At 39.7% G+C, this 72,089-nt stretch overlaps 2 protein-coding genes across 5 annotated transcripts; both read right to left on the bottom strand.

The window, feature by feature from the left end:
* Positions 1-27,200: 27,200 nt before the first annotated feature.
* klhl20 (kelch-like family member 20) lies at positions 27,201-49,124 on the bottom strand. Of its 3 annotated transcripts, XM_038718845.1 has the most exons (15): positions 48,993-49,011; positions 47,377-47,440; positions 45,045-45,085; positions 44,828-44,995; positions 44,580-44,688; positions 43,781-43,987; positions 39,861-40,019; positions 39,596-39,690; positions 39,226-39,341; positions 35,093-35,276; positions 34,835-34,978; positions 34,433-34,566; positions 32,180-32,388; positions 31,899-32,005; positions 27,201-31,073 (listed from the first exon to the last, which is right to left on the bottom strand). In XM_038718845.1, exons 4-15 carry the CDS (start codon positions 44,980-44,982, stop codon positions 30,989-30,991), a joined length of 1,704 nt encoding a protein of 567 aa, XP_038574773.1. In that variant the 5' UTR covers positions 44,983-44,995; positions 45,045-45,085; positions 47,377-47,440; positions 48,993-49,011; the 3' UTR covers positions 27,201-30,988. The 3 variants fall into 3 exon arrangements, with proteins under 3 accessions (XP_038574773.1, XP_038574772.1, XP_038574774.1); XM_038718844.1 differs by having other exon boundaries at positions 44,828-45,085; positions 48,993-49,124; XM_038718846.1 differs by lacking the exon at positions 48,993-49,011 and having other exon boundaries at positions 44,828-44,997; positions 45,047-45,085.
* Positions 49,125-54,924: 5,800 nt separating this feature from the next.
* On the bottom strand, positions 54,925-64,132 carry LOC119902563 (LIM/homeobox protein Lhx8-like). Of its 2 annotated transcripts, none has more exons than XM_038718843.1 (8): positions 63,937-64,132; positions 62,008-62,166; positions 61,016-61,137; positions 59,364-59,584; positions 57,988-58,091; positions 57,110-57,205; positions 56,826-57,006; positions 54,925-55,842 (listed from the first exon to the last, which is right to left on the bottom strand). In XM_038718843.1, the coding sequence occupies exons 1-8, from the start codon at positions 63,961-63,963 to the stop codon at positions 55,766-55,768; spliced, it is 987 nt and encodes a 328-aa protein (XP_038574771.1). In that variant the 5' UTR covers positions 63,964-64,132; the 3' UTR covers positions 54,925-55,765. The 2 variants fall into 2 exon arrangements, with proteins under 2 accessions (XP_038574771.1, XP_038574770.1); XM_038718842.1 differs by lacking the exon at positions 63,937-64,132 and adding an exon at positions 62,481-62,653.
* Positions 64,133-72,089: the final 7,957 nt, after the last annotated feature.

Genomic DNA, 72,089 nt, shown 5'->3' with positions numbered 1-72,089 from the left:
AGATGTCGAGCTGGCCTTCTTTCTGTTAGACTATTAATAATTTATTAGCTAGCTTGCTGTGTCTTGTGTTGTTGCACTTGCTTGATGTGGGTGGTTGTGGCTCAGGAGGTGGAGCTGGCCCAGTAATTGGAAGATCAGCGGTTCAATCCCTGACTCTTCCAGGCTGTGTGTGAATGCTACTTTCTGTTAGAGCACTTAGGTTTAGTGTACAAATTGATGAATGTGATGTAGTGGTCAGAAAACTAGAAAGGCACAATACAGTGCATTACATTTACATGTTTGCCTGTGTCATCAAAGTTGTGGACACCAGTGAAATCAGCCAGAGGTTTCACAGACAAAAGTTTAGCCACTAGCTATAAATATTTAGTTGATGTTAGCAAACTTACTAGACAACACACCTGGATATTGGTAACTAACTTCCAGAGTTCCTCAAATGGTTCTCCTGGTTCTATATCTAAAACCATTGCAATGTAACAATTTGTAAACACCAACCCATGTTTTCAACTGACTGACTACAAAGACAGTGTCAAAACAATGAAAATCAATATTAATATAAAAATATTTGAAAATACAACTATTGTCAATGGTGTGCAACACTGACATAAGACTGTGGATTCTGACAGAAGCATTCTGCCCGCAGAATCTGTAAAACACTTGACTGAGCATCAGTTCAACATTTTCTGTCTGAGATTAAACATATGAGAGATATTCCCCAGTGGCTTAGAACATCAATGTTTTGTACTCATTGATGAAAAATGACTGCTTCAAATTTGACTGCCAGACTCATTCATACTGTGATACATCTGTAGACTGCATGATCCCGTGCATTTAATGTCTCTTTTTAATTAGCAGTGTTGTGATAGCTGAGGAGGTTTTGTTACACTGCTGTGAACATGGAAGATTGTTGAGGTGGCAGTGCACCGGAGGAAGTATGCTGAGAAATGAACAGTCATGCTATGCTTCTAAGCCTTAAAATTCCTTAATCCTACCCCCCAAAAAACATCACATATTCCGACATTCATCATAACTGGCTAAATAATTACAGATGAGTCTGAGCCAGGTGTTTAGTATGCAGCCCTAAAGCTGAATTGCATCAGGCCAGCCGTTATGATGTTATAAAATGGTGATCTGTGAGCTGCTGGTTGGCTTCTTGGGTGCTGAGTTTACCGTATGGTGAAGGTCTGTATGTAGCACCCTTGAGAAAAGTATTTAACCTTTATCTGCTTCCCTTTATGTCACCCTGTCCCTGATAAGAGCCACAGCAAAACAAAGAGAGGAGGGTAAAACACTGTGGAGCTATGCTGTCCCCATCTGGTAATACTGAGAACAGCACTGGTATTTATTTATTTTTTGATTGGCCCTGTAACTTGCATTACTCAGTTAGAATAGTCCATCCATCGTCAATTAGTTAGAATAGTAAAAAATTTTATAAATTAAAAAACTCATATTTGCAGTAAAATATAATAAACTATAAGAAAATAAGGGCTCTACTTCTGAGGAATGTGCCCTTTCAAAGTGAAAAATTAGATGCATAATGTAGTGTTCCCAAGCAGGGGGTCAAGTACCCACAAGGGCTCTCAAGATAAATATTGGGCATGACAAGTTGATTGAAGGGACATTGCTTCTCTTTTAAGATGCACATAAATAAGATTTAAATGAGGAGGTCTTAATAGTTCAATTTAAAGCAAAACTGTGACTTTTGGAAAAAGAAAAAGAGACATCCCTCTTATAAATTAAAAAATGAATTAATAAACAATAAACAAGCGCTTACCGCTACAGCTTAACTTGGTCCGATATTACCTGTAGCCTTTGGTGTCTATTTTAGCAAACTTTAGACAGACATCGCACTGTAACATTACTGTTTCAGTTTGCTGACTTCAGGACTCTTCTCTACATCTACTAGGCCAAAGTTACATGAGCCCTGCAAAGTTGAACTTGAACTGACATAGATTTTTTCGGTGGGGCTTCTTTTAAGGTAAAATACATTTTGCTGGTGACCCGGTCCCCAGCAGTACGTTGCTTATCTTCCGTGCAACTCTCTGCTTCTCCAAATTGGGGCCTTCTACACGTAATACCCTGACTATGGATAAGTACCTTATACAGCCTGAACTATCTCACACTAAATCTCTGTATTTTGCAGAATATTGGAAACTGTTGCGACATTCCCATGCTGGCGCACCTACAGTGATGTGTTTTACAAAGTTTTTTGTTTGCCAGAGCTGAAGAGGGGAGAAACCCAGAGCCATGTAGTATTATTATTTTATTATATTGTTTATTTATGTTTATTATGATTGTTATTATTATTATGATTGCTTCACAGCAAGAAGGTTGTGGGTTCAAACCCTGGTTGCCCTAGCCTTTCTGTGTGGAGTTTGCATGTTCTACCCGTGGCCGCATGTTTTTTCTCCGGGTGCTCCGGCTTCCTCCCACCATCCACCATGCAGGCTAGGTTAATTGGTGTCTCCAAAATTGTCAGAAATTGTCCTTAGGTGTGGTTGTGACTGGTTGTTTGTCTATGTGTGGCCCTGCGATGGACTGGCGACCTGTCCAGGGTGTACCCCGCCTTTCGCCCGATGTCAGCTGAGATTGGCTCCAGCCCCCCGCGACCCTGTACACAGGATAAGCGGTTGACAGTGGATGGATGGATGGATGATTGTATAGTTTGTGTTAATATTCTTTGGCAACACTGTATTATATGTCGTTCTGCTAATAATAATGTCACCTAAATTGAAACTGAACAGAGATGACACAAGGCTAAAGCAACTAGGAGTATGGCAAAAGCCTCTGGTAGAAAAACCTGTGAAGTTTCTGATTCCAGATAAAAAAAACTCAGCATTTAGAGGAAGGATTACAGTGATAACTATTGGTAAACCTTTTCCTCGTTGGAGAGTGCAGAGAAGGGACAGAGGGCAGGCACAATGTCATGTTACTGCTCTAGGACAGGTTGGTATTTGTAAAATACTGGGAGTAGCTACATTTCTTCTACCTAAATAATGTATTATTGAACTGTGTAAATATTTCTGTATTTTTGTATCTATTTCTGCACATGAGCCTTGGGCAAGTTCTCCTATAGGCATACATCATAAGCATGTGTTGACAGTGTGCCAGAAGGGGAGAAAAAAGTTCTGCACTGCAGGTTTAAAACAATTTTGGTTTTCGACTAGAGATATTAATGTATTTTCATATTTGTCTGTGCTCTTCTCATTGCATGTGAGTGGTGGTCAGTTAGGAAAAGGTGATGCCATGTGCTTCCAAGCAGAACTGGGATTAAGCTAAAGTTGTATCAAAATGACGGTGTTCAGCTCTTAATAAATAATGCATACGGATGTTTGTCCCACAATTTAATTATGATTTTTTGCTTATTAGGCATAAATAAAGGCATTATTAAAGACAAATATTTAATATTTGAAACCTGGGGCTTGAAAGTACAATATTTCATTAGGCATGTAATGCATCAATGTAGGTCTATTGTACTTTTCCATGTAAAAGAATTGAAATTTCTGCTAAATTACAAGTAATTACGGGTTCCAAGTTTATCTTATCCTAATAGCAGTGGTGTGGTTATTTATCCAATAGCAAATTAATTTGTTAATACAGTATGAAATGATAGTGGCTGGAAGGCAAAACCCACATTATTACCTAATCTTGAGACTCCGTCATGTGAAGGGGGACGCAGTTTTTTGGCCTTTATCATTTCATTATTTGCCTAGGCGGTGCCTTTTACTAAATTAATGTGTAATTAAGTTACCACAAATTAATTATTGATCATTTGGAAAGAATGAGAGATAGAGAAGGTTGTTGTTTGTTTTATCTGAACAGATTAGTTTTAAGTGTGCAATGGAAGATGTGTTGAGTCTATGCTGTCCAGGTGTCAATGGGGAACTTGTTCCACCATTGTGGAGCCGGAATGAAGACCAGTCGTGATTCTGTTGGGTGGTAGCTGGGCCCCGCTCATAATGAGGGAGTAGAAAGACGATTGGCAGTAGCAGAACGCAGTGGACGGGCTAGGGTTTATGGTTTGACCATGTCCTGGATGGGTCTGAGCCATTCAGCACAGTAGGTAGCGTGTGAGTCCGGCCAGCCGGCCGCTCACAGAGCCCTCTGCTCCCACCGTCACACAGACCGCTGCAGCAACAATGGCAGAGGAAAACACAGCTGGAAGGTTTTCATACCGCTTATCTGTCTTTACATTCTGAGGAATGTTGAAACGTTTTAACTTAAAAAAGAGAAAGCTGTGTGGATCGCTGGTGTGTGTGTCGCATTGAACTATGACGACAAGCTACGTACTATCTCTGGGTACTACCTGCAATGGAAAACAGAGCAGGGCCGAGTAGAGTCGAGTCTATCGATTTGCGCTATGGTAGCATTTTTCGGCAAGGCAGCATAGATCGTCAGAACACCGGCAACAGTTCAACGTTTAGTCCTGATGGTAAGATGTGGAACAATGATGTTGTGTGGTTGTGGACTTGTGAGTAACTTATACCATCTGCTAGGTTACAGTCGCAGTCTGAAGCAGCTTTGATTTGGATCACACTACCTTGTTTCTTATGACCCGCCCCTCTCTGCTTCTGAGTGGCTAGTAGTCCTTACCTGGGAACTGCGCATGTGCAACTCCCAAGATGCATCACTCTGTAGCTCAAGAGCGGAGCGTACAACACATAGGGTGAAAAGAGGAGCTGCAGCAATGTGCAGTATGAGAAAAATATGTTGTTTTTTGAAAATTAAAACATGTAACATGTAAACCTGTTGGTACAACCCCTAATTAAGATTTTGAACTTGAAAATGAGTGTAATACCACCTCTTTAAAATGCAGTATATTGTTTAGTTGACCTATTTTATGGGCCCAGGACTTTTGTTGCATATTTTGTTAATTGTGGCTCCGCATGCCTGCCAGCTTGGTCCCTCTCAGAATCAGCTTTATTGCCAGGTATATGTACACATACGAGGAATTTGACTCAGGATTGCACATTGCTCATGATGTGCTTACTTATACAATAATACCATGACACAATAATAAAATAAAATCAGACACAAACTACAGAGTAGACAACACTAATATACACACTATGAACAAAAAATATAGACATATTGACAAATAGTGCAGTGATCAGAGTGCAAAGGATACAAGAGTAAACTATTCTCATTATGTACATGTTGAAGGTGGATATGATATACAGGTACACATACACATACATGCATACATGTACACAGTGTGAGGGAGCATAGTGAAAAAGGATGCTGGAAAAAATAAATAAGACTTATGACCTTATGACCTGAGGTAGGTGTATTGGTATACAGTATATACAATATGACATATTATGAACAGCACTGAAATAGAGAATGGTGAATAAATAAATAATAAGTGGAAACCAGTAAACAGGTGCTGATTAGAGACAGAGTTACTGGGTTATTGCACAGGAATTGTTCCTGACACTGTGAGTCAGAAATCAGCTGTTCATCAGAGTGATGGCTTGTGGGAAGAAACTGCTTCTGTGTCTGTTGTTTTGGCGTACAGTGCTCTGTAGCGCCTACCAGAGGGGAGGAGCTGGAACAGATTGTGTCCGGGGTGAGATGGATCTGCAGTGATGTTTCCTGACTCTCTATAAGTCCTGAATGGAGGGCAGGTTGGCACCAATAATTTTTTCTGCAGTCCTGGCTGTCCGTTGTAGTCTGTCTCTGTCCTTTTTGGTGGCAGATCCAAACCAGACAGTCATAGAGGTGCAGAGGACAGACTGGATGATGGCTGTGTAGAAGTGGATCAGCAGGTCCTTAGGCAGGTTGAGCTTCTTGAGCTGACACAGGAAGTACATCCTCTGCTGGGCCTTCTTGATGATGGTGCCAGTGTTGGGATCCCACTTCAGGTCTTGGGATATAGTGGAACCCAGAAACCTGAAGGATTCCACAGCAGACACGAGTATGGTGATGGGGGGCAGAGTGGGGGGGGATCCTCCTGAAGTCCACGGTCATCTCCACAGTTTTGAGTGTGTTAAGCTCCAGGTTGTTCTGACCGCACCAGAGAGCCAGCTGATCAACCTCCCGTCTGTAGGCCGACTCATCAGCAGACTTCAGGAGTTTGACAGATGGGTCCCCTGAGGTGCAGTCGTTGGTGTAGAGGGAGAAGAGCAGGGGGGAGAGCACGCACCCCTGGGGGGCGCCGGTGCTGATAGTCTGGGTGCTGTCTGTTAAAGATCTGTGTGACGATGTGGGCCAGCTGGTCCGCACAGATTTTCAGGCACGATGGTGAGACACCGTCGGGTCCAGGAGCCTTCCTGATCTTCTGCCTTTGGAAGAGGTGGCTCACGTCTTCTTCACAGATTGAGTGCAGGTGAGAGGTCAGAGGGGGAAGGTGACTGTTTGAAGATGGCGTTGGAGTGGAGGAGAGGTGTGACTGTGGGCTTTTCAACCCTACAGTAGAAACCATTCAGCTCGCCAAAAACTGATTTAAGATGTCACAGTGTCGGTTAGTTCGTCCAGGTCAGTGGCTGCAGCCTCAAAAACACTCCAGTCAGTGCAGTCAAAGCAGGCCTGTAACTCCAGCTTTGACTCGTTCTTTTCACAGTCTTTACAACAGGTTTAGCAGATTTCAGTTTTTGCCTGTGTGTCGGGATAAGATGAACCAGACAGTGATCAGAGAGTCCTAAGGCTGCACGGGGAACAGAGCGATAGGCGTCCTTCAATGTTGTGTAGCAGTGGTCCAGTGTGTTAGTGTCCCTGGTGGGACACTTAATATGCTGTCTGTATTTTGGAAGTTCATGACTGAGGTTTGCTTTGTTAAAGTCCCCAAGAACTATGAGCAGGGAGTCTGGATGTTTTTCTCCACGTTAGTTATCTGGTCGGCCAGGTGTAGTAACGCCTCACTAACACAGGCCTGAGGTGGAATGTAAACAGCGACCAGAACAAACGAGGAAAACTCCCACAGGGAATAAAACACTCCAGTTTACTCCTTTACAGTTTATAAATAATGTCCCTAGGTGAGGCCTGCATGATTTCTTCAACCCTGTGACATCTGTGCACCAACCTTTTTTTATATAGAAACAGAGTCTGCCTCCCCGTGTTTTTCCCGTGAGCTCCCTTTCACGATCCGCACGGATGAGATTAAATCCCGGTAGATGAAGTGCGCTGTCCGGGATGCGCTCGGTGAGCCAGGATTCGGTGAAACAGAGGGCAGCAGATCTGCAGAAGTCTGAGTTAGTTCTGTTGATGAGCAGCAGTTCGTCCATTTTGTTGGCCAGAGAGCGGACATTCGCCAGGTGGATTGAAGGGAGCGCAGTGCGAAATCCCCGCTGTCTCAGCTTAACCAGCGCGCCTGCACGTTTTCCCCTGCGCCGTTTCCGAAGGATCCCAAATAGAGCTGCTGCTCCTCCAACTAGTAACTCCGGGAAAGTTCCAGGGTCAATAAAGAGCGGTGGAATAGTATGAGCAGTTGAAACTCCAATGTTTAAGAGCTCTTCTCTGGTGAAAGTTACCAGAGTGGGACGGCAGAAAACAGCGTTAAATAACAAAAACACAAAAAGCACTATGGAGCGTAGTGCTTTTCAAACTATTCAAAATATAATCCATACTTATTAGTTCAGTTGTTGAGTAATGTATTTCAAAAGTTATTCTGCGTTGCAAATTTATTCAAGGCCTTGTAGTTTTCAAGGAAATTAGGACTTTTTCCCAGTTGGTACATTAACTGATAAAACAAAACATGGAAAATCTCATTGTGTATATATATAATAAAAATGGAATCAGAAGATTTGACAGAGTTGCAGCACTTTCTCATATGTGGTTTATAAATGGCAGCAACAGAGTACATACTGTATAAACTCACATTCATGGTTTCCTTATGCTGATCATATTAGTATGATCTGTGTAAATTATATCTCTATAAATAAATGTTTCTTTTCCCATGACAGAATGTTATATGCAACTGTCGATAAATTCAACCTGTCTTTTAACCTGCTCTTGCACTGAATTGCTCTTGGCAGAGTACGTGTGCTAATGGCAGTCAGCGATAACAAGTGAGAACAGAGCGTTTCTCATATCAAATTATTATAGGCTGTGTGCATACATTGCCCTTTAGTCACTGCATGGTGAGATATCTCATATTCTGCAGTTTATTTCACACCAAGGTTAACAGTTACTGCGCAGAAACACACTCATGAAGCAGATATAATTTACAGTGGTGTGCCCTGCAGGGATTTCTGCTCTGAACTAAAAGCGTATTGCAGTTTTCACTGGCAGGTAGGATCACAGCTCAGTTCAATAGAAGTGAATGAGGAATTATAACCTGGATGCACTATGCAAGGCAATCTTCAGATACACAGACACAAATCTGACAGTTGCACCAAAAACTGGCCAAACTTTTGTATGGTGCCAGATTCAAAAAAATGTAATTGAAAAGGTAAAAAAGTTCCTCAAAGTTCACTTGTCAAAATCATCACACTGAAAAAATCTGTGCTGCCCTGAACAGTTCTGAACTAAAAAACTTTTAATTGATTCTTTCCTTTACTTCCTTCCCAATAAAGACATTCTGTAGCTTCCTCTGTAAAGGGTCAAAAGCTCCACTCTGTCTGTTTTTTTTTTTTTTTTTGCAGAAATCAATTATTTATCCAGTTCTATCTGTAAAGTGGTTTTCTAGTAAACAGTACCTACTGATGTTTCAAATGATTGGTGAGGATGCTTGAGAGGAAACTATTTTCTCCTTAGCAGTTTAAAGAATGTTTCAAATGTAGATCAATTTCATTACATTTTCCGTTTAATTTATTTTTCATTTATTTTTATCCTCTTTCCTTTTAGAGTTTTGTAGATGCTATCTACCTCCTGCTTGTCATTGTATTCTTCTTGCTTCCTCTACTCCATGTTTCATAATCAATCCCACAAAGAATATGACATATTTTCCCCTTTTTTTCTTTGTCTCCAAACTGTGAGTCATGTGGACCTATGGATTTTCATGATGCTTGATACTAAAATTATATTTTAACTGTTTTAAATAAATAAATAAATAAATAAACTTCTTCAGGGTCTGCTTTGTAAATTTAATATGGTAATAAAACAATTGGTCTCATAAACAAAGCAAACAATAATTTTTATGATTAATTGTCTTTAGAAATCATTTATCAAGCAGAAGTACCGTAACACAGGCCCGTTCTACATCCACAAATGTGAGGAATTTTTTTCCTGTTTTATATTATTGGATTGTTGGATGAAGTGAGCTCTTTAAATATGTCCCCTTTGGCTATGGGAAGTTCTGATGGGTATTTTCCTACATAATGCATTCAATGAAAAAACTAAAAAATTTAAATGACAATGGCAATAATCACTAGTATAGCTGCAGGTGTTACAGTTCCCAGACTCCACTGCAAGCAAACAGAAGGCTATGTTCTGTTAAAAGGAAAAATTATAAGGAAAAAAAGCATGTGTTCTTGGCAGAATTTAGTAAAATAATTCAAATAAAATAAAATAAAATAGTTAATTATCAAATTCACAGTTTCTGTATAATTTTGCTAGTTTCTGCTCCAGCCCCCTCAAAAGCAGGTATAGATGGATGGACGGATTTTTCAGTAGGCCTATTTTTTTTACAGCCTGTTCTCATGCTCAGGCGTCACATATACACGCTTTGGAAAAGCCGTGTCTATTGTACGCAAAATGGCAATTTTACGTGTATGATACGCTGCAGTTTGCAATAGCGTTGCAACACAAAGCCTCCTTTGTGTAGACACGGCTTTTCAAAACGTGTATATGTGACGCATGAGATGCCATCGTGTTTTTTTTTATCACTCGTGTCTTATCCCATTTAGACCCATCCGTCACAAAAGTGATCGTAAAAACGTTTTCATTCATAAGGCTCTAAAAATGTTTCTCAATGATTTATCAATGTATTTGAAGCAAATATTGAAATAATAAAGGGTCTAAATGAAATATGTGCAGTGTCACATGTTTAGTGTAATCTGTCACATGACTAGTGTTGTTTACTTCCTGGTTGCATCATGAGAAATGGATGGCTCCATCAAACCTCCCAAACAAAAGGTTAGATAAGTATATTAACATAAAGATAGGATGGAGAGTTTTGGTACACATTATCAGTAAGTGGTCTAGTATTAATATATGCATTTGTATTTACTCAACTTTCTTCAATGTGGTCATAGAATGAGTAAACATTTTGACAGCAACCATGCACGTGCAGAGGGGGGTGCAATGGGTGCTTGAGCACCTGCCCTTTTGCCCTTTGATGCCCAAAGTGCCCTTTTGTCAATGACAAATTTAATTAATTAATTTTTTAATTTGTAAAGGTCCTTTTTTGAAGGCCTGCCGAATCAAACTATTAGTAAAATGAATTAATAATAATTTCGCAGTAAATAAAATGACCCACATTATGACCTTTCACCTGATGACCTCATCCGTGACGAGCCCTCCCGTTCAGACACCGTTAGTGATTCAGCAGCTCTGACCACAGGACACCTGCGATTCCGCCGGTATGAGGGGTTTGCCGCAATGTGCTTGTTGGATGTATTTTACAAGAGAGACGCAAAGAAAGCAGCACAGTAGTTGTATATTGCTGTGTGTCGCCTATAGCAGTTAACTGCCGACTAACACTGTGCCGACGGCTAACGTTGCTTCTGCACACAGATAAACAAAAGTGCTCTGTTCACTTCGTTCTTGCTGTTTGAGGGAGAAAAGTTTCACGGGCGTCGCGAGGTCTAGTATTTTTTATGTAATTTGACTAAAAACCTTTAGTTGAACTAGGATTATTAAACACCCATCTTTTTAGATTTATGATTAGACATATAGTCAATCAAAATCCAAATGTATCTCAGATTCACAATGCAATATATAAAATCATTATCACAATATTGCCTTACACACACACACACACACACCCCTGTGTATAGATTTGTCTCACTCTTACCCCTGCCTTGGCTAACCTAGTCCTTTCTCCCAGTACTGTTTCCTTCCCAGATTATTTCCCACACTTTTTTGAACCTAGTATCTTATTTCTTCTACCTGCGGCTCTCGGTGTGCTGCAGTCTCTGTGAGCATCTCCTTCTTATTTTCTTATAGCAGCCAGCCTTCGCAGCAGCTGCACCACTAGAGCAGGTCATAGTGAGCCAGTCCCAAACACTGTCAGCAATCTTTACATCTTGTCATGGTCACATATTTGTTTCATCAGCTAATATATCTCCTATGGTTGTTATAATATCTCTAGTCATAGATCACCTCCAGTAGTATCAGCAGCAGCAACAGCACCCCCTAAACAGAAACTGTCAGCCCACTGTGTTTTAAAGCTTTTAGATTTGGGTATTCCCTGGGTTTCTTTTTCAAAACTGTGTCACAGCATTTTGTTGATGTATCGATACAGAAGCATCAGTATATGCATATCAGCAAGTAATACATAACGATCAATCAATATTTTGAGAACAGCCCTATTTAGATCCTTGTTCCATGTGCCCCTTTTATACTTTGAGCACCTGCCCTTCCAAAGGTCTCTGCACGGCCCTGACAGCAACAAAGTTGACCAGCAGGATAACACAGTGCATCTACTCCTGGTACTCCTGGACCTTAGCGCTGCTTTTGACACCATTGATCACAACATCATGTTAGACAGACTGAGGCACTGGGTGGGGATCTCTGGTACTGCCCTAGAATGGTTTTCATCCTACCTGTCAAATAGGAAGTTTTGCGTGTCTGTCAACAACTATGTCTCTTCGTTCTGTCCAGTTAAATATGGTGTGCCTCAGGGGTCGGTCTTAGGACCCATTTTGTTTTCCTTGTATCTGCTTCCCCTTGGACATATTATCCATAAACATGGCATTTCTTTTCACATTTATGCTGATGACACACAAATATACTTGCCCGTCAGATCCACAGACCCTGGAATGCTGAGTTCACTTAACAACTGCCTTTGTGAAGTTAAAAAATGGATGTCAAATAATTTCCTCCAGCTGAACTCAGACAAAACAGAAATCCTGGTCATCGGTCTCAGCAGATGGCAAAACAAATTACTCCTATTTTAGCTTCATTACACTGGCTCCCAGTATGTTTTAGAATTGACTTTAAAATTCTAATGATCACTTTTAAAGCTCTTCATGGCCTCTCACTTTGTTATATTTCTGAACTTTTAGTCCCATACACACCAGCACGTACCTTGAGATCCTCGGGCAGAGGTCTGTTGTCTGTTCCAGAGTCTCGACTGAAAACTAAAGGGGACAGAGCGTTTGCTGTCAGGGCCCCGAGGCTCTGGAACAGCCTGCCCGAGGAAATCAGGTCAGCTGAGTCAGTGAACTCTTTTAAGTCCCTTCTTAAAACATACTTTTATAGGAGAGCCTTTCCCGATCTTATTTGACTTTATTTTATCCCTTTTATTTTATTCTATTTTACTAATTTTATGTTTATCTTAAACGTGTATTTTAGTCTTTTCAATGTTTTCATGCTTTTATCTTGTATTGTTTTTGTATTATTGTCTTTTGGGTATTATTGTCTTTACACTTGTTAAAGCACTTTGTAACTTGTTTTTGAAAAGTGCTCTACAAATAAAGATTATTATTATATATTATCTACTGTAGTTATACACATTTACAGTTCTTGTTGTACCTAACATTCTGCTTTAATTTTGTGTTCTGGGTATGTAGGATCTAGGTGACTACCTAGACAAGGTGTGCACCATAATATGACCAAAAAAACTTCTCATCCCTCATGTGATGGTGTGTATCATCCACAAACTCGGGTCCTCCTCTGGAAGTTTGAGGGTTATTTGCTGAAGCCTGGAATCATCTGGAGCCACTGTCCCATTTTGGGGGTCCAGTCTAGTGGTGGCAAGTTTGAATCTGAAGCTTCAAATCTCGTTCATTAAAATTAAATTATCTTTTTTTGAGTCATTTCGTTCATTTGAAGATTAGGTCAAATGAACGAAACGTGAACGACGCAACACTAGTCCAGTCCCCAGTGTTTGATTACTACTTGCACCACTGTTGCTTTTCCTCTCCACATCTTTTCATCTTTTCTTTTCTCTTTTCTTTCCTCTTTCAGCCCTTGGTATTTTTGAGCTTCTCATGTTCCTTCTTCTTGATGCTGTTGCTGGGATTGCCACATCTATCACTGCAGCCTTCTTCTGCTGTTTGTCGATCAACACGATGTCTGGTGTCAGTCTGGATCTTGAAGTACCACAGGATCTTAGCTCGGTCATTCTCAACTACCTTAGGAGGTGTCTTCCATTTTGACCTTGGGACTTCCAGCCCATACTCGTGGCAGATGTTCCTGTACATTATGCCAGCTACCTGATTATGGCGTTCCATGTTCGCTGTTCCTGCCTGCACCTTACTACCTGCTGTTATGTTCTCAGGGGCATCCATACACAGTCTGCACGTGACAATGACATTCCAGTGTCGTTGCTGTAGATCCTGGTAGTGTGGATCAGTGATTCGATGTCTCGCTCATTTCTGGCATACAGCTTGATGTCATCCATGTAGAGGAGTTGGCTGATGGTCATTCCACTTGGATGGAGAAATGGATCTGTAACCACTCTGATCTGGCTGAGGGGGTTCAGGCCTATCCAGAACAGCAACAGTGTGCACCAGTGTGTGCATCACACATTGGTATGCTGCACTTGATATTGACTTGTGCAAATGACTTTGAGTTGGCTTCTAGAGCCCCATTGAGTTCTTGATGTGTGCTCTCTTAGTGTCCTGTTGATCTTGTACATTTCCAAGCATTTTTTTTTTTACAAACTTTACAACCAAAACAATTGCTGACATCTATATTTGAACACATTAGATCAAATTATTAAACTTATTTACTCTACAAATAAGACTAATGATATAAAACGTCCTTTACATTAGTTTTTATATTGAATGTTAATTAATATTTATATTTGTAATGGTCAGTAGGATGACTGAACGGTGAAAGAGGAGAAAGGCTGAAGCTGCAGCATTTACTTATGTCAGACGAGTCATTCTGTGTAAAATGAAGCAGCTAGCAGTGTCATTCCCCAGACTAAAAACGTTCTGCTACTTCCTACTGACTTAGACAGGACTTGACAACTATACAATAAATATAGAGGAACCGAACTTCCCAAAATACAGCTAATTCACAACAAAATTAACATGTGTAACGGAAGATTACATGATTCTAACATGCTATACTAAAATCAATCATTGAATCAAGCTGTGGTTTAATGCCATCCACATAATAAACAGGCAAATTTACATAATATCTATTGCTTGTGAAGTAGGACAAGTTTTAACATTTCTTAGCACACCATATCAGATTGGCAATGCATGGACTGTGTAGACAAGAGGCTACAAAACATCCTTCTCAACTCCACGTTTGTAAAGAAGATCTCTTGTGGCAGGACTAAAGTTGGCAGCATCACACAGTGTGTTTTAGACAAGAAGGAGCAGGAAGTGGTACTAAAACATTTACAAACCACCTAGTTATTTTCTATTGGATTTGACACATGCGACAAAGGAAATGAAAATAAAGTCCATCTACATTTGCTTTGCACCAGCTGAGAGAGTTAAACAGGCTTGCTCCACATTTATGAAGATGATAACCAGACAAGCGAGGCTACTGCGACACACATCAGTGGAATTTTCAATGACAATGATCATATATAATATACTATGTTTTCACTTGTTTGGCTGGCTGTGTCTGTAATCACTGGTAAACACAAAAAGGAGAGGCTGAGTCAGTGTGGCTGTAAATGTCACGTAATCCCTAAATACCTTTAAAATAGTGTGACGGCTTTAGGTTGTAATGAAAAAACAGGTTTTCTAAACAAATAGCATTTACACAACAGCTTAGATTTGACGTCAGGATGCTTAAAATTACAAAACAATGGGGTTCAGGTAAATTCCAATAACATCAATATAACCCTTTTCAAATCCATGATGAATCAGCAGCATTGTACTTAGTGTAGCGACAGTGGTATTGCTAAATGTCAAACAGCATCGTCTTGTAAAGTCTGAATCAATTTGAGATAGAATTGGAACTTAAAAAACCCCAAGAAATATCTGCACTGCTGTTGAAGCTGTTGTACCTCTTATCTCTGTAAAGTGTTTTTTTTTGGTTTTTCTGGTTGTTTTGAGCATAAAGTCTCAGTGCAGGGCTGTGCGATATGACAAAAAATTCACATCCCAATATAGGTCATTTCATATCCCAATAACGATATATATCCCGATATAGAACATTTTTTGCAAAACACAAGAAAATATCATGAGTTACTGTTACTGAGTTAATTTCCAACATTAACTCATGATATTTCTCTGCATCATAAAGGTGGGGTAACTTATGCGATTCTGGACAAATCCCATGATATAGAGTGAACAACAACAAGCAAGTAATGTAACTAACATTAGTTAAGTTGTGGGTTAAGCCCTGGATATATTTGCTTCTAACGACGCATTTGCAAGAAGGCTGCCACGCGTATCCTGCGCTGTGCACGTTTCCAGAAATTAACGCTACGTGTCCGCGTGATGCAATTCCGCACATGAACATGGGGTAATTTGAGCCAAAAGACCTGGGGGAAGTTGAGCCAGCTATTTGACTGTAATTTTACATTACATTCTTATACATCACGAAATGATGTGACATTATGCATTTTAGACCAGAAACCGTCATGTCATGCTTCTATAAATGGAACACAAGACAGATTCAACTCCTATTGTGGGTTTGGACAGAGTAGTGGGAGAGGTACAAAAATGGGAAGTCAATTAATCAGGTGGCACGGGACATGACGATCAACAGGATGACTTTAAAGCGGTACATTGATATGAAACAACTAGCAGACACAGCTGCAATGTTTCATTATCTAAGTGCAATTGAATGTTGGGACCTGGCGTTTGAGTTTGCATGATGAAATGACACTGATGTCCCCGACCCCCATGTGGCTCCCTCACATGGGGCAAGTTGAGCCAAGAGTCCACTTTATTTTTTTTTTTTTGGAAAGCCATATTTTCACAGGGATGCATCACATCCTAAAATATATGTACATATTTTAGACATTAATGTCATGTCCTCACTTTAAAAACACCTCAAGTAAAAACTGGCTTAACTCACCATGCTCTACGCAGGCAAGTATGTCAAGAATGCCGTTTGCGTCGCCGACGCCTGTCTACGCCTACGCATTGTTAAAAAGCAAGTAAATCCAGGACTTTAGCAAACTGTCACTAGTTGCTGCTGCAAAGCTATCACGAGAGGAGGAGGCGGCCCCAGAGCAGCACAGCAGCTCCAGACTGCGATACTCACAGCTCTCCTGCTGCTATAGCTAACAGCACAACAGCAGCATGTCTTGATGAACTAGAAAGGAAACTGAATGTAGGTGGACAAGCCATTAAAAATTACCTGACACACATATTGTGGCTGAAACGGCAGGAATAATGTTGCGTGGCTCAACAGACTTCTCTCTTTGGTATGAGCTCCTCATTTTAGCTGGCATGGTCTGATTCCTCCTGTTCAGTATTATCCAGTTATGAGTAAGTTTCACTCTCCTCCAAGTTTGTTTAACCTGAATGCAACTTTCTTTTGCACAACACCGGTTAGTTTCAAGTTGGATAGTTTTACGTTGGACATTTGATAGACGCCGAATATCTAACGTAAAACTAGCTTTACTGCAGTACAAAGCGCTGTCCCCTCGCGGAAATATTACTGTAAAGTGTGGAATTTGCAACACAATGAAATAGAGCATTATAGAGCATAATTGTACACGATAAATGTTTTTCTATCATCAAACGATATATATCGTCTTATCGCACAGCCCTACATCGGTGTTGACTTTGTAAGTGTGGTATTACTGCAAACTTTTTGTGCCACTTGCCATGGCTTTTATTGCAGGCATGTAAATTGGCATGTGCTGAAGCTGTAAGCGTAGTGCTGAACTGGCTCTGCCACAGTCCATATGCAGTGGTGTAATGGTTTACACATTATGTGATTATTGGTATTATGGAAGCCAAGCTGCTCTCATCGTCATGGTTCTAATTAATTTAATGCAGCGTTATGGCATATGCTGTTACACAAACAAGTATGTTTAACATGGATTCTGGTATTTATAATCATGTCTGTCGGGCAGCTTAAAGAGACAAAGTTCTGATTACATATTGAGGCGTCATTCCTCCCTCTTATATGTATTCACACATCAAATCTCCTAATTTCTCAGTTCACTGACAGAAATGTGGGAGGACTACTCTTGTACAAAGAAATGGATGCAGCCTGAATGAAAGAATCCAATGCGCAAAATTACTGAATACACAGGAATATCAAAAACTCAACTTGGCCAAGGATACTGATGTGCCAAAACTCTAGAAGTGTACCTGCAAATTTTTATGTTACTATAAATGTAATAAAATTTCACATAACAAAAATAGAATTATTAATGATGATGATGACAATACTTTATTCTCAGATTGAGTCTGAAATTTTTCTTGCATCACAAGCAGCTCCATTTGCAACATCCCAGAAAAGACTACGACCAAGACAAGAAACAAAGACACACACAATTAACTGAATTGACAAAATTTAAGGCCCTTCAACGTGCATTTGATCTGGGATTAGGCTCCATATTTAATTTTAGGATTGACTGATGCACAAAGGAGTATAACCTTATTGAATTGTGGAACCCTGTCTCTTTGGTTTGATGGTAACAATTTGTATTCACTGTTCACGACATGGTTAAGGTCGGAGAGACAATGTTGTTGGACAGCCTTAATATGAAATTCGTTTCAGTACCTCATGTATGTCCTTATCGCAACCACTTAGTTGTTCAATGAGTGCAGATTTGTAAGAACAATAGATGAAAAGAGCCAATTGAATCCCTGCTGCAGGTGGTTATCAATGCCACTTCTCCTTCCTGGTTTCTTTTTTCTTTAAACTCTGATGAGATCCTGAGGGATGTATTCCAACATCAAACTGTAGAAGCGGCTTGACGTCATCTCCCAAGTCAGCTCCGGTTGTAATTTCAGCAAAGTCTCTGGACTATACGTGAGTGCGAGCCATGACTCCTCGCCCCACACGTCCAAGTTGTCACTCAGGTGTGCTGTTGGAAGTTGCACCGACAGGCAGAGGCCAAAGATCCACAGAATTAAAAGCATAGTTTTCAGGACATTCATCTCACTTTGCACGGAGACATTTCTTAGAGATGCAATGTGTGAGCATTTAAACAACAAGTTGTCAAGACTAAGTCAGTTGTATATCTAATTAACATTAGTAAATATGGTAATCTAGTAATTGGAATATTCCCATTACTAGGTTCCATATTTACAGTAAACATCCTGTCATGAACTTTAATCTTCAAGCTAGAGATGCAAATTATCGATTAATTCATTAATCATTAGTTGATTGACCTTATCGATCGATTAACGATTAACTGATAAGCGGTTATTTTCCTGAGAATGTAAATTTCTCACGGTATGAATAGTGTCTTTAACATAAAAAACAAAATATTGCTTATATACTGAATAAAATGCATGTTATATTGGTCAACTGATGTTTTATTGTAGTTGAAGTGTTTGACCAACCTGCCAGCAGCTGCAATTACTCGTTTGACACCAGCAGCAGCGAATCCGTCGTTGACGGCCAGACTTAAAGTATGTGCAAAGCAAGAAACTGATTTGTGCTGGGTTGTTTGCTGAGACAATGTTCCGAGCGTTGTCATGCACACAGGCTATTACACGCCCGGTGAGTCCCCATGACTCCACAGCCTGGTTGAGTTTGTCAGCTAAATTATCAGCTGTATGTCTCTCTGAGAGGCTCTCCGTGAGAAGGACTGCTGAATTTACCTGCCAGTCGTTTTCAATGTAGTGACAAGTGATTGTAATGTAGCTTTCTGTAGTCAGTGACGTCCAACAATCCGTCGTCAGAGTTTTTAGCTCATTTTGTAGCGTGCTTCCAAGTGGGTAGTTATGGTCGCTCGAGAAGGGATATTATATCCTGGCTCCATGAAGTGTATTATTCTCCCGAAATCCCTCATCATCAGTGGTGCTAAATGGCATCATATCTTTTTCGATCATGCCGCAAATCCTCTGAGTAATGCCCTCCGCTTTCCTGTGGTCACATACTCGCCTTCCCACCACAGCAGCGACTGTAGGTTGTGAAGGCGACAGACTTTCTCCCTGCAACACGGCTGCAATGATGTTATGAAGGTGGTATCTTAGTGAACTCGTAGAGCTGTTGTATTTAATCGTAGTACCGTAAAGTTTACATTGGGCGTCTTTGTCATCATTAATTAATTTGAAATGCTCCCACACTCCACTCCGTTTTGACCGCCTCATGTTTGGTTTCTTTTTTGCCGCCTCAAGTTTGTGTCGGTTCTCTCGCCGCCCGCGAGAATCTCGTGTCATGTTCGCAATGTTCAATTAGCCGACAATTAATTTAATTTAATTTAATCGAGCAAATTCTTGTCGACAATTAATCGATAATCGATTAACAGTTTACATCCCTACTTCAAGCTGAAATCACCTGTATATTTTATGAGAATGTGTTGATGCATCAGGAACAGAGAGTAAAACACAACACACAAAGATTTTATTCTATATGATTTTTCAGGGATAATTTAGGGATAATAAAATAATGATATAAATATGATATTAAATTGATTAAAAGTGAATTAACTAATTAAAAGTTATGGAAAATTTTTAGGGATAATTCAGCTGCAGAACTTAAAAGCACTGAGAGGACGTCTCCTGTCGTAGTAGGTTAGATACGTGACAGGAGACGTCCTCTTGGGATAAGAGAATGATTTCTCTTTGCACATCAGTAAGTACATAACCATATATCACACAAGCTTTCCACTGAGCTGTATGAGGAGCGACAACATGTGCTTTTAAATTCTGCAGCTGAATGATTTATGTGAAGAGACATGGAATGTGCTGTAGGTTATTTCCTTATCCAGACATTAAAGTGGTATTAACTGAGCAGAGAGCAGAGTGACCCAGTCATTCATAATTATCCAGCTAAGAAAGAATCCAAGTGAATATGATACTGTTTTCTTGAGTTCACACTTTTGAACTCATAAGCGTTTCATTGCCATTGTCAAAGGATTCATCAGTTTGTGTAATAGTGGAATATACTGTGTAATTAAGCCATTTACTGAATCTCAGTGTTTTTATTAACCACGAAGCGTGTGATGGGGGGCTTACTAATTTGGGAACCTTATCATTTGTTTACCAGGGCCAGGGTATATGATTCTAGTTCTAGTAGTGAATGGGCAAACATATCCTCAGTTGTAATGGAAAATAATATGATTAAAAGGGAATCGGAGTGTATTGAGATGCCTCTGTATGCACAGTGCAGGCAAAACAATTTTCTGTTGGCTGAAAATTAAACTGGACCAAAAACTAAGGCTTGTTTGTTTACTTTCCTCAGAATTTTGAATAGCACTCCAAAGTAAGTTGTCTCTTGACTAAGAAAACACTTGATTAAATCAATATAACACACAATAAAGAAATCACCTGGAAAATCATCATAGTTGAAGATAGTGCAGCGCAGTGAGGATACAGACTCCAGTCTGCAGTGTAGTTCATACACTTAACTGATAAACCACAGAACTGCAGAGTACAAGACAAAATGTATTAATTAATTTTGACTGAAATATGAGTTCAGTCAGACTATATAATTACAGTATATATTATAGACATGCACAGATACATTTATGTTGTCCAAATTGCAATGTTAAATTTACTTTCACCACACTGTATCTGGCACAAAAAAGAAATCATTGGCAAATACAAACCGATGTCAGAAGAGAAATGTTGAGGCCAGTATTGCTGCATCCTACACATGTTAGGTCCAGCGTATTAAATGCATATATACTAAATACCCAGACACTTGAATAAATATAACCTTCACCATCTTAAGAGCACACCTTCTGTTCCAGTGTATTTTTTGTGGTTCAATAACAGGACAGAGTGGGCAGAATTTCTGACTCAGTGTTCAGGTTATAACTGCCAAAGAGATGGAAAAACCCCAGTGACACACATATATTATACAGAATACATACTGGAGCAGATGCCAGCTCCAGCTGAGCCACAAACCAATATAAGTGCATTTCAAATAGTTTGGACTCTTGCCCAGAGCAAAGTTTTCATAGTTTAGTGTGTATTTTAAAGTAAGGGTGTGTCTTCTGGGACGGACCCTGTGAGCTGGAGATTGTTCAGCAAAGAATAGCCTGCAGCCACTGACACGGTGTACATTTATGAGACGGTGAAAGGCCAACGATGGGAGAGAAAAAAAAAAAGTGGTACTGAAACAGAAGCAGCGCTGTGCAGATTAAGTACTAGGGAAGTTTACATTTAGCTTCGCCATCATCTTCTGAGTGTGTGTTTGTAGGTGTGTCTGGCATTTGTCCACCCTTAGGTGTCTTGAGGTAACAGCAGAGCAGAGCATATAGAGAGCTTATTGGTATTTCACTGATAATTGCTTCCACTCCTACAAAGCACAACTTTCACTGTGCAACAGAAAACAAGTCTGTATAAAATAAAACACATAAATGTTTTAGCTGCCCTCTTCCTGCACTTCTACTCAACCTCTTTTATATAGTGTAGTTAGTTAGTGACTACAGATGCAAACTATGCATGCAAGCCACGGGTGGTGGGGGTGGAGGTTCAGTCCTCTTTCGTGAAATGTTGAGCAGGTCAATATTTTCCAAAAGGCTTGCAGGTTTTTTCTCGAGTCAGATATTTTATAGAACTTCCTCAGTCTATCAATCATGCACAGGGGAAGAACTGTTCTTCCATTTCAGTAGAATCAAATGTTGGTCCAGTAAAGTCATCAGTCTGGCATTATAGTGGATTCAATGTCAAATTTTGCATTGAATTAGACGTGATGGGGACATCTGGAGGAGGAATGGACCTGGGGCCTTATTACATAAACGTTAACTAACCTTTCTTAAATTTCAAAGATAGGAAAAATCCTATCGTCCTATTACAGAAGCCATTCTTAAACTCTTGGCAGTGTCCTATCCTATCTCTCTATCTCTCTGACCTTGTTAATCATCTTAACATAAGAAATCCTAAATAGAACTGTAAACTCAGTTCTTCATTCGGCACTGTCCTGTCTTACTTCACTTGTCACTGGCTGGCTAGCTAGCTGCAATAATGGACATTTTTGGCATTTATATTGAATTCAGGACAGGGTCCAGGCCATCCTTACTTTGGATTGTTAAGAGAATGACTGGCAGTTCGGTTCCTGCCGTGTCTAGGGCAACGTCATTCTCTCACATAAGTAGGAAGGAGGCAGGCTGGCAGTGGTTTGTGTGGACCAGGGGTGTTGATAGGATCTTGAAACATTGGGGGCACAGCAGCACAGCATAGCCCTGCCTACCCAAAGTAAGTCTGTAAAACAACAGCAAACTCACAACTCCATCAACTGTCTCGTTTGCTTGCTAACTCGTTAACAAACCTAACTCTATTTCACTCTTTTTTCCTTCTGTAAGTCATTGAGCTCCATTTCATGTATTAAATGTGACGGGGTATATAAATAAGTATATTCTCATTACTATAACTACTAATAACATAAAATAATACAATAATAATACTAATTCGGGTGTCCCCCAATTTTGAGCATTAAACACTTCAGTTTCTGCATTCTGGTGATTTATTCTTTACCAATTTCTGCGTTTTCTGCATCAATGTTGCAAATATCTTTATTAATGTAAAGGGAAACTTAGGTGGCAGGTGACCTTATAGTCCTAATCCACCTAAAGTTTTAAAGGCTATTCTGGGTGAGGCGTTCCTCCAAATGAGGAGCTTATCAGTTTGTTTGTGGTGTAGGAGAAACAGAACATTAATAAACACTCGTCTAGGGCACCACCATATTGACATGGAATTTACCCAAGTTAATTAATAACTCTCTCAGATCAGTCTCTTGATTGATTGAATTATTTTTGATACATTGACTTGTCTTCTGTTTGAAGAAAACACACAAGACCACTTCTTACTGGTTAAATGTGACCATTTAATTACAGCTAAATACCTGATAACTGAATAAATGAAGGATTAATAATTTGTAACGTTAAATGATAAAAAAAATAAAATAAAAACAGGTGAATAGCAGATTATGTGATAAAATAAACCTGATCTTACTGGCAACTGTTAAGCAGGCCTGTGTGATTGGATTGTGAAAAAAATTAACTTCTCTAAATGGGAATTAATATTATGAAGATATTTTACTCTACATCAACTCCTTAGCAAAAAACTTGGTTTAGCCTGCTGCTTTGAAGCACTGGCAGAGAAAAGATGCTCTGCTGGCTTTCCGGAGTTGTGTGTAGAGGGAGGCAGATGTGAAAAAGTTTGAGAACCACTGCTTTAGTACACAGTGCAGGCTCCTTTTTTAGAACGTTAGTTTTAAGCTGGCTAGACTACAGCAGCTCAGGTACAGATGATGCTTTTTAACAGTTATGCTGGTAGAGCGAGCTGTTCTCCTGGGATACAAGTTGGCTTGTTGAATAAAATATATCTGGCTACACTAACTTCTTCAGCTAGGCTTATAATTCTGTCGGTCAGATAAAACAAAGAAATTGCGTGTTATAAAACTTGGGAGACTTGGTTGTGGTACAAGATATAAAGTAAACAAAACAAGTCTTGGCTGAGACTGGTCCTCATCCCCTAAATCTACCTACAACTGGCGGCCATATATGGGCCAGAGCTGGCTAGGGCCTCTGGTACTTTGCTGAGTGCCCCAATATACAGTCATATTCAGCATGAAATGACTGGACCCCCAGGTAAGTTAAAATATTTGAAATAATTTCACACGTCAAAAAGAAGGCAGACACTGCAGTAATAAACATGTGGAAAATACATTTACTGAAAGAAATTAGTTCTGAGTGAAATCAGCACACATCAATGACATGTGATTTTGTGTCTGTTATGTCTGCATCTTTAAGTCAGGGAGAAGTCGAGATTGAAGGGGAACTCCACCAGTTTTACACATAAAAGTCACCAGGGCAGGCTAGGATGGGGCAGTGCAATATAACTGAAAAACAGGCAAAAATAGAAGGTTAAAAGGAAGATTAAGTAGTCAGTCCTTCAGTCCACAGGTTCTTAACAGGCAACTCAGGTAGTGTCAAAGTCTAACTTAAAACTTCCTGCAGGTAAAAATGTTATTTAAAACTCAAAAAAGTCCTCAACAGAAAGTGTCAAGTCATATCTTCTTCTCCTTTAATCGTTCTTAAGTAATATTTAGGTTATTTTCTGTGTCCTCTTTAAAGTCAGTTTTTTTTTCAGCTCCTTCCAGTTGTGTGCTCTGTCCTTCTGCCTCCTGTGTTTTGTCCACTCTCAGGCCCCATCCACACTACTGCGTTTTGCTTTTACAACGGAGACCTATTGCTATGTTTGCACCTCCCGTCCAGACTAAAACGGAGAACATTAAAAACACTGCCAACCCCGTTTTTATTTTTAGCGCGGACGGGCAAAAATGGCGGACTTTAGAAACGATGACGCAGATACTCGCATTTGGCTCTCATAAGTCATGCAAAGCAGAAACACGATGCGACTGACAGAGTTTTTGACTTGGTATTTCTATTGAAATATTTTGTATCGTGCAAATAAGCCAACACTTGTACTCGCCGTATTTACTTTGCAACAACCCCAGTCTGTTTTCCGCCGCCACAGCCGCTTTTAGCTCCTGTGTTAAGATGTGTACACATTGAATGATTGCACTGATTGCATACAAAGTCAATGCTGTCATTCGCTGGTTTGCGTGAGTTCCAATTTTTCAACTTGCGCAAGAAAATTGCTTGACACGATGTTGCGAAAGCTAATCAGCGGTGAGATTGTCCAAACGTCACCGGCGGCTTCGGAGCGTTGTTTGGAGAGGACCTGGCGAGCGGTGTAATGACAATCCGCTTGCCTACAGAGAGCAGCTCAAGAACGAGAAAGTGTACGGGGAGCAGCGCTGCAGTTTTTGGACAAATAAACACCCGAAGTCGGTCTGGCTTATGCTCCGACAACTACGCCGTTTACCAGCAGGAGGAGCTCAGAGTTAACAGCTTTTATTAAATTAGCTTTTCACTTTAGTTTTTGGGATTACAACTTGAGGTAGGTTCATTGGTGTCTCCAAAATTGTCCTTAGGTGTGGATGTGAGTGGTTGTTTGTCTATGTGTGGCCCTGCGATGGACTGGCGACCTGTCCAGGGTGTACCCGATGTAAGCGGGGATTGGCTCCAGCCCCCCACGACCCTGTAGGCAGGATAAGCGGTTGACGATGGATGGATGGTTTAAGCACTTAGACCAGTCTGAGTGGTGAGGCAATATGGGAGATAAAGTGTTTACAATGGCAGCCATTTTGTGATGAGGCAATTATGTATAATAATAATAATGATGATGATAATTAACTTTACTAGCCACATACAATTTATACACAGTACAAGGTATGCAGAATTTCTTCTCTATTCCATCCTAATTAGCTCAGTACAGCTCCTCATCTCAGCTTGAGGCTCGAGGCTACACTAACATAACACACACTTGTATTTTGGGTAATGTAGGCGCCAGATATTGACAAGGAAGAAGAATGTGTGGAATAAAAAAGATCATATATCTGGTTCTGCTGTATCTGGAGTACAACAAAACTCCACACAGATAAGACCTACATAAAGGCAGGCCCAACCTCATTGATCTAACTACCTCAGACTATAGTTTTGTTCATTGTATAAATTAATGGGATGTAAATCAAGTTATCAATGGAATGCGAAGGTTGAAAGTGTGTCCACACTGCAGCTATACAGTTACTGATAATATCCACACAGGCCCAGAATAGAAAACCCTATTTTAGAAATGGATGGACAGCGCTAACAAATGAAAAACCATGGGAGAAGTGTGCACTTCATCTGTGTAGACTCAAGAAATCTACCAGTTGTGTGAGTAACGTCTATGATTTACAACAGGAACACATTTCTTTCCTCTGTCCTCACATAACAAAAAAGTTATAACTGGAAAAAGAAATACCATTTTTTTTAAAAACTCCATTTTTCCTCTGGAGCCTCACCTTTGAAAGCTCTGGCACTAGTTGTGGTGAAGAGAACTTTTGCTGTTTGCTAGCTGAATGACCATGACTGAACATCCATCTTTCTTCTTCTTCTGACATTTGGACATAAAAGCCTTTCAGCAGTTTGGAGACAAAAAGCAAGCTAGTGATCTGTAACCCAAATCAAATCCCTCTGCTGTTGATTTATTCTGCTCAATACACCAAAAAAGAAACCTTAAGAGTTTATGTCCACATAGTCAGGCTAAATGCATATAGTCTGAAAACTCACTTGTTTTATTACAGAGCAATTATGTTAAATTTATTGTGAGGAAATGTTTCAATTTCTTTCTCCATTGTTTAATACAGGTCTACGCATGGGTCATCGATTGGGCATAATAAGCCTCACATCTTGTTAAATGTAAAAACTAACACATCTGTATCGCTATTTTGACAACAAGGACTAGAAATTGCAACCTTGACATTCATCAAACTTGAATGTGAACTTGATCATCAGTGAACTGTAATATCACTACAGACACAACAGGACTTTACCATCTTGTAACACATTTAAGTGTGCGTTCAGCTGCATTTACTGTAACATCCATATAAATACCATCTGAGCCATTGCTCTGCCCCTCCTAAAGGGAAGGTTAAAGGTCACTGACCAGTGGACAGCCAGAGGGCATCTTTCCTCTGGCTGTCTAAGTCTGTAAAGTCTAAGTCAATTTAATTTTAATTTTTTTAATTTTCTAACTGTTCAGTTATAGCCTCTCTAGATCTTGATTCCCAACATAAATGCTCTTTAAAAACCCTGATAATGATTTATGACTGACGTTATGGGCTCCTAGGATTTATGTTTCAGATGTTACATCCAAATGACTTGTATTATAATGTTGGGTTTTCCTGCTGTGAATCATATGCGGTCTCACGTCCAAGTCAATTTACAGTGGTGGCTGTCTTTGTCTCCCAGGAGATGAAGCATTATTCACTGTGGAGCAGCTCTAGGATTTGTCTGTGAAATAATCATTACAGGCAAGTCTCTGCTGAGCAGCTTAAATACTTAGTGGTACAAATTTACTACTTAAAAAAAAAAAAGGAGCCTAGTGATATCATAGACATAAAACAAACTCAACTTTAAGGTGGATATCCTCTTAAACCAACCATATAAACAGCACTTAGCCTACATTAGCATTCTGCAGCATCTGTACCTTTTTTTGAAAACCTTTTGCTACAGAGAGTACCCAAAATTCCTCACAAAGAATCAGACAGGATTTTTTTCCCCCAGGGAAAACGTTTAATACTTGTCATAATGAACATGGTGAGTCCAGAGCTGCTGTAGCAATCAAAGCTAAGAGATGGCTGTTTGATGCATGAAAACAAACACCACAATAATGCTTGGGTCACATGTTGAACACAGTGCTCTGTTGAAGCTACTCAAAACAATAACTCTGAGTACAGACTTCTGACTGAAGGCTGGCTGACTTCTGCTCATCACAATCACAATGCATTAGTAGCTTACATGATTTAAAAATCAGGAAACTCCACTCAAGTTTGGGAAATCAAATACAGAATTACTAGTCAAGGACAGCCCAGTCAGTCAATGTGTGTTTACTCAAACATCTATTGCGAGAGTTGGTCAGAAAAGTAAGGCTAGTGCAGTTAAAACAAGAGCTCTCACAGCAAAGCCATAGAACCCAAACATCGTACCATGCATCTTCAAATTGAAGGCTTACCTGTGCTTTCGTGTGTTAAGAAAACTGTTCTACTTTTTAAAGATAAACCATCTAAAAACTCAGTTTATCTCAAAAAAGTATCTTCACAAAGATGAAATAGTGATGTTTTTCTTTAACCCTGAAAGGTTGACTTGAGAAAAAAATCACAGTTCACCACAGGAAAGCTATTCAACAGTAACAGGGGTTGTCTTGAGCCAAAGCAATAACATGTGTGGACTCTTAAACTGAGTGGGGTGTCCTTGTAATTCTGTGGCAGTGAAAAATAGCAACATATTCTTGGGGGAGTTTTCAAGAAGCAGGCATACACAGTCGGCCACGCTGCATCGTTTTTTTGTTTAACAAACTGAAAGTGGTTCTATTAAATGAAAACTAGGCATTTGCCACAATGAATATGCAAGGTGTGTTACAGAGCTTTTCTCCAATGTCAGCACTTAAGAAAAATTGCATGAAATGGTCAGATTCAACAGTTCAAGTGAGTGAGCATGTGTGAGTGCAAAAAATATCCCAAAACATAAACATTCAATTTCAACGTAGCTTTTTTGCACAACTACATGATCAGACAAACGGTGATCCTCCGGCTTGAAATGCACCACTAGGATAGAAAACTAAACCCAACAAAAATACAGAATTGCCCTACTCATAAACATTAACACCAATATTCAGGTGAGGATCTGCTTGCTCATGAAAATGTGGTTGAAATAATGCATTAACAACAGCCTTGTGTCATTTTCTTGCTGCCATTACAGCAAAGCATTTGTTCCACGCGCAATTTAAATCCCTAACCCAATTTAAAGTGCAGAACTGTAGTGAACTGTGTGTGACACAAAGGCATCATTCTCAGTGTGAGGCCTTAAATGCCGGATTTCCAAGTTGATCTTTGATGATTTTAGATTGTTTTACATATCTGGAAAGTTCAGCACCCATATAATATGTAATTAAGAAAAAAAAGAAATGAAATCTAAAATACATTTCCACTCACATTGCAATAATTTAAAGAAAATTCATCAGAACCAATTCCACCATCTACTCAAACTGTGTCTCCACTCCTGTTAACACTGAGCTGAGATCAGTTATACAACCAGAAACCAAGAAGAAAAATGCAAAAGGGGTCGGTGTTTTCATTATCAATATCAGTGCTGCACTATAACTGTCCTCCAGCAGGTGTTACTATTACACTGAGCTGAACATGACAGGAAAATAAAAACATGGGAACTTAGAATACAGAACAAAAAGGATCTGTGTGTCAAAACTCCATGAATGTGAGAACAAAGACATCAGTTACTGACTACTACGGCAGGACTTTTAAGTTAAGAATTATATGAATGTGGTCTATCCTTGTAAAACAAAAATCGGATAAATATACGCTACTGCAATTATCATTGTCCACTGTCATGAAGACTTTCTCCGAGTTTGTTGCAGGTTCAGAGGTCAGACTTTGATGCTATATGTATAAAACATGTAAGAGAAATCCAACAGAAACCAGGTTTAACTCTCCTCCATTTAATTGAGAAAACAGATACTTGATTTTTTTTGTTATCAGGGAAAATATGAAATAGAAATCTTCAGGTTTTATATGCTCCCAAACTGCTGAATTGAGAAACATCCTTTGGCTAGAGAATGTTGTCCTATCCAACATGTGGATAATGAGAGTCCAAAAATTTCTATTAACATTTCTAAACTGAACTTGAGCATCGGCCTGGGCTATGGTAAATCCAATGAGCCCAAGGTGATCATCATCATCTTCAATGGATGGCTGAAAGATTGCTTCAGTTCTCACATAAAATATTTACAGTCCATCAAACGTTTAATACGACACTGAACTTATTACTTGCATAATGGGCTTAAGCCCATCTTTTCCAGGAGGCCGGAGGGGGGGAAAAAAATAAAATATAATAAAATCAGATTTCTCTTTTGGTGTAACTTTGGTAAAGGAAGTTAACCTAATGCATTATGCACACAAACACTAACAATCTGTCTTCACAGCAGATCATTGGCGCTAGTGTTCAGTGCCAACACATCAACAATTGATTTCCCACTTTTTTTTATAGAAAAGGGGAAAGTAATCTTGTATCTCATATTTATGTTATATTTTATTTTCCAATCTCCTGTTTTCAAACACTGACAGCATTTAGGATTACTTTAAAATTACTACAATTAGCTTTAAAGGGTAAGTCTAATGATATTCTTTCCATTTTTGCATTTGTAAGATTAATATTATCAATATCGGCCTTAAAATTTTGTATCTGTAAATACAACTCTAGTATAAACTCTTCTGCCTCTAGACGTGGTCGGATGACCTAGTTTGTTGGAAGCATGCTGAGACCTTCAGGATCCAGCACTGGAGCAATAAACCAGCGACACCAAGTTCTTTCCACTGAAGTGGACCAACAGGCCATTTAGTATGTTCCTTTAAAGACACATCTGAACTGCAATCACACCAATGGTAACAAAGAGCCACAGTGGCCTCCTGGAAAGTGCAGCCGCAGTACCCCATTCAACAACAGCGAGTTTGTGTGAAAATGTTGAGTGGACTTCCTCATACACACTTTTCTAATGCTACCCATCCCCTGGTGACTGTTATTGGTGAATTAAGTTATGTTTTTCCTCTCTGGGTTTCCAGCCTAAAAGTATAGATGCCTTCAGAAACCTGACAGCTTTCTGCCGTTTAATGCTACACGAGTCCCAGAGACGTACCAGCCACAGCTGAGATGTAAGCCTGAAACAAAGTAGAAAAAGAATGAGGGAGTGTGGATTTACCTTTGACAGACTGTCAGTATGCAGACTTTTTTGGGGCTGGCACAAGACAAGGAAAGGTGATAGAGGCTTTCACAGTTGGAAAGTCTGAAAAAGCCCTCCAGTTATGTTTTTGAACTTCTTAAACCTCAGAAACCTAAGCTGATCTCCCCCAGCAGAAACCTTGGTCACGTTGGATTCATCTGTCACACACGCTGAATCAAATGTCCCGGACTGAAAGGCTTGGAGGATGAAAACTTGGAGAGGACCCAGGAGGAGGACTGGCCTCTCCAGACCAGAAGCTTAATGGTACTTGGTAGACTTCTGCTCTCAGTGCACTTTGTGGTCAATCAATGAAGACAACCAGGGTATTCCGTAGTTAATGACCTCAAAGTGGGGCTGGGGATGAGCTAGAGTTCAAAGTTTTTCCTTCTTCATTTCTGTATCTTCCCCCCCACATTTGTCCTCATCCTCGCATGAATAAAAGCGTCTCTTTTGGAGGCACAAGAGTTGGTGAAGAGAGGCATCCATTGCAATGTGATGAGGTGTGTGTGTGTGTTTGTGTTGGGGGGTGGGGGTGGGGGGTGGTGGTGTTACCATATGTGGGATTCACAGTGAGTCATTTTAATGACGCCCACCCCTCCACCTAGCCGACGGTAGTTCATTCCTCCATACAACCTGGAAAGTAGTGAGAGTTAAATGATGAGGACGGAAAAGTTCCTATTTCCTTTTGTGCAGTAGACATTTGCTTAAAGGTACGTGTTATGGTACTCATTAATGTGAACGTGGCACAGAATAGAAGAGGAAAACAAGTAAAAATGAATCGCTGACTACCTTATTGGGGCTTATGTGACAAGAAAACATGGATAAGGAGAGTGAAATTGTAAATCCAGGGCAGGGAGGAGGGATTTAAATTTGTTTGTATGTTTGAATCAAATATGATGAAGTCAGGAGGCGGAGGTGGAATCACCCTGATCACGTGCACATGTGTGGATGTGTATCAAGCAAACACTTTTTACAAGCAATGCATTTTCAAAGTTCTAATAATTATATCAGCTCTAGTTTTCATTTAGAGTTCAGGGTCCTCTTGCAGTGTAGCTGATGTTCATCTACAATTTTCTGGAGTGTCCCAGTAATATCTGTTCTTACTGAAACTCCACAAATACTGATATACTGAATATCTTGTTTGATTCCATGGCAAAATATTAATTACACATGTAGGTCCCCTGTTTGTAGCATTTACAGTAAATTTAAACAATAATTGTATTTTAAGTAAGATATTTTTTGTAACTTAATTTGGTTATTTCCTAATTTAAATAATTTGCCTTCCTCAGTATATGTGATGTCATGTTATGTTATAATAAAACTATCATGTTCTACAGATATGTGAAGTGGGGCAAAAGTTGATTAACAAACTACTTTATTTGCTTACATTTCAGTGAAGTACACAAACGCACTCCGGTAGTGTAGTGTAATTTCATCTTTTTACAGACTGGCTCTTACCTCCATGTGTTGGCATCAGGGTCGTACACTTCTATAGTTTTGAGATACGTTGTCCCATCAAAGCCTCCAACTGCCATCAGCTGACCATTCACCACAGCCAAGCCCACCTACAGAAGCACTCAATTAAATCTTAGCCTCAGACACAGATTAAAGCCACGATCTCCTTTTACAGATTAAATGCTGTCTATCTAGTTATTGACATGTGTTTGAAGCAGTAACTACAACTATGCAAAAACAAACCTCATATTTCAACCAAACAAAACCCCAGAGCGCACACTCACCCCGCTCCGTCTGGACGTCATGGCCACCACAGGAGACCACTGGTTGGTCCGGGGGTTGTACCGCTCAGCACTGCTCAGCTCTGTGGTGTCGTCTCTCCCTCCAACAGAGTAAATCATGTCCTGGTAGACGGCACAGCCAAGGTGCTTCCTCCTGGTTCCCATGGGAGACACGGTGTGCCAGCGGTTCTCTTGAGGGTTGTAGCGTTCCACTGAAGAGGAGAGAAAGGAGGAAAAAAGGAAAATTATTACAGTGAACATGTTGACAATGCACATGTAGTGAACAGCCAGACCTTACTTGACTAGGGTGTGTATCGTGTATTGTTTTACGATAACTAAACTAACTAAGTACCAAAACAAGTACTTTTAAAGTGATACTGATACCAATAGAGTAATTCATTCGATACCTTGCGCTAAATGCCACCCTGTATTTTTATTGTTATGGACAAGCAAGGTGATCAATTTTCTTTTTTTCAATTAACTGTTACATAAAAATATTGGTTAATATTCTCCTCATCCTAATTAGGTCACCCTCACGGGTATTATTATACAGGGAAAGACTACTGCTTACAAGTTTTTTTGTAGGCATATTTGAGAGAGGAGGAGGGAAATAGTTTAGTGACCAAATGAGTTGTGGGAAACAAATTTAAGTTAATTTTTTGATACGTTTGTTGAAAGTAAACAGAATTATTTTAACTTTTGATCAATAAACTGAATTGAAAGATACCTGCGATTTGTTTTTCTGTTAGTGGTGAGTCGCAAACCCCAATAAAGACGAAAGTAAGGCCCCATCCACACTCCTGTGTTGTCAAATTAAAATGGAGACCTTTTGCTGTTTGCACCTCCCGTCTAGGCTAAAATGGCAAAAACGAAGACCTAAAATGGAGAAGTTCGAAACGCTGCCGACCCAGTTCTGCGTTTCGAAACTCCAGAGGGCTAAGTGAAGATGGGCCAAAACGGAGGACTTTAGAAACGATGATGCAGACGCTCACGCTCTGCTTTCTGATTGGGTCTTATAAGTCATGCAAAGCAGAAACACGATGCTGACAGAGTTTTAGTTTTGGTATTTTTATTAAAATATTCTGTACCGTGCAAATAACACTTAGGCCTATCTGCCTACACTTGTAGGCTACTTTGCATGTCGCCGTTTACTTTACGACTCCCAGTCCGTTTTCCCGCCACCACAGTCCCGTGTCACATTCAGTAACAGTCCCAGCTCGTCATTGGTGCATACAAAAAAAATAAATCTGGTCTGATTCTTCGTCTGCATTTCTTTATTCTTTCGCCAAATCTTCTGTAACTACGGAATAGACCATCTGCTTTATGTTTACACTGGCACGCGCATGCCCAGTGTATCTGAACGGGCACTAGATGTGTCGGTTTAATGTAGACGGGGATCACCTCTGATGCGCAGCTAAAACGTTGGTGTGGACGGAGATCATATTGGTTTTAATTCTCCATTTGTAAACTAAAACGAAGTAGTGTGGATGGGGCCTAAGAAGTAGAAAACGAGTAAGGAGTCTGTTTAAACAAGTCACTAAACTACACTAAAGAGTCTAAAGAAGAGTAAAATAGAGGCTAGGACTCCGGCCGATCACTACATCTGAAGCAGCCGGAGCTGCAGTTGGAGCATCCGTGAGTAAAATCAGTTGATCGCTGTTGTGAATAGCAAATTAAAATGTAGAGAGTAGTCTTAAATGATACCAGAAGATGAAACCAATGGAAAGCCAAGCTTGTGGTGATAAACTTGCAACAGTTGCTGTTAAAATCAGCATGGACTCTTGGACATGGACCAATTTTTTAAATAGAGTTTATGGTGCAGGCACATAAGAAAAAAAAAAAAGACAGGTTCCCTAATTTTTTGCCGCGATATGGTTACAAAAATTATCGAATAAAGTACTGGTTGGACTGGAGACGTTTCGCTTGTACTCGGGCTGTTTCGGCCGATACCATAAAGGTATCGAGTAGCGATACCCATCCCTAGTAGTGTCCTTATACTGCACTTTAAGCCAGATTAACTATTCCAACAATAAAACTGCCTTTTTCCTAACTAATCCCACTGTGTTACAGTTTTGAATGGATGGTCCCACCCTGCATTACATCTCACATGGAATTAAGGAAGCTTAATTGTATGAAAACTCTTGCACTGCCTTCTCCTAGAGTAGCAGAACATGATGATACCTTTTCTCTGATTCCTTCTTGTTGAAGTTCTGGGTTCAGTTAAGATTGTACTCCTCACATGACTCAGTACCGTACCCGTATTTAGTGGTGATGTTCCATCAGACCCTCCTACAGCGTACAGGAACCCCCCCAGCACAGCCACAGCTACACCCAGTCGCCTGGTGCTCATGGAGGCCACACGAGTCCATTTGTTCTCCTTAGGATCATACCTAAAGCATAAGAACGATTCCATTTTATTGGACAGTGCTATTACATAGCCTTACATCACAAATTAAAGAATAAATATAGCAAGTTATACATCATGAAGCACTGTGTGTGTACAGGACACACATCAACCTCATGTACGACCTCAAGTTGTAGGCTGTAGTTTTTAATCTGTTGGTTTAATTTCATATCCAAAAAACCAACACTAGCATAGATGGTTACATGGACATTTTATCATTTTTGATAAAAACATTTATCAGTTTTGACAGACACCTTTCTACAATGTTGAGACAGGAAACGCCGTCCTGTCCCCCTACAGCATACAGATAACCACCGAGGACAGCCACTCCCACACTGGTACGACAAGTGCTCGTGGGGGCCACATCGCTGCTCCACTGATTTGTCTTTGGATCATATCTGGACAGGAGATAAATGAAACTTTGATTTTACTTCTCCATCTTTTTGCTGTAGTAATGTGGAAAGACAAAAGCATGAAAATCTCAAGACAACGCGTGAATTATCTTGCCACACCTCTCCACAGAGTTGAGGTACGACGAGCCATCATGACCTCCCACCGCATACAACAAGTCATCCAAAACACTGACACCGACTCCACATCGCCGTTTACTCATTGATGCCACCATTCGCCACTCGTTGGTCTGGGGATCGTAACGCTCCACGCTGGAAATAGCGTCACCGCTGCACCAACCGCCAACTACAAGACAAGAAGACATGGGGGAAGAGGCAAAGGAGAGAGAGAGAGTGCACAATATTAAATTAAGTCATTTATGATCCTCTGCACTGGCATTGGTGTCTACATACAGGGCTCCTGCACATTTTCCATTTTAGAATTCCACTCAAAATGAAATTTCAAGATTTCTCTGAAGCTATTATTTAGAGAATAAAAAAATATTTTGAAATATTTTTTCTGAACTACAGGTCAGAGGAAAGACACCACACTGCAGTCCAAACTTTTTACAAGTCTAAATGACTGGAGACTCCCGAGAAATACTAACACATGCAGATATGACTGGAAGCAAGTTATTCAAAGCATTACAACTTTTTCTCCCCTATATAAAGATTTAATTCTCAAAGCCTCAGATTACTATTATGTTTTGGCCCTAATACCGTCGTAGTTGACAGACTACAATTCTGCCATTTGGTTTGTTATTATTTCGCTTATTTTCAGCTGACTGTTTACTGTTTGTGTACCAAATACACTAACTAGACACTGACAGTCAAACATGGTTAAGATTTTATTTTTTGATCTGTTATTATTATTGCTAGGGACAACTCAGTATTTGCTGGATATTGGTGCTTCTTCCAAGGCCCTTGGAATTTTACATAGAAAACAAAATAGGGGCAATAGTCTGGAAACAAACATTTTTCCATACTTTCTTGTCTTTTTTCCCATTCTTATCCAAACCTAGAAATTACTCAAATCAAATTCCATGCTTTTTCATACTGCGCAGGAACCATGTATACACTAGACTAGTACATACATCTACAAATCTGATGCAAAGGAAAACCTGGGGTGTTTCTCAAAACCAAGAATGCAAAGAATGGACGTTCTTGCTAGTCGTTCTTGGAAGAATGAACTTGCAATGTCACAAGCACACAAAACGCTGCTGGCAGTTTGAGACCATGCATTCTTGCTGGTATTGCGCAATACGTCCAGCACAGAGGCCGCCTGCATTGCAACAGCCAGGCTTTCTCCCCAAAACTAAAAGCTCAGAATCAGGTTTATTGTAGGTTTTAACTTACCAAGATCTATCTGCACATAAAAAAAAATTATATAAAGCACAACTCTACTGTACACTAGCAATGTAATGTCTAATATAATAATAATATTAAAGGAGACCTATTATGCTTTTCCACATTTTATGACTTATCTACAACAATGTTGGATGTTCATGTTAAACATGAGGCATTTATAAGAAATCACTGTGAGCAAAAACCTCAGGTTTCCTCCTGTTCTGAAAGCTCTGTTTTGAACTGCTTTTTCTACCAAGGGCTCCGTTCTATGTATTACCGAGCCAGACGGTGTTCCATATAGGGTCATGTGCTCCCACACTAAGGCATGGCAATGCTCAGTCTGCCTGTTCTGCAACAACAGCCTAGCCTGGTAACATGCTTCAGGTCTTGGCCAATGAGACAGTGGGCTTTGAGAGGGGGGGCCATAAAGAGACAGGAGCATCTACCGCCTGTTCAGACAGACAGACTGAAATGAAGCCCTACACGAAGAGTCAGTATAAGAAAATAAAATATTTATTTATTTAATATAAACTTTGAGTCATGCAAAGCTGCCATACAGGAGTCACAGGACTACAATATAGGTCTGGAAAAGCAGTTGAATAGGTCTCCTTTAACAATAACAATAATAATAATAATAATGCAAAGACAGTCGCCTTTTATACGATTTCTGATAATTTTTTCCGAAGTTTCACAAGCCCTGATTTTTTGTATATCACCATTTTTCTGTACATCATCAAGACGTCTCTTGATTTAAGTTAAAATCTTACAAAATTACTCACAATGTAATGACAGAATAGCGGTACGAACGTTAAAACTATCATACAGCTGTTGGTCTTTAATCTGCTGTTGTTGTCATAACTCCGAAAATGTTTGAGCACATTTTAGATTTGCCATCATTTTTAGTAAAACTGCCAATATTCGACATCTACACAGCTGATTTCTCACCTCAAACCTTCTCAGAAGTGGATTAAGTGATGAAATAGCGTACGAAAATAGTACAAAACGTTCTGTTGTTGGCCTCTCTCTCAGCTTCTTTCAGCCCCTCGCTTGAGTGCCGACCTGAATGCTGGGATATCTCTGCCGTCAAGTTCACACAAGTTACCAACCGATGCATCCTCAGTAAAATGGGTGTGTCAAGAACACTTCCAGGATTTTTAACTGTTCTTGTCAAAATGCAAACTTGTGTATTGGGACAGTACTTGGGCCACAAAAGATGATGTTTCACAAGAACACAAGTACAGACACAAACATAGATTGAGAAAGGCCCCTGGTATACAGTGAGGAAAATAAGTATTTGAACACCCTGTTATTTTGCAAGTTCTCCCACTTAGAAATCATGGAGGGGTCTGAAATTGTCATCGTAGGTGCATGTCCACTGTGAGAGACAATCCAAAAAATAATAATACAGAAATCACAATGTATGATTTTTTAACTATTTATTTGTATGATACAGCTGCAAATAAGTATTTGAACACCTGTCTATCAGCTAGAATTCTGACTCTCAAAGACCTGTTAGTCTGCCTTCAAAATGTCCACCTCCACTCCATTTATTATCCTAAATTAGATGCACCTGTTTGAGGTCGTTAGCTGCATAAAGACACCTGTCCACCCCATACAATCAGTAAGAATCCAACTACTAACATGGCCAAGACCAAAGAGCTGTCCAAAGACACTAGAGACAAAATTGTACACCTCCACAAGGCTGGAAAGGGCTACGGGGAAATTGCCAAGCAGCTTGGTGAAAAAAGGTCCACTGTTGGAGCAATCATTAGAAAATGGAAGAAGCTAAACATGACTGTCAATCTCCCTCGGACTGGGGCTCCATGCAAGATCTCACCTCGTGGGGTCTCAATGATCCTAAGAAAGGTGAGAAATCAGCCCAGAACTACACGGGAGGAGCTGGTCAATGACCTGAAAAGAGCTGGGACCACCGTTTCCAAGGTTACCGTTGGTAATACACTAAGACGTCATGGTTTGAAATCACGCATGGCACGGAAGGTTCCCCTGCTTAAACCAGCACATGTCAAGGCCCGTCTTCAGTTTGCCAATGACCATTTGGATGATCCAGAGGAGTCATGGGAGAAAGTCATGTGGTCAGATGAGACCAAAATAGAACTTTTTGGTCATAATTCCACTAACCGTGTTTGGAGGAAGAAGGATGATGAGTACCATCCCAAGAACACCACCCCTACTGTGAAGCATGGGGGTGGTAGCATCATGCTTTGGGGGTGTTTTTCTGCACATGGGACAGGGCGACTGCACTGTATTAAGGAGAGGATGACCGGGGCCATGTATTGCGAGATTTTGGGGAACAACCTCCTTCCCTCAGTTAGTGCATTGAAGATGGGTCGAGGCTGGGTCTTCCAACATGACAATGGCCTGAAGCACACAGCCAGGATAATCAAGGAGTGGCTCTGTAAGAAGCATATCAAGGTTCTGGCGTGGCCTAGCCAGTCTCCAGACCTAAACCCAATAGAGAATCTTTGGAGGGAGCTCAAACTCCGTGTTTCTCAGAGACAGCCCAGAAACCTGACTGATCTAGAGAAGATCTGTGTGGAGGAGTGGGCCAAAATCCCTCCTGCAGTGTGTGCAAACCTGGTGAAAAACTACAGGAAACGTTTGACCTCTGTAATTGCAAACAAAGGCTACTGTACCAAATATTAACATTGATTTTCTCAGGTGTTCAAATACTTATTTGCAGCTGTATCATACAAATAAATAGTTAAAAAATCATGCATTGTGATTTCTGGATTATTTTTTTTTAGATTATGTCTCTCACAGTGGACATGCACCTACGATGACAATTTCAGACCCCTCCATGATTTCTAAGTGGGAGAACTTGCAAAATAGCAGGGTGTTCAAATACTTATTTTCCTCACTGTAAATGTATTGCCTAAAAAGGTACTGACCTGCAAAGAGCACCTCTCCACAGCGGATGGGTTTCCTTGGCCGGGTTCTGGGGCCCTGCATCAGCGGCCTCTCCTGTGGTAGCAGCAGGTAATTCTTAGCCTCATCAACCAGGTCTCTAAGACAAAAACAAAATAAGTATATGATAAACACAATGTCAATCATAAATGAAGGTGACATATTGTTACTGAATGATCATTGTATAAAATTGAGGTAGCTGTTTCTCCTCTCTGTATTTTTCAATCTCAACTTCAAAATTTCATAAATGTGTTGTCTGGCAATTTAAAGAAATCCACCATCGTCCTGGATCCAGATCAGCACCAGCAGTATTTTCCCAAAAAAACATTCAAATTGTTGACAAACAACACCCACCTGCACTCTTCGTCACTTTTAATGAGAGGGTCTGACCCAACGGTGCCCACTAGGAACTTGGGGCTTAGCAGTGGTAGACGCACATGCTGCAGGACCTACAGAACACATGAAATCCATGTCAGTCCTGAAGTGTTCTTCTGCAGTAGAACAACTACAACAGAAGTCTGAAGTAATGTTGAGGGTATATGGCTGGATTGTACACTAATAACCATACTGGTAACAGAACAACTAACTGTTGTGGTAGGATATTTCTGCAGCCACAAACCTGCGGTAGCTGTGGTCTGCGTTCCTGGATGCTGTATTTCACCCAGGCCATCACAGCGTTGAAAACCTGCTCCTCGCTTCGAACATTGAGCTCATCGCTGGAAATGATGTCAATCAACTGGTTGGCAGGTAGCAGCATGAACTCTTCACTTTCCATTACCTAGGACAAAACAGCAGAACAGTGAGTCAGCAGCTCTGACACAAAGAGAAAACATTACAATTAAATACTCCAGATTTCCCTTTTAAGATACCGTTACTGTCTGGGATTTTTATTTAAAAATTATTAATATCGTCTTTGAGAAGTTTTTTTTTTTTTTTTTTTTTTAAATAAGCTCATCCTGAGCTTCAAAATACAACAAAATACTACAAATACTACAAAATCTTGAATTTTGAAAATCAGAAATGACTTTGTGTCTATGTACAGAAACACACACACACACACACACACACACACGAGTACGTTAGCGCAGTATCAACAAATAACTGACTTAGTCGTTTTTCTGGCAATAGTCACACCGTTTACTGGAGTGGATAATATCGCAATGGCAACACCTTTACAACCAAAAACCTCCAATGTGTTAAACCTTTACTCTTAACTCTGCCAAAAGGCTTGTGAATTGCATCACTTGCAAAGCTGACCTTATATGGCACAGGAGCACATCAGAGCATCTGAAAAGGAGGCATGTTTGGCTCTCTGAATGATTAATTCAGCACGGACCGGGCAGGATGATCGAATTTCGTGCAAAATGCAAAAGAGAAATCCATGAACGATCCTAGTATTTTGTCACCCTATGCACGCCACACGCCTCTGTGAAGCTAGGAGGCTCAGCCAGAACATCAAACCAACCATTTTTATCCACATGAAAACCACATTAAATACCAAGCATCTAAATGAACTTATATCACAACATAAACAGTTCTTTAATCACTGTACATGGCTGCATTTATTGCCTTCCAGATATCTCTCATCGCATCCTACACCGCAGTCCGACCACTCTAAAGAAAGCTCAGCTCCAGCTCTGATCAGCTCATGTCACTCAAATCACAAAAATCACAGAGTTATTAGCTGAATAACAATAACAACAAGACACACAAATCTATTTTTACAGTTACAACTGCTGGCTGACTTTTACCGTTTTCACTGTTTTCAGTCCAGCTCAAGACAAAGAGAAAGAACCCACTTACAGGATGTTCTGTTCTCAACTTGTGTGCTTGTAAAGCATGGGAGTGCTTTTGGCCACAGGAATGTTGATGTCACTGTTTTATCAATATTTCAATGTTTTGGAAGCTTTAAATTATTTGGAACGTGGTTGTATGGACAGAAATAGTGTTTTGAAGAAAACTCCCAATAAAAGTGAACCTATAAGCAGTAAATATGGCCAAAACAAGGACATTCGCCTGGTATATTTTTGAAAAATTGTCTAATAACTGTTGTATATTAGTTTCTTTTCATCAAATTTACAGTTGTATTCCATGTGTATTAGAAGATATTCAGTTGCATTATAATCAGTTGGATGATGGTTTTGATGGTGATTTTATACCAGGCAAGGATGAAAATATCATATTTTCCTTTATTGCATCTCCATTTACTCTTTAATAGAAAAATAAATAGGTTCAGTTGATTTATATTCCTTAGTTTCCGACCTTTCAAATGAGACCAGAATTATGCATCTAGGTCTAATGGATGAGGAGTTATTACTGAGTTATTTGGGGTGTTATTTTAGGCATTTCTCCTGGAAATAGGTTTCTGTTTCCAAAAGGTTAAGACTCGTCTCGGTAAGCTGGTGGGCTAGCAAGCCATCTTAATGTTGAAAGCTCGGATAGCCTCACGTTATGAGCTAGATTTTTTCTTGATCAATGAATTATTAATGGAGTTGAGATTAGCAAATAATTATCATACCCAACTATCCTGTTCACATTTCACAAATGTGCCCTAACTTTACAATCTTAAACACTGCATCATTCAAGGTGACAGTTCAGTGTTTGGAGAATGTGTTACTGCCGAGTGCACACGTTTAGAGAACACAGGAAAAAGTCATACTTTATGAAACGCAAAAGACTCCTGTCCTTATGTGCGTGCCCAATGTGGTGTGTTGTATAAGAGGGATAGTTCACTAAAAGATGTATTTTTGAATGAAGTATGCGTCTTTATTGTTAGTTAGCACAAGCCATAACAACCTCACCAAATCCATAGATCATTAGACATCATCAAAATAGTACGAAACTAAGGTGATGCATTTTACAACCAGTCATCAATCTGCCTCCTCTATCATCACACATCTTATATTGCAATTTTCACACATGACTTTTGAAATTGAAAACAACTCATTACGGCCAGTTCCAGGCCGATGACATTGCTATGACAAGTCATGAAAAGGGACTATTAGACCTCTCAGGCTGAAGTCGGGCCGAGCTATGCTGGAAAGTGTGCAATGTTATGTTAAAGGTTACTAATTAAGAAGGCTCACAAAAGGTGTACGTTGTCACACCATGATGTGTGTCACAAAACAAATAGCAAGATGAGGGAGATAATAGTTGCAGTCTGTGAACACCAACACAGTCCTGAGAAGAAGTCTAGACGTCATTGTCTTGTTGAGTTACTGATTATGTAACCGTTTAATCTAAAGGTATATGCACAAATGTACTATTTTGCATCAGTTTGGATCTTATAATTTAGATGATGCAAAATGTAAATCCTTACTTTGCGTATTTAAAATCAAGCATATAGAATTAGTATAAATGTTTTATGGATGTTAACAGTCAATGGGAATACTCAACAGATTCTGCCAAGAGAAGAGCATCAAGAAATCCCATTTACAGGACCATTCTATGTGACTGTTTCACTGTCCATCCATCTGTCAGTCAACTTGGTTGTCACTTCACACAAATGTTTAGTTTGTCAGAAATGTCATAAACTTCTCTATTTTCACCTTAGGCAGCAAAGACACAATGTCAGATGCAAGACAAGATGACAGCCCATGTGTCAGTTGCTGTGCAGCCCAGACAAGTCAACAGCGTGAAGCCTGTTTCCCCTTTCTATTCACTTACAAGCTGCAAACCAACCTTTTTTTTATGCCCGTCTAAATTAAAATCTCTGGATAAAGAATTACTGGAGAAGGATTCTGAAGGTTCTCAAATATTTTTATGCTTATCATTATTAATATCATATAACTAACTTCACAAAGCAAGATGTCTGTATAAACACATTCACATACAAAGTGAAACTAAAACAGAAGAGTGTCCCATCACCTTTTTCTTTACTGCATTCATTTATTCTAAAAAGCAACGTACTGTGAAGGTACAAACCCTCATCTTCTGTGCTATATTAGCATGAATCGCACCTCACGTCTCCAACGGACATTTATTATCATGAATCAACAGACTGGCTTTGTTTCTATGTTTACAATCCCCTGTGAAACTAAATCGCCACACAAACACCTTTATTTGTTATTGTATGAACACATCCTGAGCATGTGACACGACTTTCAGCTGATGACAGACACATGCTTGGTTCCACATGCTTTCCATAAGAAACAGTTACTACCTTGCATGCAAGGATCTGTGTAATTGCTAATTTTCCAGGAGAGTTTTAAACTATGACAAAGACCAAAGACAAAGAATGTATAGCTCCAATATACAGTAATAACTCATAGTTGTGTGCTGTGTTTCTTTATATCCAAAATCAACAAATAAAAGTGACTAAAACTGAAAAATGTGGGTCTAGTTTGCTTGGATAGCTTTAAACATCAAGTGTAAAAAAACAGACACATGTGAATGGTCAGAAACAACCTGTGTGGAGAGCGTTTCTTTTTCTGCAGCTTCCATCTAAACTCACCTGTCACATTTTTCTAACATTCAGTGCAACATGTGACTTTTAGGAATTGTAGGGGAGTGTGGACAGGTATGTATCGATGTTCTTACCTCCTGAAAATTGTGCTGGGTGAACTTGTCCGCAATGCGGAGCAGCTCGCGGCAGGAGTGTGTGTCTGCGAAGGCCCTGATGCCCAGACAGTTGGAGGGATCGAGCTGCCTCTTGAGGAACTCGCAGCAGGCCTCCTGAATCTCAGCCAGCTGGAGAAGACAGGCTGCGGGAAGCAGCGTCTGGACATTTCCCTCCTCTACAGTCACCTAGGAGAAGGGAGGTCAGGACATTAGAGACTCTTCACATATACAGCAGTCGTTTTATGTGCACGTGTTCTCGGGCAGACTTCACTCAGTTAAAAAAAATTGGTAGAGTATTAAGTTACATTACAAGACATTTTACACACGGACCAGGTAAAGCAGCAGTGAACACACAGGGTGCAGATGTTGGTTTCAGTTGTTTGATGCCGTGATAATGGATCTTGGGTGGAAATATACGGAAAAAAGACTAGTTCTCAGTCTTTTAGGAGACTTTATAAAACATACTGCTGATGGAGAAAATGGAGAAGAGAATTCCGAGGCAGGTGCAAAGCATACTTAAAAACAATAATAAGAATGTTCGTGGTCATTAAAAGCTGCTTTCACAGGGAAATATAAAGTGAAAATTTGAGATTATTTTTTGCTGTGGGGGCCGGGGTTTTACAATCACGTCCCTCACTCATCGTCCCAACCCTAATGGTTACGCATATCAGTAGTGATGCATGGCATTGTATGACCATAAATGTTACTGTAAACAACACAATCACCTATCCCTAATGCCACATATCAATGAAACACTGTTCACTACCACTGTTGTTACCTGTGAGGTGTAGGCAAAGTCAATGAGCAGCTCCATGGCTCTCTCATCGATGTCACGGATAACCACTTCAGTCTGCCTGCTCTCTGCCAGCTCTCCAGTGAACATCGCCCTGAAGAGAACATGGGAACAAAGAGATGTTATTGTTACAGCCAGCACTGCAAGTACTCCACCTGCGCTTTGATGTTAATTCATTAGCTAATGGATTCATCTCCAGAGGTGAGTTGAACACAGTGTTTGTCTCTTTGTACCTGAAGTAGGGGCTGCAGGCGGACAGGATCACACGGTGAGCATAAATCTTCTTGGCACCCACCACCAGCACCACGTCACAAAGCTCACGGTGTTTTCGCAACAGGTTGATCACCTCCAGGGTCTGTCGTGGGTGTTTGTCCGAGACATACGGCATGCGTGCAGGCTGGGGGACCCCTTCAGGGAGCTTGTTGGGGTCCCCCAGAGTACAGCGGCTGGTGATGTCCATTCCAGTGGCGTCTTGGCGTGCGCTGGTGGCCCTAAAGGTGAACCAAATGAGAAATATTAATATTTCCTTGGTTTTCACGTGTCACATCTTAAAACCTTGTCTTGTTCAGCTCCGCAGTCATGTTGTTAATTTAACACTAACATTGTAAACAAATGTGAGCTTTTATAAACAGGGCTTTGATGCAGTGTTTGCAAATATTTGCATATCATGTTATAGGCCACAAATTACTTAAGTGCTGAAGGAAAGCATTAACTTTTCTTGCTCTCTTTGCTTTTAAGAGACTTACATCTTTTATTATTGCTCTCTTTTTTTATATAATTGTACTTTTTAAACAGTTTATTTTAAAATGTTTTGATTTATAATATTTCTAGTCATCTCTTATCAATTTGTGCAGCACTTTAAGCTGAATTTTGTATATAAATGGTCCTGTGTAAATAAAGTTCAATATTCAATTCTTTGTAAACATGATTCAAAGTTGCCGTAGTCTCTTTCTCTGATCAGCAGGCACATGTCACAAATTGAATATCTGAATATTGACAAATCTCATTGCTTAGTTATAATTACACCCTTTTCACACCAAGAAATGTGGGAAAACCTGCTAAAAATATGCAATTGACTGCTTTCACATTCACAGAGTTTACTTTTTCAGTTTCGATGTCATGCCGCTACCAGACGACAGGTTAGTTGAATGTTCATGTCTTAAAAAGCTTTGACAATATTTAAAGACCCATGACAAAAGTAAAGACACCAGGGTCCTCACTTTCATAGTCTTCCACTGGTTTTCATATTATAATTTCACACAAGAAGAAGGAGCACGCACACACACACACACACACACACACAGTATACATATATATTTAATAAATTGTTAATAAACTGTGTTACTTAAAACATTTTTCACTGCGCTCTGTGGAAAACAAGCTGATCACAATAACCAACAATAGATTCTATGTTTTTTATGTCTCTGCACATTATTTTTCTGTATTATTTTATTATTTTACTTTCAAGCAAATTCCTCATCCATGTAAAATACTACTTGTCAATAAAGCTCTTTCTGATTCTGATGTCTCCAAAAGAGAGAATGTGTTATGAATGTGAATATGTTGCCTGACACACACACACATACACGATCAGGAGCAATTTGGGTTGCAGTATCTTGCTCAAGGACACTTGCAGAATGGAGGAGCCAGGGATCAAACCACCGACCTTCTGATTAGCGGACGACCCGCTCTAGCTCCTGAGCCACAGCCGCCCACAAGCTTCCCACTGTATATATACAATGTTGTTAAGAATACTTAATAGAACGGGATCAGTATAGGTCGACGTTGCTTCCAGCAAATCCTGACCTGAGCACCCTTACTGTGCTCTGTATCTTTTCTTTTTGTTTTACACAGCAAAGTCATATTCACATTACATATTAATTTCACAGCAAGGAGCATGCCTGTGTCCTGCTGACTTAATGTGTAGGATATAGTGTATTAAATATACAAACTACAGGGAGTCTCGTTCCAAACGGTCAGGCTACTTTATTCAAAACTGTCATGGTAGATATTTGTGAGCTACTTACTAAATCAGCACAGAATTCTCCAACAAATCTCTCTCTCGGGTTCCTGTCCATTCTCCTTAGAGCAGATTGACCAAGAGAATCGATTAAGTGCAATTTTTTTGTTTTGTGTTGTGGACCTGCATTTGGTGGGTCCCCTAATTGCAAAGGCAACATTTTATTTACAGCATGTGTGTTTCTCAGACAATTAAAAGAATTAAAGGAACTCCTGCTCAACATCACCCCTCCACCCAACTCTCCATTGGGCCATTAACCTGTGAGAGAACAGATACTGCACATGTCTTAAATGAAAGGTTTAGCAAAGCAAAAAGGCCGTGGTCAGATGCACCCAGTCCTCTGGAGGCTGGGAGGCGGGGAGAACTCTGGGTAGAACCCCCAATGACTAGTCTTTGACCCAGGGCAAACTGTGTATAGCAGGGATTTGTCTGCCTTGTAGACAAGCTTATGTGGTGACATAACAGGACGGGTGCCACCGAGTCATGGGAGGTTCACAAAAGGTCTCTAAGTAAGACTCATTCTGAAACAATTTCACTGCTATAGTGAATAGTTGAACATTTTTTCTTCTTCAGTACAAAACCTTTTTCAGCCTACATGGACATTCATCGCCTGTCATGGTAGTGACATTAAATATAAGGTTTGATTAAAAGCCATTCTTGTTTAAGTTTAGTCTGAAGAGAGTCTGGAAATAATATCCACAGCATTTTCATTCAGAGAAAGATTCATATACACATTCCTTCAAACTTTAATACCACACCTACCTGCGCATTGGTTTTGCGTCCATGCACTGAAAAACAATATCCGGTTTCACACCTTGAAATTGACCTACAAAGACAAGAAAACTAATCAGATTCTTTGTGAACAGTCTGTCCTCACCACAAACGTAACAGAAGTTTAGCTTCTGCCTGTACATGCAGGCAGTGTTTGCCAGAGAGCCGCTTTCACAATTTCCCTATATTACATTTTGTCATTGGCATCTACTTTAATGTGTCCTTTTCGAAAGCATGCTGACAAAAAAGCTACAACATACTCTTGTGAGGGCACAACCCTTTCTTGCCACCTTCCGACTTTGATTTGTAGCCATGTCTCCAAGCAAGACTGGGATCAGAAAGATGTGTTTGCTTACACTGAGTCACCAGTTTATTAGAAACACCACACAACACTGCAAACAAATGTTTAATTAACTCTGTGGTTTTTTGGAGACCATAATTATTTAGTTACGTGTCTGTTACCATGACATGTGTAAATGGGGTTGGACATATTGTAAAACAATGACCATATAGTATATAGAATCTACACTTGTCATGTGCAAGATCAATATACACTTCAAGCTCCACAAAGGTAGTATTTATTTGCAAGGTAATTGTATTGAGCTGAAATACACATTTTACAATTGTGGCCATAGTTCTGGTAACTTGATGTGTTTGCTAGTTACACATTAAGGTTTGAAATAAGACGGCAGTGATTCATTTTATTGTTATTATTAACACTATGGAGTAGTATTCCCATACAACCTATCAGTGTGCTTTATCTTAGGGTATTCAATGAGGTTAAGAGAATGAATAGAATAAATCATAAATGGGTTAATTACAGACCTATTTTTTTATCAGAATATTATAATATCCTGTTTCACAAGATCACCAAGACAGCGGCTGAGATGTTCACTTACTTTTATATACCAATACAAATACAGTAATATATAACATGATGTCAGTCCTATCACTTCATATAACGTAAATACACGCTGGCTCGCTGAGGGTTATTTGTTTCAAGCTGCATTCTTCGCAAGATTTAACAAGCAGTTTCAGCAGATACACATTTCGCGAGGCGAAGTCAGCTAACAACAGTTAGCTAGTTAGCTAATCGCAATTTCCAACATTGTGCTAAGAATTAAGATTCTAGTGTTGATAGTTATTTCTGGTAGAACAGACTTAGCTAAATATACGGAATGTCTGCCTGAATGTCTGGGACATATTTTATCCGCGCAGAACTAAATCAATAAACTAGCAAATTAACTAAATCAGTAAACTAACGTTAGTTAATGAGTTTAACGTTAAGAGCATTTTCCGAGGACGTCTGGGAATGCTAACTTATGTGCTATCGCTAGCACAGTTGCAGGGAATCCACAGGCGTTACATTTTAACGTTAAAATGAATCTAAACAATCAAAAAAGGAAATATAACAACAAGTGAGGACATCCACTAACATGTTTAGGGTCTCAGGAGCCGCGTGAGAGTCTCTCTCAGCAGCGGGTCAAAACACACGGACTGGATGTTATTAACTGTAACTTCATGCTAACGTTTACTAAGTTAATGTGTTTACATTGTTAACAGTGCCAATTAACTGACAACAAAATAAATGTTTAAGACGGTTTTACCTTATATTTCCATCCCAACGACACAGAGAAGTCACCCTGGTTGCTAATGTTTACAATTTAATGCTGTCGGTTAAACGCTGGTGCTTCTTCTTCCTTGGTGTTATTATGCGCATGCCAAACGCCAAGCGCCACTTCCGGACTGTGGGTTTTCAAAATAAAAGCATTGGATTACGTCATTGCAAAGATGCAGAAAAAGTCCCGGACAGTCTTCAATTACGTCCTGTCCTGTTTGTCCCTAAAATTAGTCTAAAGCTGTATTTTTATTAGTTATAGCCTTTTAAAACTTTAATTCAGGATCCCTGTAACAAAATATTTTGGTGTTGACCACAGATGGCAAGGCAAGGAAATTATTAGGCCTGTAGAACATTTCAACAACAAGGTAATTCAAAGTGCTTTACATAACTACAGCAGGGAAATATAAAAAAGTTTTAAAAGTTGAATAGAAAATAAAAACAGTCAGGTCTCCCACCTTTGCTTATTTTACTGCTTTGATTCCCCATCTCCAACTCTGTCCCCCCTTTAGCTACTTAGGGAATCTAACCCTACTTTAGAGACAGTCATCACTGTAAATCCAGATTGTCCATGTTACAAACTCTGGTAAAAACAACTTACTTCGGGAACTATTCTGGCCAGGGCCTTAACCAGGGTTTAGAAATAAGTGAGGTCCAGATTTTTTGTTGTTTATTTACGGTAAATCATATCAAAAATTACACCTAAACACAACATAGCCTATACAATACAGTCACACAAACAAGTGATCTATAATGAAACAGATACAAAGGGACCTGTTGGCAAAATATAGGCTAGGTAAATTTATTAAAGCTGTTTTTTTCTTCTTTGTGTGTGTGTGTGTGTGTGCACCAGCTGAATTGCCGTGATGCCCCCTGCCAAACTTATTATTTGCGAGGACATTTTTACCCCAGCAACCGGTCCCTAGCTGTCCAGCTGATTTCTTTATTGATCGTGCTTTCCCCAAGTCTGGACGCTGATGGGGAACAGTTTTTCAAGTTGAAATAATCACCTGTGTCTGCATGGTCCTAAAGCCTTTGTTGAAGTTGGTCACGTTATTAATTATTATTATTAAATATTTTATCAATCTTTTGGTGACCTCATAGCTGGCCACGATCCCGACTCTCTATTGGCTACAGTAGGGGCTGCAGGGTATATCAAGGACAGTGTGTCAAGTTAGTGTTGTTATAGCCACAAAGTAACAGGCATGCATTGTCTTTTGCCCTTTTGTTTTCTAGTGTAGGCCTAGATAAAGATAGTTGAAGTTGCAGGGACAAGGAAAGTGTAGCTGCAGTCAGCCACAGATAAGAAGCATAATTAGGCCCACATATTGAGGAGAGTAAGAAGGTATATAAAATGTGAATTAATGTAATATGGAACCTCATACTCACATGTACTCTGTATTGGATCTTCAGTAAGCTTTCATTGCATGGGACTCTGGGAATGGGAATTTAAAGTGTTTGAGAGGACCAACAGATATTTGACCAGGCTGAGGGTTTCTCTCCAATACCCACAATATAAACAATTCACAGAAAAGGAAACACTGGTCAAGGGAAGAAACTTTAGCAGAGGCAATTCAAAGAGAGACCCCTCGTTTCTCTGATGGCTAGGTGTACAATTGGTGCCACAGGTTTGGGGGATAAAGGAACCATGAACTTTATTTTCCAATATCTTAAACAACTAATGTTAAAGTCTAAGGTATCTATTTCCAGTGTGCAGTCCATCCATGGCTTCTAGGAGCATCTAACATTTTCGATCAAAGGACACATTTACACATTGTGTTGCTTTTTGTCTGTGCTTAACAAATGCTTTACTGAAAAGCATCTTAAGAAGAATTGCTTATCAAAATTTAGACAAGTGGATGTCTGGGGAACAACAGTCTTGGGCACTTCAAGTGAAAAACTAGTCTAAATTTCAGTGGTAATATCATCATTATAACCAAGATCCAATAGATAATTACGCAACTGGATGTCTTCTCCTGCTCCTTGACTACAACCAAGTGTAAATTTGACTAAAATACAAATTCTTTGATACAATTTAAAATATAGTCAGGCAGTCTCCATGTGATGGCCAAGTTTACTATCTACATGTTGACTGTTTTACTTCATAACACTATTTCCAGATAGCCATGTTATGAATAACACACTTTACATCTCTATATTAATAAACACAATGAATAATGATCAATAAGAGCTCCATGTTATACAGGCAGATAAACTGAGAATAAAAGGCCCTACAGTAGTGATGTGTGGGATATTTAAAGTCAGTGCAATAGAAAAGCGTAAGGCTCGTTGGTGTCAGTACTAGCAGTCAGCCACTAGATGTAGACAAAGACCATGTGTTTGAATGGAAAGTTGCACTAAAACCTACTGCTATTGCAAAAGCTAAGACACTTGTAGATGATCAGGGACACCCCCTTGCCTCTTCATTTGAATGGTTGTCTTATGGATGATGATACTGTGCTCCTCCGTTTATAAAAACAGATCCAAGTTTTCCCTTGCTCCACAAGGCAGGCCATTTAATTTATTAATAAATGTATTAATAATAATAATAATAATAATAATAATAAGGTATAGTCATGAGTGTCCATATATCTATCTATCTATCTGTCAGTGTATGTTTGAAATTGTGTTCATTGGCGTTTGTTTTTCTTGTCTTTTGCTGCCAAATGCCATGTAATTTTTTCTGAAACCTAATTTCTCCATGGGGACAACAAACAAACAATTCATAATTGTAAATGGGACCCTATGAAATCAGTTTTATTTTTTCCAGATTCCAATTTATTTTCCCCCAAATTCTCTGTTTTCTGAATGTTTCTGAATTTTGTTTTTTACAATTTAAGCAGAAAGAGTGTGTAGTTATGTGGTGGATGAACACAATTTCAACAATTCAAAAAAGAAAACATTAAAAATCTAATCAATATCACTGAATTTGATGTATCACACATACAGTGAGGAAAATAAGTATTTGAACACCCTGCTATTTTGCAAGTTCTCCCACTTAGAAATCATGGAGGGGTCTGAAATTGTCATCGTAGGTGCATGTCCACTGTGAGAGACATAATCTAAAAAAAATAATCCAGAAATCACAATGCATGATTTTTTAACTATTTATTTGTATGATACAGCTGCAAATAAGTATTTGAACACCTGAGAAAATCAATGTTAATATTTGGTACAGTAGCCTTTGTTTGCAATTACAGAGGTCAAACGTTTCCTGTAGTTTTTCACCAGGTTTGCACACACTGCAGGAGGGATTTTGGCCCACTCCTCCACACAGATCTTCTCTAGATCAGTCAGGTTTCTGGGCTGTCGCTGAGAAACACGGAGTTTGAGCTCCCTCCAAAGATTCTCTATTGGGTTTAGGTCTGGAGACTGGCTAGGCCACGCCAGAACCTTGATATGCTTCTTACAGAGCCACTCCTTGATTATCCTGGCTGTGTGCTTCAGGCCATTGTCATGTTGGAAGACCCAGCCTCGACCCATCTTCAATGCACTAACTGAGGGAAGGAGGTTGTTCCCCAAAATCTCGCAATACATGGCCCCGGTCATCCTCTCCTTAATACAGTGCAGTCGCCCTGTCCCATGTGCAGAAAAACACCCCCAAAGCATGATGCTACCACCCCCATGCTTCACAGTAGGGATGGTGTTCTTGGGATGGTACTCATCATTCTTCTTCTTCCAAACACGGTTAGTGGAATTATGACCAAAAAGTTCTATTTTGGTCTCATCTGACCACATGACTTTCTCCCATGACTCCTCTGGATCATCCAAATGGTCATTGGCAAACTGAAGACGGGCCTTGACATGTGCTGGTTTAAGCAGGGGAACCTTCCGTGCCATGCATGATTTAAAACCATGACGTCTTAGTGTATTACCAACAGTAACCTTGGAAACGGTGGTCCCAGCTCTTTTCAGGTCATTGACCAGCTCCTCCCGTGTAGTTCTGGGCTGATTTCTCACCTTTCTTAGGATCATTGAGACCCCACGAGGTGAGATCTTGCATGGAGCCCCAGTCCGAGGGAGATTGGCAGTCGTGTTTAGCTTCTTCCATTTTCTAATGATTGCTCCAACAGTGGACCTTTTTTCACCAAGCTGCTTGGCAATTTCCCTGTAGCCCTTTCCAGCCTTGTGGAGGTGTACAATTTTGTCTCTAGTGTCTTTGGACAGCTCTTTGGTCTTGGCCATGTTAGTAGTTGGATTCTTACCGAGTGTATCTTCTTCTTCTTCTTTGGGTTTTTACGGCAGCTGGCATCCACTGAGTTGCATTACTGCCACCTTCTGTTTTTATTTACCCTTTGCTTCCATTCTTACTAAATCCGCCTATCTAATCCAGTCGCCCTCAGAAAACCAAATATCCATTTCCTACCCTCCACACTTTCTCCATACTCCAATAAACCTTTTACTGTATTATCTATCCGTCCTATTTTTTTAACTGTGTCATCATTTCTTGTCTTTCCTGAGTAAATTTCCTGCATGTTATAAGAATATGTTCTGCTGTTTCAGCCTCCTGACATTGTTCACACATTCCTGTAGGATGTTTTCCTGTAATTAAAAGTGTGCTGTTAAGATTGCTATGCCCAATTCTCAGCCTACTTATTATCACCTGCTCTTTCCTCTTTGCTCCCCTACTTCTTGATATACCTACTTTACTTTGGATTCTGTGTAAATGTCTCCCTTTTATTGCATTATCCCAGCTCTGTTGCCATTGTTGATTTACACTTCTCCACACTATGCCTTTCCCCTCTGATTTTGATAATTTAATGTTAACTTCAACATCTCCTTTTTTAACTGCTTCTTTTGCCACCTTATCTGCTACCCGAGTGTGCAGGGACCCACAGAAATATGACATTTTCCCCCTGCCCAGCTATTCTTGAATTCATAAATAAAACTTCATAAAGCAAGTCCAGGTGACTTCTAGTTGTGCATGTCTTCATGCTTATAAGAGCTGACATAGAGTCACTACATATTAATATTTCCTTATCACTAATTTGTTCTGTCCATTCCAACGCCATCAATATGGCAAACAGTTCAACTGCAAACACACTCAGACAATCAGATGTTCTTTTGCTAAGTTCTAACTGATACTTAGGAACAATAACTGCAGACCCTGTTGCATCTGTTTGCATGTCTTTTGACCCATCTGTGAAAATCTGAATACTTTCCTTATACTTACATTCCCTATAGCTATAATATACACTAGTTAAATCGGCATTCTTGTTATTGCGTTTAATCTCAAGTAGTTCCAAATCTACACATTGCTCTCCTGTCCACCCAAAACTTGTTTTTTGTGTTGTCTGCTACTTCCATAGTCTAACCTTGATCTTATTAAGGCTATATATATGTATTTCAGCAATGCTACTTACTGGTATGGGGTGGACAGGTGTCTTTATGCAGCTAATGACCTCAAACAGGTGCATCTCATTTAGGATAATAAATGGAGTGGAGGTGGACATTTTGAAGGCAGACTAACAGGTCTTTGAGAGTCAGAATTCTAGCTGATAGACAGGTGTTCAAATACTTATTTGCAGCTGTATCATACAAATAAATAGTTAAAAAATCATGCATTGTGATTTCTGGATTATTTTTTTTTTAGATTATGTCTCTCACAGTGGACATGCACCTACGATGACAATTTCAGACCCCTCCATGATTTCTAAGTGGGAGAACTTGCAAAATAGCAGGGTGTTCAAATACTTATTTTCCTCACTGTATATATTTTTTTAAACTGTAATTGCAAATATAAATGGGGACAATTAACAGGAGGAGTTAAGCTCCACATTCGGTGAAACACTAACAGAGAGAGCAGAGGACAGAATCAGCACCCTTAAATGACACAAATTATAAGAAATTGCATCCACATTTTGAGAGACTATTATATTTGCATTTTACAGTTTTAAATGTTACCAAGAAATATACAAAGCTTTTTGGTGCAGCCATGAACTTTAATTTCCAGCATCTCAAATTAATGTGAAAGTCTATCTATTCCCAGTGTGCAGTCCATACATGGCTTCTAGTGGCGTCTAACATTCACAATCTGAGGACACGCATTGTATTGCTTTTTGTCTGTGCTTAACACATTAACAAGTGTTTATCCAAAATTAGACATGTGGATGTTTTGGGAACAACAGTCTTAGGCACTGCAAGTGAAGAACAGTTCAAATAACATGTTTATACACATTTGTTTTGTCAATAACAGAGTAAGGAATGGTAGAATCTATGTATGATCTGCAGTGGTAATAATTCGCAATATAAACCAATACTGAATTTTCTTTAGTAGTCTTTATAGAAGAGCAACCATTAGATTCTCTCTTGTAGGTGCCCAAACTGACATTTGTATTATCCTTAAACACATCTTTTAATAAACATTAACTGAAAACCAAATCTGTACTCAGTTTTACATCATTTTCAAACAAAGTGCTTATCTCATCATATTCTCCAAATAAATTAAATACAAAGGAATTCGTAACACATACATATTAACCAAAGTTTCATGTCACATACCAATATTTTTACATAACATTTTCAATCAACAACACTTATTTTCCCACATTTAAATCCATGTATGATTGGATGAAATTAATTCAGTCATTAACAAATAGATCTTTTGTCCGCTCACACATTAGGCCGGGAAAATTTAACAAATTCATCGCTGTTACTGTGCTCACAGCTTATGAATTAAAGTCATCCAATTCTCACTGTTTTTCCTCTTCATCTTCCCATCAACCAATCATTGTCCTCAGTTTTCAGTAGGCGGGCTGTAGCTCAGGCATGGCTGACTGGCAGTTGTGTCAGTGAATGGGATATGAGCGGCTGAAGCAAAAGTGGGTCTGGAGGTTGGACTAGAGAAGTAAAAAAAAAAAAATATTTATACATGAAAAAACAATTATGAATGAACCACAGAGACTGTACTGCAGAGATGAACGATTAATCGTTTTCAAATCGAAATTGCGATTTGAAAGAACACGATTAACTAATCGTGAAGTCGGCGATTAAAATATAGGTTAATTACACAGCGCATCTGACCCGTTTTATACAGTCATGCAGTTACAGATTCATTCCGTTGTCATCCTTGTGTGAAAGACCTGCTCGCCAATCACAATCGCCATGCTTGTACTGTTACGGTCCTACTCACCAATCAGAGGGCGTGTTCATTTTACAACAACAAACAAAACTGGAGGAAAACGCGGAATGGCATCAGGCAAATGGCATCAGGCATACAGGCAGTGGCTGTGCTGCGTTTTGTTCCGGCATCAACTCATAGTGAAGTGTTTCAGCAGCAGAGTGTTTAGCTGCCAAACGTTGTTGATGTGTTGTTAATTTGTCATTTTGTCTGCTTTAACTATGGATAACAGTTCTCTGTCTGTTCTGGTCTCTGCAGGCTTAAGTTACAGATGCACATTTGACAATAAGAGCGTTTTGCCTGCCTGATTTTTCTGACTTGTTCAGATTTTGTTAATTTGTTGAGCTGTTTTAGTGCTTCTCATGATTAGTAGACGACGTAGTTAAATTGTATCTTTTTTGTTTGTTTTAACCGTTTATTGTTGATGTGTGACCAGATTCTCTATGCCGTTCTGTGTCTGACTTCCTGCCCAGTTCATCTGCTCTGTGCTGCTTGATATGGGTTACGTCAAAAATCAACTGGCAGTTATTAGCTAAACTTAAAAAAAAGAAATTGCAATATCTGGCAGAAAAATCACTATTAGATTTTTTCCCCCAAATCATTCAGCCCTGTTACAATAACTACATGATTTCTAAAAAAAAGAAACAATTCTGTATTGTAAAAATTTTCGTCAGCACAGGGACGTGTGCATGTATTTCTTACCATCCATATAAGTCAGTGTTGTGAGGAGGGGTGCATCTGGGGAAATATAGGTTGTGTATTGCAGATCCTCCATCAAAGGTGGCGTCAGCTGACCGGCAGCAAGTGATGTCATCATGGTTGAGGAAGAAGGGTTTGGGCTGATGTATTTCTTTTGACGAGCTCGACAGTTCTGAAACCAGACCTGGAGGGAGGAAGAAAGGAGACATAGCTGGTCTAAAAGGTGATACTCTCAATTGGCTGAACATTTTTCAGTACACTGATAGATAAAATGGCAGTAGCTTTACCTGAATAACCCTTCGGCTGAGACCAGTCCTCTCTGCCAGTTTCTGGAGAGTCTGGGCATCTGGGTTGTTATCTTTAGCAAACTGACTTTGCATTACCTGCACATGTAGAGACAACAGAGAAGGACATATAGTTGAAATCTAAGTCAAGTTTAATATTGTATTACTTTATAATACTTTAGTAGAGACGACTGCACTGTGTTCAAAAACAATGCATCAATTGTCAATGCCACTAGAGGACAGAAACACATCAAGTCAAGGTGACCAAATATCACTGGCTTATGTTATGACTAACATTGACTACACATTCAGAGCAACATTAGCTTTTGTTTGGAATCAAACCTTCCCTCTCATTTTAACTCAGTGTTGAACTCTAAGTTTTGAGAATTTTACTTTGATCTTTAGCTTGCTGAAATATATTGATTGACATGAGATAACATATATAATACATGCAATACTGAGGCATAGTCATATATTCTCTATAATATAAGTCATGGTATAATCACAATCTACTATCTGTGAGGTGTTTATGCAGAGCCCAAAGATTACCATTTTTTTTATAATTGATTCTGTTTTAATGTATATAGTCTGCTATGAAGCAGAAGGGAGTGACAAAACAAAATCTCACTCTATAACTTGTTATATTGTGAAAATAAACTTACCTACCTAATCTCATCATACTGTTATTTTAGTAGGAAACCACAGTAACCAGATGTCATGAGCATTTGCTCAAGGGAAAATGTTCATTGGTCATTAGAAATGCACTCAGGACAATTTATCCTATTATTTAATTATCTCTCTGCAGGTGGAATTCGTTGGCCTCACCCTGTTGTGGAAGTCAATGGAATATGACTACAGTCAGAAGGAAGGGTTGGCAGTACCTGTAACTGGTCAACAGTGAAGCTGGTCCTGGCCCTCTTAGCAGGTCTGGGTATGGTGCTGGATTCATCTTTGTCTGCTACTTCTTCATCTTCTTTTGGTTGATCTTCAAGACAAGACACAGGGCAGGACATTTTGAAATACAAGGCCGTGTTTCAGATGTGGTCCTTCTGAAAGTTTGTACTTCAGTAATATCAAAGATGCATACCTGTAGAAAGGCAGCATTGTTCTGAGATCAGGTTGTATTGGCACAATGTGTGTTAGTTGGCATTTTTTTCCCCATTCACTCTGTGATATAGAGTGGCAATGGGAAGATTTGACTATGTCACTACTGAACTGGAGACTTCTGCCACACTGCAATGCTGTATTTACAGTCTTTCATTCATTTTAGTAGAGCAGTGGTCATAGTGAGCAGACAGTGGAGATGGCTTTGTTAGATGTGTATTACTGAAAAGGAGATTATGACTTCTCTCCCTTCTTCAGCTCCCTTAGTCTTTTCCTCTCTATGAACAGCGTACACTGCCATCAGAAACTTCAACACAAGCAGCCAAAGCTGACCCATCACAGCCGTTTTAGCCCAGGCGTGTACTGTATTCATATGACAGAAAAACTTCAGTTACAGAGTATTTACAGCAGCTATGTGTGTGGGCAGACTGTACCACATTAATGCATTTTGTATATATAGTGTTTTTTTCCTCTGTAGAAGCCCTGGGGGCCTCATAGTACTCTTTCTTTAGATGAGAAATGTTTAGGCAAACCTAACGTTTTTTGATATCTTCAAATCCCTATCCATATTCATGGTAGAGAGTTTACAGATAAAAATCAAGATTCCAATGACTGTAAAACTAACTTGTGAAATGATGTAACCCAAGTAATGCTGCACTAAAATATTAGATTAACAATAAATATTTTAACAAACACAGATGGAAACACATTTTTTTTTTTTTTTATGATCCTCCTGATTAGTTTATTCACCAAAGACAACATTGCTAATCTACTTTAGTTATAAATGACTTGTGCCTTGAGTATTTGGTGTCAATAATTTGGTATCAAAAATCTAAACTGCTCCCTGCAAGTAACCATAGTATAATACAGCGGGTTAACAAGGTTTGTAAATTATTCTGATTAATCTGGGCATACTTTCTGCAAAAACCTCCATAGATAAAACATGTGGTATCTTCTATTCTTTTTTTTGGTAGCCCGTCCGGCTATGCCTGTATGTGAGTCCCTTCCTGTAAAACTGTTGGCTTTGAGGAGAGTGATATAACAGCGGTCTTTTTTTTACCAACGTGGTGGATAAAAGGGTTTATTTTGACAGAAACAACCAAACCCTTGCTATCTATCCATTTACTTGTCATCCAACCCACCATATACTCACCATTTTCCTTAGCATGTTTGATATTCTCCATCATAATGTCATAGTGTGGCCGGCAGAAGACCCTGTTCTCTAGTAGTCCACATTCCTCCCCAGTGGACAGCTGCCTCTTACAAGATGTGCAGGAGAAGCAGGCCAGGTGGAAGGTGCTGCCTCGGGCCCGACGCACCCAATCACTAGAATGGATGTTCCGGCCACAGCGAGCACAGCGGGTCCCATACCTCCTGAAGAAAGATATGCAACAGATGGAGAGGTGGTGGTGGAGTTTAGTGGAAGAGCTGCAATTAGGTGACTGATCAGTTAGTAATACCTAGTCAAGCAATTAGTCTACAGCACTTGTATAATTGTTATGCAAGTGCGGTTTGTCAGGATCATTTTTATTGTTGAATAGACTCAACGTGCTTACTTAGCTAATAAATATATATTATACAAAGAAACTTTAAATTTTTCTTCTTCAAATGAAAAATCTCTAAACTCTTATTCTGTGCCAAATACAGCGACAGATTCTGGGGTTCTCTTGCCCACACAAGACATTTTGAAACAGTCTGCCAAGTACAAGAAAACTCCTTTGCAATAGCTGGGACTATTCACACACACACACACACTATAAATATTCCATACAAATAAATATTAAAAATTATATAAATAAATAAAACAGTAAGTGTGTGAGTACCTTGAACCAGAGTGTATGACAAACAGTTTGAGTTATGAAATCTGGCATGGCATATTGGTGTGTGTGTGTTTTTTTGTGTTGTGTTGAATTTGTGGCTGTCCATCTGATTTTACTAAATGTAAAATGCATGCTTTGGAAGAAGGATGGATGAGAGGGTGGAGCTGGGGATGGACAGGCATTGCTACTCCTGACAGGTCACCAATCACATGGTAGCCACACCCTAAAAGCATACCCTGATTTATTAGGACTCTCACTGACTTGAAAGTCAAACGTGAGCTGCAGGCCACTGCAGGGGCAAGGAATAAAAAATGCACTCTGCATGCGTGAGCTTAAACCTAGTTCACACTACACGATTTTTAGCCCGATTTGCCGGTCGGCAAGTGTCAGGCTGTGATCGGGAGTAAATCAGCGGCCGCCAGTCATTATGTGTGAACTACTCAACGAATCATCAAAACGGCTCCACGACACATCACTGCCATCTGCCAGATGTCTAGCATGCCAAATATCTGGAAGATATTGTGTTTACTGAGCTAATACATCAGATGAGAAGTAGGGGCATTTTTATAATTAGCTTGCAATGTGACTTCTTTTTACAATCAGTGGAGTCGCCCCCAGCTGGCCATAACAAAAAAATGCAGGATTAAGGCACGTCCGCGCTGGCTTCATTTCTCAGACCCAGAGTATCCTGCTTGGATCAAACATTAAAGCGTTTACAGTTTTGTTACATTTAAATTCTTTGTGCCACTTGTTCTTGAACTTCGAGTACACAGATTATCCCCACTGTGAAAATTAGAGACAATACTTCAAGATGATGGAGACTGATCATGTATGTTATTCCAATATGGCATGTTGTCATTTAATTATATTCATTTTCTCAAATGTTATTGTATTTTTAACTCCTGCATTTTCTTTTCTTATCCAAAGTGCACTTTTGTTTTTACATAACATCACTGGAGATAAAATTATGTTAGGTCTGACTTACCTAAAGTAGTCAAGTTTGCAGAAAACTTGTTTATCCTTGATGTAGCAGCTCACGTGTCGCCCTAGTGATGTCTGACATACACTGCACGAGAGGCAGCGCACGTGCCAGCAGAAGTTGTTCACCTGAGGTAAGGTAAAAAGATTTTAACATAATATGGCTTACAAGGGCTATTTTACACATCCCTTAAGAGTATATTTAATTATATTCAATTAACTGAAGGCAATAGAGGTTGCTCAAATTCTTGACTATGCATTTACTTTGCTGGGGGGGGGTACAAGGTAAAATTATAGTTTTTCCTCAATGGAGTCTGGTGTGCTGTTGCGCCCATTTGATTTGGTCTGAGATGCTGGTGTTCTAGTGCGACGTTTAGAGGCGGTGGATGTCACACACAGCTCCTTTAACTGGGCACATTCATGACCTCTTGTACAAGGCCTACCACTGCAGACATATACTGGGTGAGGCCTATCACCAAAGCAAATAGGGTTAAATGAGAAAGTGGTTTTCTTAATAATTTTGGTGACCTGAATGTCAGAGTAATCATGAGTAGACCAAAGTCCAACAATAACCAAAAATAATTTGACTGCAGGTTTTTAGCACTCTGCTGCATTAGTGTGAAGTGAAACATTCAGCTACTATGTGATCAAATACACGCTATAATTAAGTTAATTAAAAAATAAATTGACAGCCTAAATTGAGAGAAATTTACAAATTAATTGTTTTGTAAAGATCACATTTATTTAACTTTTTAAAGCTATCTAACAGGCTTAAAAACTTTTGCTCAAAAATCTTTGAGTAGGCAAAGTGATACACTTAGTAGAAACTAAGGAAGAAGAAATGTCTTAAAACATAGTGACACTTAACTGAAATAGCCTCAAGCTGTAAACATAACTGCCCTTATATATATATATATATATATATATATATATATCCTGTGCATTGTTGTCAAACACTTCTTGCTATGATACAGTATATTATCGAACAGTGAGTCTGACCTTGAGGAGGTATCGGTCAACTATATCTAGGCCGCAGGAGGTGCACAGTGTTTTCCCCTGCAGGGAGGCCACAGGGGGGGCAGAGGAGGAGGAGGAAGAGGAGAGGGAGGACGGGGAGTAGCAGTCCTCCTCGAAAATATCATCAGGCCCAGAGGAACCCTGTAAAAGCGACAGTCTGACAATGTAACAACAGAGTAGCTATGAAAACTTTTTGGGTTTTCAAAATTCTCTAAATAATTTAGAGCGTCGTTCTGAGTGAATGTAGCCTGAAAGCAAAGCAAGGGTCCGAATTTCTAAAGGTTTGTTAGCCTATTAGTTTGGGCATACTTTGTAAGAGTAAAAAAAAAAAAAAGCTACACTTTTTGGTTTTACATACACATACAATCACGCGCGCTACAATTCATCTTTTCAAACTCTGCCACTTTACCCCACCAGACTTCAGAAGTTGTTACTTAGATGTTGAAAACACCTACTGTGTCGACAAAAACATTCCCATGTTGTAACTGAGTGAAAACAGCCTCCGTCGGTCGCTGTTCTCCCTCCGACATGGTGTCAGTCCAGAGTGATGCGCAAGACCGTGACAACCAAGCACACTGCTGTCCCTTTCACATTTCCATGACAACCACAGTCATTAGCCACACACTAATAAAGGTCACTAAAGCCAAATAGACGTTCAAACATTGTGTAGGCACGTTTGTACCTTTATTTTATTTATGTGCAGTCATATGTCGGGTTAGGACCATTGTAGACTGAAGCGGTCCACATATTCAATTGGTTAATGTTTCCCCCCCTCATGATAAATAAAAAACCTCTTTGTGTAAAATGATGAAAGCTTAGCCTACTGGGCGACGTCAGGAGACCGGCCTCGCGCACAGCTGAATGTGATTCTGACTGATTGGGAAAAGCCGCGCACGTGCACCTGATAACGAGCCATCAGCCGGGCGCAGGTGAGTTTTACGCCCCGGTGTGTTCGCCGCATATTAACCTACGCCAGAAAACAGGTCTGACAATGCTGCGTTTTCTAACAATATTTGCAGCTACCTGTAGGCCCTATCCTCGTTCCTAATCTAAAGGTATTTTTGAAATCTAAACCTAAACCGTAAACCACCTTGTTTAATAAAGCATATAACGCCAACTGGTTCACGTGCGGAGACCCTTCACGTTATAAGTTTAGGTTTGAGCAAAGAGGCTGTTGGAATAACTGATCTGTAGACTATTACAAGGCTTTTATCAGATGTTGGGTGAATAAAAAATATATTAATGCAGATACAGTAAATAAGGCCTTGATGTAGTCTATTGCACTTTTTTCGGTTTGACTTCTCATTAAGACAGACGGAATATAATTCTTAAATCAACATATAGGCTACTAAATTAGCAAAATCAGAATCAGCTTTATTTGCCAGGTAGGCCTACACATACGAGGAATTTGACTCAGGATTGTACATTGCTCACGATGTAAATAAATTAGTCTAATAAATCCCAGAAGTATTGTCCCTGTAGGCCTGTACCTGATATGATTTTTTGGCCTTTACAGTATGACCTAAATAAATGTCAGATCCAATTGCTTTCTATACAATGATATTACTTTAACCTCGACATTGTTAATGTCAGGTTTGTGGTTCAGGTCTATATGTCACCTAGCGTAGGTTGTAGGCTATAAACCTGATGATTCTGAGCACCAGGAATTGGTTAACATTTTATAGATATATAATAGCCTCCTCCAAAATAAAAAAGATTGTTGTTTGTGTTGTGACGTTAAATGCGCAGCAATATGAGAAACTTGAAACATGTAAAACTAATAAAGTTATGTAAACCATTTTAGTTTAGAGTGCTTTAGAGGATTTATTAAATCCACATATAGGCTAGTCAAATCTTTCTGAAATTGTAAAGTAGAGCTATTTATCTACAATATGTTTGCAGGTTACTCACCACGCTGTTGGAGACAGAGTTAAACATGTTCACGGAGCATCTGCCTGCTCCTTCGGTACATTCCCGTCCAGCCAGATGTTTTTATTCCACAGCAGCAGCCTGAACTTGGTGTTTGACACAGTCCACTACTCCAGCGTGTCAACCCACCTGCTTCACCTTTGCTTCTTGCTCTCCTGGTGACTTTGTTCACAGACCACTTGTAAGAGCCTCAACTTTGTTCTAGTCATTTTAAGCAACCCAGCGCACCTCCCACTCTGATGACCCGCCCGCTGCATGCATCCGTGAAAGGTCAGGGTTTTTATTGTGAGGATCAGATGAGCCTCCGTTTTTCTTTCTCTTTATTTCCGTTCTTTCCGTTCTTTTTTATAGATGGGAACATATATGGATGTTACTGTGTCATAATGTAGACATTGGTCTAACGTCACTTGTATCATTAGAGTCCATTAAGGCTGCTGTCATTTAAGAAAATCTAACCTTATTAAAAAGTCAGCTCTCAAAGAGCTTTTCCTGTGAGAAGCATTATGAGTCACTTAAGCCCATGTGACACTATCAGTATACCTAATATTTTCCTTTCTTGCCATCAGGGTTATTATGAACACATCACAAGTCAAGTTTGGGGACTAAATCATATTTATTTAGTCATCCATTTTTGACAGCAGTAGCCTACTCAATATGGAAGACCAAAACTTCCAACATCAAAAATAAATGACTCATTAAATAAACTAATGTGCCATTAAATGCACCAAAAATAATATTATTAACAATGATAATATTATTATTTATTTGCAGTATTTATTTACCTTTGTATTATTCCAACTATTTATTTACTTTCTCATTGATGCCTATGTAATATTTTCCATGATCTTTATTTCCACAAATTTGTTCTGTGTTTTCTTGTAATTTTTTTAATGCATTTCTGATTCATTGTATAAAATGAGGGGGCTGTCATTCAAGATGTGTCATGGCATCTACTTTTCGCCTATTGGTTGATGGACAACAGAGTGCATGGATCGACTTTACATGTTCGGTATTCTCAGCACGCGTTTATAGTTTTTCCAGCCTACTCTGGGGGTGCCCAGAAATGGGTCTCGCTAAATGTGACAGATGTGGTAGCTTGGAAAATAGCAAAATACCCCCCTCTCCTGAAAATGAGAAATGTTTGTTGTACGCAATGTCAAAACATTACAAGTATACCATATGCAGCAGGTCATGTACAGGTGCTGGTCATATAATGAGAATATCATCAAAAAGTTGATTTATTTCAGTAATTCCATTCAAAAAGTGAAACTTGGATATTATATTCATTCATTACACACAGAATGATATATTTCAAATGTTTATTTCATTTAATTGTGATGATTAAAACTGACAACTAATGAAAATCCCAAATTCAGAATCCCCGAAAATTAGAATATTACTGAAGACCAATACAAAAAAAAGATTTTTAGAAATGTTGGCCAACTGAAAAGTATGAACAAGAAAAGCATGAGCATGTACAGCACTCAATACTTAGTTGGGGCTCCTTTTGCCTGAATTACTGCAGCAATGCGGCGTCGCATGGAGTCGATCAGTCTGTGGCACTGCTCAGGTGTTATGAGAGCCCAGGTTGCTCTGATAGTGGCCTTCAGCTCTTCTGCATTGTTGGGTCTGGCATATCGCATCTTCCTCTTCACAATACCCCATAGATTTTCTATAGGGTGAAGGTCAGGCCAGTTTGCTGGCCAATTAAGAACAGGGATACCATGGTCCTTAAACCAGGTACTGGTAGCTTTGGCACTGTGTGCAGGTGCCAAGTCCTGTTGGAAAATGAAATCTGCAGCTCCATAAAGTTGATCAGCAGCAGGAAGCATGAAGTGCTCTAAAACTTCCTGGTAGACGGCTGCGTTGACCTTTGACCTCAGAAAACACAGTGGACCAACACCAGCAGATCACATGGCACCCCAAACCATCACTGACTGTGGAAACTTTACACTGGACTTCAAGCAACGTGGATTCTGTGCCTCTCCTCTCTTCCTCCAGACTCTGGGACCTTGATTTCTAAAGGAAATGCAAAATTTACTTTCATCAGAGAACATAACTTTGGACCACTCAGCAGCAGTCCAGTCCTTTTTGTCTTTAGCCCAGGTGAGACGATTCTGCCGCTGTATCTTGTTCAAGAGTGACTTGACACAAGCTGAAACCCATGTCTTGCATACGTCTGTGCGTGGTGGTTCTTGAAGCACTGACTCCAGCTGCAGTCCACTCTTTGTGAATCTCCCCCACATTTTTGAATGGGTTTTGTTTCACAATCCTCTCCAGGGTGCGGTTATCCCTATTGCTTGTACACTTTTTCTACCACATCTTTTCCTTCCCTTCGCCTCTCTATTAATGTGCTTGGACACAGAGCTTTGTGAACAGCCAGCCTCTTTAGCAATGACCTTTTGTGTCTTGCCCTCCTTGTGCAAGGTGTCAATGGTCGTCTTTTGGACAGCTGTCAAGTCTTCCCCATGATTGTGTAGCCTACAGAACTAGACTGAGAGACCATTTAAAGGCCTTTGCAGGTGTTTATTAGTTAATTAGCTGATTAGAGTGTGGCACCAGGTGTCTTCAATATTGAACCTTTTCACAATATTCTAATAATCTGAGATACTGATTTTGGGGTTTTCATTAGTTGTCAGTTAGGACTTTTTGAACTATATCCTTCATCGATTTAAGGAACTATTATAATCTAGCCATCTAACCAAATGCAGAGGGGGTCTGGCAGAGCCAAGTGGTCCCCACCTCTTAAGCACAGAGTGCTCTTGTTTCTACAGGGTTCCTACTCTTTCATAATTACCTTGTCAGACTTTAAGTGAAGATGATGGCTAACCAAAGACTGGGGCCATGAAGGCATGAATAAAAACATTCTCAGAGGGCACTTGGGTCAAGAATCCCTTTGGGTCTTATCTGTGCATATATGTCTGCAACCTGATACCTCAGTCCCCCGGCGTTCTAAACTGGCTCTCGAGGATATGACAAGGTTGTGAGGCACAGAGTGTTTGTGTGTCAAACAGAACCCAATAGAGCAGACTTTTAAACTTAATCTTTAAACTGTATGAATCAGCACCACAAAACAGACTGCTAATTTATTAGAATTCCCAAAAGCAAATACTGATCTTGCATTTATAAGGTCTATCTGATTTTTCTTTTGTATCAATCAACATCTTGATTAACAATGTCTTCTATGTCACGTTTTTACACAATCTCCAGGACATTATCTTTATAGGACTTAAGATTCTCTCCAAGATGACACTGTATCGCACATTTTTGTTAAGCTAACAAATGTGATTTTTATTTTAGGGAGCATAAAAACAGCTCTGTCTACTGTAGCTTTTAAAAAAAGATACACTAAATGATTTCTTTTCTCCTTCAGACAATATTTGATTCCTATTTTTAGTATAACGATAACATATATTAATAAGCCCTTTTCAGTTCATTGTTCCATGTGCAATTCAGTTTTGCAAGATAACACTCTTTAAACTGTTAATGTAAAGTTGTTCTGGGGCCATAAAATGAAATAAAAATGCTAGAGAAACAGAAAAAGTGATTGTAAGTGTAGCCCTGATCGATTCAGTATGGAGTCTGACCTTTGTATTTCTGTAGTGGTTTAGGGTTCACTGGTGTTCTGTCTTTCATTGCAACTACCCAGTTCTCTCTAATCCAGCCCTCTTCACAGGGTTCGAGGATTTAGGACAACACTCCACACAGACAGCATCTGAGTCATTCAAATGAATGGGGCTATGCTTGAATCAGGTGGGGGCAGCTATTAGCTCATATTATATAAACTGTACATACAAGCTCTGGGTGTTTAATATCAGAGCACAGCAAGACTTGATGTTGTTAGGACCCTTTGTTTAGAACAGTTACTTTTTCTTCAGACAATTGTGACTTACAGGTTAATAACAGCTGAGGTTAATTAACAGCTCAGGAATAAATGGCTGCTAAAATATTGAATCAGCCTCCTATTATGGTCTGAAAATCATTTACCTTGCCTTGCTAGCACAATTACACAAGACTGACAAAAATACTTGGCTGCCCTAATACCCATTTGTCTAAAAACACTGCATGACTTAAGAAGGTCTGAGAGCTCTGGACAGCACACACACTGCAGGCACCTGCTCCTTTCTGAGACTGGGTGGATAATTGAGCTGTCAAACCTGTTAGTGTAAGTACTGGTCAAACAGTCAGTCACAAAGAGGATTAATTCTTTCTTCAACCTGCCTAAAAGTGTCAGACATGAAACAGGGGGAAATGAGGTTGGCATGGATTTATGGATATTTGTAGGTTTGATGAAATCGAAAATTAAGTTTAATTTTGTTTGATTATGCTGAACAAATCAGACCTAAGCGTCCATATGTAAGGATGTGAGAACGTGTTGTCTGACCTGCTCAGTGGCAAATTTATCATCATGACGTCAGGGTTCGTGAGCAGTGGCAGTGTTTGTCAGTGGGTTTGGTTTCCCTCCTCAGCCAAAAACATCCCAACATCCTACAAACACACGCTTTTTGTTTTTGGTTAAAAGCAGCAGTTGCTTTTGGTTTGACCCGTGACATGCTGTTCTTATCTCGCTGTGTCACGGTACGGGTGTGTCACCATACATGAATCTGTGCGTGTTTGTACGAGTGATGCAAGTGCATCTGATATTACTAAGCCTGTCAGGGAGACTCACTGGTGAAAGATTGGATGTGACTGTGTGTGCAGTGTCTGTGCAGGGTATGGATGTGTGTGAGAGAGAGGGAGAGATCATTTTCCTTTTCAACTGCCATGACCCTGACAGGAGGTGTTTGGTTGTGACAGGTATGGGTGGAAGAGCATGATGAAGGTGGTGGTCCTTTCACTCATTACACTGGAAACTATACAGAAGGTTAGAATTAGGGAGGTCAGTGTGTATTTGTGTATGTATGTGTGTGTCAGCATGGGCATATGTGCATGTTGTGTTACCAACAGAGATGGGGACTCGAGTCGCACTTAAAGCTGGAGGGTGGAACATGAACTTCCAAGGACTTACATTCAAGTCCTGTGGCGACATGTGGCTGGTGTACCATTGCGTTTTCAAACAACAACCAGCAACGACTGATTTTCCCGGGACAACCCAGAGCAATATACGTTAACAGTTAAATGTATTTGAAAATCAGGGTGTTGTAAGCTTATGTCATAGGTTATCAATCCGACAATTATCACCCAAGTATTGGCTGTTTGCTCAGAAATTGACAACAATTCTGGTTTGATTGGGATTATCGTGTCTCAACACATTTCCAGACCAGATCAGTACAGTAACATTACTTACTACGTTTTAAATGTTATAGTGTGGCAACAATATCATTTATATCCAACGAAGGTTAAAATCAAGGGCAACTGGACTTGGTTGAAGATACTGGAAGACGTTTCGTCCCTCATCCAAAGGACTTCTTCAGTTCTGACTGACTGGCAGGGAAACTCAGCTATTTAACCTCAGTGGGGTCGTTGGCCCGGGTCATCGATACCGCTGGTTCGTTAGTGTTCCTTGTTGCTGTGACGACAGTCGTTACAGTCGTTAAGACTACCTGTGGCCAAGACTGAACGACCATCGTTGGTATCTTCACCTGAGGCCAGTAGGTTACGTTGCCCTTGATTTTAACCTTCGTTGGATAACTATGACCTGGATGACTGAGAATCTTCATTGAAATATCATTTATAATATTCAGTCTAGCTCACTCAACATTTTCGTTATCATCCAATACATTTAGCTATGTTGACATTACTGAGCCTCTGGTGAAAGATACACTAATTGAAAAGGTAAACTTACGCCGCTGCGATGGACTGGCGACCTGTCCAGGGTGTAACCCGCCTTTTGCCCGATGCCAGCTGGGATTGGCTCCAGCCCCCCCGCAACCCTGTACGCAGGATAAGCGGTTGACGATGGATGGATGGACGAAACTAACGCCGACATATCATGTTGGCTAAATGCAGTCAATGTAGTGTTATTACACAACATGCACGGAGTTCGCTGATGAAAATATTACTATAATATTGCAGAGAATACTGAAAACTACAAATGGCCCCTTTAAATAAAATTAGCTGTATGAGCAGGCACATTATCACGTTAGTTAGCTTGAAGCTAGCTTCAGTGCCACTAAATCATAGGTTCAAATGCTGCGAATAGGATGGTATGGAATATATGACATAATTTCAATAAAATCCATTTTAAAAGTTGAACCATAGTTACATAGATTACAAGTTTTGAAATACTGGCCCCAGGTGAAAATGTTTATACATCTGCATTTAAATGTTTTTCTTGACAAATAAATTAATTGTTAATTATTTTCCAGCACTGCTGCTTATCATGTGGTGCGGTAGTTGTTGATACTGACCCTCATGACTGAAGGATAAAGGAACTAAAAGACTAGATTATACATACAGTATGTCTCTACAATATATTACTGTATATTCTGTATTTAATCGCTAGTTTCATTAAGATGGCTGGAATTTGCAACAATGGAGGATATTTTTGTTCATACTTAAAATTAAAACATTATTGGAGGAGGGTGTGAATGAGGCATGCTGCAGCATCCTCTGTCCCTTGTTTGGCCCTGTAGGCATACTGGTGGGATAATGATGAGTTTCAAAAAATATAAACAGGTTAGCAGTGAGGTCCAAATCCAAAATTTGAACAAAGCCAAAAATATAAACAGTTTAACTGCAAGGATCACATGTATGAGAAGTGACACATAGCTATGTATGTCCAATATCAAGTCCTTTATACAGGTGTGGAGTATATGGTTAATTCCAAATGTCTGCTGATTATGTCCATGGTATTGTACATTATGTCTCATGGTGTCCTGAAAGTCAGAGAGTTGTAATGTGTTATAACTAGTTTCACCTCCTACCATGTCACCATCTCTGAAGGCTCTCTCCTTATTCAAGAGGATCTTGATGTACTGATATACTTGGGCAGAAGGTAGATCTGAGGGAAGAGAGGGTATTCCTATTATTTATTATTTACTTACTTACTTATTTATTATTCAGTATTGGACAGTTTGGGGCTCTATAACCTTTTTAAAACCATTACTGGACAGACACTTACACCAAATCAGTACCTCTTGGCCGACAAGACCAAACACCACAAAGAACCACAAAACTGTAATCTTACAGCAAACAAATGCATGTTTTCAAAATCAAAATTAAAACCAAAATACATAATGATAATTATATGACAAGCACAAACTAATTTTAGACAGCAAATCTTTGCTAAAAGCACCATTTGCGAAATTGAAAATGATGTAGCTAATAACACTTTACGCTTATTTAAATTTACCCTTTATTCATGTCCTTACACGTTACCTCTTTAATAAATGATCACTTCCCGAATGAAATGTAAAATCCCACCTCCTTTCTCAAACTGACTGGATATCAAAGAGCCTCGCGATTTCACAAGTCAAAGTTCAATCAGATTCAACACAATGTAAAGTGGAAGACATGTAGCCAATTTGCACCTATACCTGGAAGTGAATACATCTCATCCCGTTCAATAAAATGTATGGGGAGTGAATTTTGCAATGACTGCATGTTTAATAAGGTAATTAGTGTCTATATGTGCAGATACATTTCAATGCCTCTACACACGCATAAAATTTGTTTTTGTCCGTCTCTGTTATCCCCATCATCTCCAGCTCCTCTTTCATCTCAGCTACAGTACCCGATAACTAGGACAACCAAAATAAACAGTGGGATTCTGGGTACTATATTTCTGTGACAACAAAGGATAAGGGGGCAGGGCTGGGTGGAACCAGAGGACTGCGACATCTGGGCTTCATTAGCATCACAGGCCAATGACAGATGACTTGTATTCTGCCTGGCGACACAATGACAGGGTGGATGGCAGTCTACTCTGACAGAGAAGGAAATTACATCATCAAGGGAACCTGACGATTCCTGGGCCTTAGGGAGCCATTTGTGGACCTGGAGGGATTTAATATATTGAGTTATATTAGTCATGCCATTAACTGATAGTAGTGACAGTCTTCCTGTGGTCCAAAACAATCTTAGTGAGATTCTCAGTCATCCAGGTCATAGTTATCCAAAGAAGGTTAAAGTCAAGGGCAACTGGACTTGGTTGAAGATACTAGAAGACGTTTTGTCCCTCATCCCTCTTAGTG

This window comes from Micropterus salmoides, unplaced genomic scaffold (assembly GCF_014851395.1).
Source record: "Micropterus salmoides isolate LMB-PRFRI ecotype aquatic unplaced genomic scaffold, ASM1485139v1 Ms_hic_scaffold_14, whole genome shotgun sequence".
NCBI classification, from domain to species: domain Eukaryota; kingdom Metazoa; phylum Chordata; class Actinopteri; order Centrarchiformes; family Centrarchidae; genus Micropterus; species Micropterus salmoides.
Note: the sequence above shows the minus strand (reverse complement) of the source record. Positions and strands in the feature narration are given on the sequence as shown.

Coding starts and splice junctions, on each gene's coding strand:
- klhl20 (XM_038718844.1), bottom strand. CDS start 47,399: ATGGACGCAAAACCAATGCGCAG. Junction 43,988..44,579: donor ACTTTGCCTACACCTCACAG/GTAACAACAGTG, acceptor CCCTTCTCCTAG/GTGACTGTAGAGGAGGGAAA. Junction 39,342..39,595: donor AAAAGTGACGAAGAGTGCAG/GTGGGTGTTGTT, acceptor TTTTTGTCTTAG/AGACCTGGTTGATGAGGCTA.
- LOC119902563 (XM_038718842.1), bottom strand. CDS start 62,555: ATGTCGGAGGGAGAACAGCGACCGACGGAGGCTGTTTTCACTCAGTTA. Junction 57,007..57,109: donor TCAGCCGAAGGGTTATTCAG/GTAAAGCTACTG, acceptor TCCTCCCTCCAG/GTCTGGTTTCAGAACTGTCG. Junction 55,843..56,825: donor AACACTGACTTATATGGATG/GTAAGAAATACA, acceptor TTACTTCTCTAG/TCCAACCTCCAGACCCACTT.